Consider the following 70,334-nt stretch of genomic DNA (forward strand, 5'->3'; position numbering starts at 1 on the left):
TATGATAGTTATAGTCTTACTATAGATGTCCATTTGAGGTTACAAAAAGTGTAGGATAAAAGCGCATCTTTTCAATCTGGGACACCAGACCTGGTTTGTTGCTTAATAGCTTTTATTTTCGGCTGCATCCTTCATTTGTACAGAGCATATCTACGTTCAATGCAGGCAGAAATTGCAACACAAGCAAAGATTCCTGCTTAATCTTAATCAAATCCCTAATAAACAATCATAGTATCTCCAATACATGAGTTGCTTAAACTATTATACAGTAGCAAGTAAATTATTGCTCATTAATCTAGAATTAGTGGCAGAGCATTGATTGGTCGAAGATTTCGACATTTTGAGCTACAGAGTAACCTAGTGTAGTTTCGTCCTATCAATCAGGGGAAGGGCAAGCTAATTAACATGTGACAAGTAGCCCTTAAACCTCAAATTAAAGCACAGACACGAATTATAAGTTGTTCTAGCCAATGCTAGATATGTATTGCATCACTATCTTAAAATTTGATAGCTTAACACAGTAAAAGTAATACATGTTTCTTTCAAAAGTGACACACATATTCAATCATCTGTACATATAGAGGCATACGATTGATCTAGCATAATGAAACTTAGAGTTCAAGCGTCCAAAAGTTTTATGATAGAAAAGCTTTCAATGAGTATTGTTATAGTAAAAAAAAAGTTTACTTCCAATAAGATAACAAAGAATTGATTATGTCCTTGAACAGCCTCCAAGTTGTATATTATGTTCACCTCCACGTCTAATGTACCTTTGTCAATATGTGGTAGCCATTTCCAATATCTTACCCTGAAAGAGCCACTTTGTAAGATTGTTTTCAGCCCAACTACAAGACTTTGGTTGCTAGATCAAAACAAAATCTAAGCCGCAACAATCTAGTGTAAGGAACTCCGAAAGGTCTTGGGACGTGTAATTATCCAGAATCAAAAACTTCTTGTTAGCCTGTTAGGTGACAATTTCATCATCTTGGCATTGCCAATTTCATAAAAAAAGAGGTGGGGGAAGTTCCAAGTATATCAAACAAGTATAATGAAATACATACATTGTCAAATTCAGTGATAACATAATTTATTACTATGCTATATAATATTGCCTGAAAATGCTAGTACAAGTATTAGTCTTAGAAATTATATAAAAATCTTGCTTGTATTTATTCCAAAGTGAAGAGCCAAACGTCTATACCATGTTAGTACCAAATATATGAGACAAGTATTCGTGGTTAATTAAAGAAATCATACAATTTTATAATAAATACTTTATCACGCAACATAGACCAATATACACCCTCCGATCTCCTACATAAAATCATATTATAATAAGAAAATTTCAAGAGGATCAACTCTTGCACCTCAGTCTTCAGTATCAATATCTGATGCCACAACTAGTCCAAACCAAACTGAGGTAAATCTTAAAGTCCACAAACTCTACCAAGTACAAACAGCTGCATGTCATTATTGTGCTAAAACTAAAAGGTACTGATAAAAGATTTCGTAGTATCAGACTCCAATCCATCAACACTCCCTTCAACAAAAGAATAGTTATTCATATATTGAATGCAAACTCTGATCTGATTCAAAACCTGAATAACTTTAAGCCACTTCATGAAGGGGCCACATTTCAGAGCACCCTGTCTGACTACGTGCATAAGATATTTTATGACAGCTCCGAAGCACAAGAACAAATCAATTATTAACCACTAAGGAAAAAAAATTGTAGCTCCATGGGACCATTATTTCCATTACGCAGCTGTGTTAGAAATTGAGAATCATTAAGCCGAATTCCAACTCACTCCAAATGGAGAGAAGGGGGGCAAAAGGAAAAAGAATTCCAATACGATGAGTAGCAGCATAGATAATCCATAGTGCCTAAATTCTGGCAGAGTACCACTGGTACTAAAACAAAAAGCAAAAAGATCATGTTATCTTTGCTGTGTTGGTACTTTGTTACTTACCAGGCCCCAGCTGATTTCTGGTTTGCCATGTATAATTACATAGACAAGGAATTCATAATAGCAATCTTGTCTCTTGTGTTATCACCAATTTCACTAGTTATAGTATCTTAAAATCTTATTCAACATCAACTACGATATTACCTTCACTATAGCATGACTGCTACAGAGACTGGCGACATCCGGTCTCGTCAGATAGATGTCTTTGTACAAAATATATGATATCAAACGTCCAAGGCACACCCATAGACTCCAAAATTGTGAAGACATAGTAACCCCACTCCACCAACTTATGTGTGACATGCTAAAGCACGATCAACAACCTCCTAATCTGATCAAATATGTTACCTTTATGATGCTCCCTATTCTACTTTAAGAGTCCCAAAATGATCTGGCATGCATATTAAGACAAAGGCACAAAAGCATACTCAATTAACCTCGTTGCACGAGGGGCACTCTTATTCCGAGACCAAAATTTAGTGATAATAGAAGCTGTTCAGGATGCAGCAGAGGATCAACAAAAGAAACTCAGGTTCACCATTTACATGTCAATCATCACATAGAGCATAATAGAAAGTGCACTCCCCCATTCTGTATCATCAACAGTTTAGCTCTTCTACTTCTCAAAGAGGAAACGCGTTTCTTCCAAAAAAAAAGAAGAAATGCACAAACATTTGGTACTTGCAGCAAACAGTACAATAGAGCTTAGGCATATGCTAGCTAATGTAACAATTAACCACAAACTAACAAGTTATTGAGCAATGTCTGAGTTTTTGGAATCAATTAATATATGCTAGCCAATATTAGCAGTTCCAACAGCAAATGGTCCATATAAATATGAGAGCAGGCATCCCTTGGCTTTTATGCTTCAAAACAGTTAAAATTCAATGTAGTCATGTTCCATTAATATGGGCATCTTTTTGAAATGTCATAACGTGATGATAGCCCTCACCCATTACTGAAACAGCGCGAGTTACAAAGAGTTACTCAAACTGATAATACAAGAAAGCAACTAAAAGAGGTAAATTCGAATTTAGAAACTCAAGCACTCACAAGAGCATATGGCATTAGGCGGAACAGTTGAACTTCACTCGAGTTTAGTTGGCATAGCTGGTACAATAATGTAGCTGCAGAAGCGATATATATTTTTTGACAAATTAAATAAGTACACACACTATTTCTGGATAAATCTAACAAATTGATCAGGTTAGACTTTTAGACAAGATTAAACTTTCAATTTGGGTCAAAAAAAGGTCCAATTGTTTCGTAGGCTTCCAAGAAGCAAACATAATATGATCTGAATTGTATACAGATTATCAGATATGATGTAAGAGGAGCTGAAAATGAGGATGGAACACATGGTTTTCAACACATCATCTATCTGGTGGATGATGGGCATCAAGAGATGCAATCCTTCAATGTGAATGAGAAAACTAGGCAATGTTGCAAAAACTCTGTTTATATCTGTAAATCATTACGGGGATATAGGTAAATAAGATCAAACAGACTCTGTACAACAAAGTAAGAAACAGGTAACTAATCCAAGCCACATAGCAATCAGTCCCAAATCATCTATTCAATCTGCTTTACTGCTTTCCTTTTTTCTTTTGAATTGTCATGGGAAGTCAGCTTAGTAGATCAATATATTTTCCTCCAATGCTCTAAGACGGCTGAATTTTGCGAAAATTGGCAGAGAATGGTTTGATTTCCTATCACTGGAGTTGCTCTAAGGCACACATCATTTGTCAGGTCTACATTTAAGTCCCTTGGTTCACACCATTGGATAGAAGAAGTTCAAGTAAGATTGTACATCTAGTCATCTAGAAGTCAGTAAAAAAAGGGAAGCAATACAGCTATACAAGGGGAAAGAAACATGTTTTTTTTCTCATTACACAAAACTCAACATTCAATGAACCAAATCTGTGCCTTTTCTCTAATATTGTTCAGATAAAAAAAGACTAGTGTCCTTCAGAATCTTTTTTGACCAAGAGGACATTTGAGATTAGCTGCAAAATGCATGTATGGAATTATGTACTTTAAACTACAACCTTATCTGGAGTGAATCCTACAAAAACCCAATTGCACTGCCTCTCTATTTACAGGCGAAAGTGCGAAAATTGGATAACGGATACCAAAAGCTCTGTCTACCAAAAAAAAACATACCACTCATTCTAATACTGAAATGCAAGGATACAAAGAACTCTACATTATATGGTTCTGAATCCAAATTATTAAGTTGTTGCCTGTTAAAGACAACAGAAGTTTAATGGGGGGTCAGGATCAGGGAACATCTAGAAATCATTGTAAATAATGACGCTCCTTCTACTTCAATTTGTTCACAAGACAAGGCATGGACAATGTTGATTTTATTAAAACGATTCTTTCTGATTTTACGTGTTCTATATGAATTGCAAGTTACTTCTCAAAGATTTCAGCTCTTAGCTTGCAATTCTCAATACTTTCTTGAGCTTTTTAAAGTTCAATAAAGTCGTTTGGTAAGCATATCTGCTAGCTGACTATCAAACTTACATTGTTCAATATACTGCGAATAAGATGAGATGAAGAATCTAAATGTACTTGCTCCTGGCATGAAAGATTTGATTTTTAGTCATGGCAATTGCAAACAGATTATTCATCAGAGCATTCATACGCTTGCAAACTGATGGCTCAAATCCTGCAGAATCCTTCTACACAAAACTGCTCGATTCCCTGACATATATCGTGCTTTGGCTGAAGAAAGTGCTTCTGCGTGTTGCTTCTAGAAATTCTATGATATAATTTTTTAACCTAAACAGAAATATGCATGCTAGCATATTTTTATGATCATCTGAAGAACTAATGCAAGTTATGTAATATTAGTGTAGTCGACTAACTCTTCATTAGTATCAGCTCGTTACCTAAATCCTATTTCCTTAGTACCATATTTACTGCTTAAACAGTATCAGGCCTTACATGGGCTAAAATAGAGTAAAGTACCAACTATCAACCAAAATCCTATATATATATATGCTATTTTTTTATCTTCTTGGTTCCATGATCTGGACTTAGTTTTCATCCAAAGTCATCGGAGTAATCATAAGTTTGCTATTCACATCAAAAATTTCTATAGTTGATCTTTGGTATTTATCCCTTGAGACGAGAAGTGAGCTTTCTACTAAGGCCTCACAAGTTCCGCCCATAATACATACATATTCTAAAAGGCCCAAAGTCAAGGGTGTTATAACGGATGTGAGAGAGAAACAAATAACGAATTCAAAAGCGATAAAAACAGAAAACAGAATTACGTGGTTCACCAATTTGGCTACGTCCACGGCAGAGAGAATATTTTATTGATGGTGATGATGACCTTAGGAATACAGAGTTACATATGTTATATATAGACTATCTTAGTCGCATAAACGACCTAAGGGTAAATCGAAAATTTAACCCATCTAATAACAATTAATGAAAACACGAGTCGCAATCTATCCACAAAACCGCGAGTCGCGGTCAGCTCTTCGTAAAACGATCATAACTTTCTCGTTTCTCAGCGGAATTGGGCATATGACCTATCGTTGGAAAGCTCTTAGAACAAGCTATCACCTCCAATTTGAATCACATCAAAACCATTTATAGATTATAAGATATGTGCATTCAAAGTCAGCCTTATGTCATTCCTTCTTCACGCATTCTACCAAACACCTTCAAGGCACCATTCAAGGCACTATTCTTACAAAGGGTAAAAAGGGCAGCATTCATGAGGTCATATATGGCAGCACCTGAGTGATTCAAGGATAGATTTCCTCCTGCAAATTTTTTCTGTCAAGCTGTCAGAAATCTGTTAGAAGGTGGTTAGAGAGAGATAAGCTAGTGAGAGAGTAGAGACTATGTGTATAAATAAAACGATCTCTACCACTGTAAAGGCATCCAGAAATTAGTATGAATTGAGGCTTGTTTATGAAGAGACCTTACCTCTCGAATAGTAGGGAATTATAATAGTGAGTTTGTTGTGTACTTGCTATATATACAACTAGTCTTATATGCACGCGACGCGTGCGAAAACAAATAAAAAGTTCGATTGTGTAATAACATGTATGAAAAATTGTTCAGAACGTTTATTGTATTTTTTTTAGGACCAATAAATAACATATGTTATAAATGTGATTGTTAATTGAGAATATAATGGTAAAAGAGGGGTGAATTTGTATTTTGTTAGTTAAGGGTATAATGGGATTTATAATTTTTGGTGTCCCACCTCTCTTCCCTTATATAATAGAGATAATCTATCCTTGGTTGCCTAATCTTGCTTGCTTCTTACCTAGCTTAACCTTTTATGGACCTCCGGTCTTAGCAATTGGTGTCAGAGTGATGGTATTATAGAGTGAGTGACAATGGTAGGCACCACACACATACAATGTATCGAACAACTAGAGCAGGGCTTGGTGGATCTGCGTGCTACTCTCACCGAAGAAGTAGCACGGGCTGTAGAACAAACAATAGGGGTCATGCAACAGACCTTGTCAACTCAAATTGCTGACAGCCTGGAGAAACCCCGTAAGAAGATCGGCGAGGATATGGCAAAACTCGCAGAAAAAGTGGATGGAAAGGAAGGATCGAGGAGGAACTCGTCTGATCGGGTACACCGGAGGTGAGAAGGGGGTATGCTAGAGGAAGAGACAAGGAGAGGGATTTTGAGCGGAGGAACCGAGGCAAGGATTCCAGAATTACGATGAGTATGGGGAGATGGAGGGGGATTTGACATGGGAGACGTAGAGGGGTACGAAGGTGGTTTTAAGGGAGGAGGAAATTGGAAGGCGAAGAAATTAGATCTGACGGCTGAATTCTATAGGCGGAGAGATATTTTGGCTTCTATAGGCTCAACGCGGTGGAACAGATGGAGGCTGCCGTTGTAGCACTTGATGGGAAGCCATTATTATGGTTCCACTAGGAGAATAGGTGTCGACCGATTCTTTGGTGATTGGAGATGAAAGCAATGATGCTTCACCACTTCAGGGACTCCGCTGTGGGGTCTCTATAGGAGCAGTCAATGAACCCAAGAGGGGAGTGTGAAGGAGTACAAAAATCGGTTCATTGAACTAATGGCCCTATTGGATGATTTTCCTGAAAGTATAGCCAGGCCAATGCACTAGTAAACTGAAGGATGAGAAAAAAAAAATGAGATGCGGGTTCTTGGGCCAAGGACTCTGGATCATGCCATGGAGTTGGTGACCTAAATAGAAGAGAAGTTGTGTAAGAATCCCAGTAGGAGATGGAAACCCTGGAACGTATATATTTGTCTACGGACCTAACACCCAAATCAACCTATATTACCAGCCTTTAACCCGAGCCAAAACACAAACCTACCACTCACAAAAATCAACCAAGTCAGCCGATCCATTTCTTCACCATCTGTAGCATCCCCAACCCAGCCCAAAACACAAATACCCATAGCCAAGCCATATGGATAAATTAGGAGGCTGAGTGAAAAAGAGCTCCAGCACAAAAGAGAAAGAGGATTGTGTTTTAAGTCTGATGACAAGTGGTCAGTGGGTCATAGGTGTAATAAGAAGGAGCTAAGTGTTCTTGTGGCTTTTTTAATAGGTATAGATATACTTCCTCCGTTTCATAATACTCGCTACACTTTTCATTGTAGGAAGTTTCACATTACTTGCTACACTTCCTTTTTGGGCAATAAACTCTCTCTATCTCTCTTCTCACATGGATTCCTTTTCTTTTTACACTCTACCTCTCTTTTCTCCAAAAATTATCTAAGAATTGGTGAATTAAAAATTATAGCGAGTAATATGAAAAGGAGAAAATATAAAATATCTATTATATTTCAAAGAAATTTACAAGGGACCAAACTAATAGTGGTGTTATTTCCTTAGCTGATACAAGCCAATACAGGCAACGTTAATATACAGGAGTAGGAGGATCCACTATAATAGGAAACTCCTTAACTAGGAAATATATACAAAGATATACAAAGTATCACCAGAATATACACATATTCTAACACGCCCCCGCAGTTGAAGCGGGATGAGGGAGGACGCTGAGACTGAACCGAAACTCCTCAAAAAGAGGTCGGGGAAGACCTTTGGTAAAGATGTCGGCAAACTGATAACGGGAGGGAACATGAAGGACACGAACCAGGCCTTTGGCGACCTTTTCGCGAACAAAATGAATGTCCATCTCAATGTGTTTAGTGCGCTGATGTTGTACAGGATTGCCAGAGAGGTAAACCGCACTAACATTATCGCAATAAACAAGGGTAGCTCGGCGCACGGGACAGTGAAGCTCCAATAAGAGGTTGCGAAGCCAACATGTTTCAGCAACGACATTAGCAACACCACGATACTCAGATTCAGCACTGGAGCGAGATAATGTAGCCTGGCGTTTAGAGGACCAGGATATGAGATTATCACCCAAAAATACACAATAACCAGAGGTGGAGCGCCGAGTGTCAGGGCACCCACCCCAATCAGCATCAGTATAAGATATCAGACGGGTGGATGGTGAGGAGTAGAGATGCAATCCCATATGTAAGGTGCCCTGAACGTACCGGAGAATACGTTTTAGAGCATGAAGATGAGGCTCACGTGGGTCGTGCATGAAGAGACAGATCTGCTGGACAGCATATGATATATCGGGCGGGCCTGGTGAAGGTGAGATACTGAAGAGCACCTGCCAGGCTACGAAACAGAGTGGGATCAGTGACAGAAGGACCAGAGGAGGCGCTGAGCTTGGCCTTAGTGTCAATAGGGGTGGCCGATGGATTACATGAGGACATTTGAGCACGAGCCAAAATTTCTTCAGCATACTTGCGTTGGGAGAGAAACAGACCACCTGCGATGTTAGTAACAGAGATGCCAAGAAAGTAACTCAACTGACCAAGATCAGTCATAGCGAACTCAGTGCTAAGATGAGACATGATAGAAGCACGGAGAGCATCAGAGGAGGCAGTCAAAATAATATCATCCACATACAAAAGTAGATAAGCAACATCAGGGCCATGGCGATAGATAAACAATGAGTGGTCTGACTGGCTATGATGAAACCCAATAGAAGAAATGTACGTGGCAAACCGCTGATACCAAGCCCTGGGGGCTTGTTTAAGACCATATAAAGATTTCCGAAGACGACAAACATAGTCAGGATGAGCTCGGTCTCGGAAACCGGGCGGCTGATGCATATATACTGTTTCCTGCAAGTGTCCATGTAAAAAAGCATTTTTAACGTCTAACTGATGAATGGACCAGGACTTACTGAGAGCCAGGGATAGAACGGTGCGAATAGTTGCAGGTTTGACCACAGGACTGAACGTCTCCTCACAATCAATCCCAACCTGCTGAGACCTGCCATTAGCAACAAGACGGGCTTTGTGCCGCTCAAGAGTACCGTCAGAACGAAATTTATGTTTAAATAACCACATACATCGGACAATGTTCACATCAACGGGACGAGGGACAAGTTCCCACGTTTCATTTTTAATTAGAGCATTATATTCGTCAGTCATGGCCAATTTCCAATTCGGGTCATGGAGAGCAAGAATGGGGGAGGAGGGAAGAGGAGAGGGAGATGATGTAGTGGCGGAAAGACTGAAAATTTGTTTGGGTTTGAAGATGCCATGGATGGCCCGTGTGCGGTGAGCGGGAGACGGGGCAGAGGGTGGTGGAGTGGGAGAGTGGGGAGGAGGAGAAGGAGCTGGGGGGCTGTGGGGCTCGGCAGGGGAGGAATGAGAGTGGGCCGAGGGAGCAGAGGGAGTGGAGGAAGATGGGGAAGTGGGAGGAGAGGTGTTTTGGGCCGTGGTTGGGGATGGAGTGGGAGAGGGTGAAGTGGGCTGGGTAGGAGAAATGTGGGCTGGGGAGTTAGAAGAGGGGGAGTGGGCTGGCGTGTGTAAGGGGGGGTTCTGGGTAGGAGAAGGGAATTGGGTTGGATTTGTGAGTTGGGCGGGCGTGTGTAATGTGGAGTGCTGGGTAGGAGAAGGGAATTGGGTTGGAGTGGTGGGCTGGGCTGGCGTGTGGAGTGGGGGTGGGTTGGTTGGCTGGGCGGAAGTGTGAGAAGGGGAGGGATTTGTGGGCTGGGCTGGCGTGTGGAGTGGAGAGTTAGGCGTGGGCTGAGGGGAGTCAAGGAATTGATAGGTGTGAGGTTTGGGCTGATGAAGAGATGCAAAGGGAAATGCATGCTCATTGAAAGTGACATGGCGAGATATTATAATTTTATTAGAACTTAGATCAAGGCACTTATACCCACGGTGATTAGAGGGAAAACCAAGAAACACGCAAGGAAGGGAACGTGCTTGGAGTTTGTTGATGGATGTGGAAGGAAGATGAGGATAGCAGAGGCATCCAAAGGTACGGATGTGTGTATAAGAAGGTTGGCGATGATACAAAATTTGTGTGGGAGAGGCGAAGGAGATGATTTTGCTGGGAAGGATATTGTGGAGGTATGTGGCCATGTGGAGGGCGTGAGGCCAGAAGGAAGGAGGCACGGAGGCATGAAGTAGAAGAGTGCGGACGATGTTATTAATAGAGCGAATTTTGCGTTCCGGTTTACCGTTTTGAGAAGAGGTGTAGGGACAAGAGAAGCGAAAATACATGCCATGTTGAGCGCATTGTTTTTGGAATGGGGAGTTGTCGAATTCACGGTCATTGTCACATTGAAAACTTTTGATTTTACGTTCGAATTGAGTGTGAACAAATTGACGGAAGTTAATGAAAGTAGACAACACTTGAGATTTATTGTGAAGGGGAAAGATCCAAAGAAAATTTGTAAAATCATCCAAAAACAATACATAATAGCGATGACCAGATGAACTCAAAATAGGGGAAGTCCAAAGGTCACTATGAACAATATCAAAGGGGGCAACAGTAGTATTATTAGAAGGGGAAAAAGGTAACTTTATGTGTTTACCAATTTGACAACCATGACAAAAAGAAAGATCATTTGAAGTACAATCAATCAAATTATTAGTCTTAAGGGACTGAAAAACAGGAGCGTTAGGATGACCAAGACGGTTGTGCCAAGTGGTGGTGGAGAGGGCGGCGAAAACTGGAGATGATTGGTGAGTAGTAGCAGAGAGGGGATAAAGGTCACCAGAGCTATCACATCTCATAATAATAGTCCCCGTCCGAAGGTCCTTCACATGAAAACCAAAGGGATCAAATTCGACAGACACATTATTATCAGTGGTGAATTTTCGAACAGAGATAAGATTTTTAATAATTTTAGGAGCATGCAGGACATGTTTAAGGGAAAGGGGAGAATGAGAGTGAGGAATAGTAGTGCTACCATGACCAAGAACGGGAATTGTGTTACCATTTCCAACAAGAATATTTTTAATATTGCTCGAATTAAAATAAGACGTAAGAGTACCTGATTCGCCCGTCATGTGAGAGGTAGCACCAGTGTCCATGTACCAGTTGTCATCCGGCGGATTTAAGGTCATAGTGTGAAGAGCAGCATCTATATCCGTAGCAGTGTAATCAGTGCTGGGCTCACTAATAGTGGCATAAGCTTGAGCGGGGCGCGGCCCAAGAATCCCTGATCCAGAAGGAGGACGATGTGAGGGTCGAGTGGCAGGAGCTACTGGATATGGGCATGGGGCAGAAGCCCACGGGCTATGCTGTCCATACATGGGAGGTGGATATCCCCAAGGTCCATATGGATAATAAGCAGGAGGAGGGTAGCGTGGTTGGTAGGGCTGGTGAGAGGAGGAATGACGACCACGCCCACGCCCCCTGCCACCTCCTTTGTTACTGCCACCACCACGACCACCCCTCCCGCGGCCGCGAGAGGAGGTGTGAGAGGGGGTGCGTGGAGGCGCGTGAGCAAAAAGGTCCGGAGATGCATCATCAGATTGATCGGCCGAGTCAGCCGAGGCAACAAGAACATTGGCAAAGGTACCAAGTTGTTGGGTTTTGCGAGTTTCTTCAAGGATAAGCATGGAACGGGCCTTGTAGAAGGGAGGAAGAGGGTCGCTCTGTTGTATAAAGGAAGCGACGTGGTCATATGCATCCGTGAGTCCGGCCACGAGTTGCAGAACAAGACGTTGATTAGAGACCGGCGAGCCCACACCGGCTAACTGATCAGAAAGCATCTTTAACTTTTGGCAATAAGCCGAGACGTTTTTGAAGTTCTCGAGATTTGTGTGAGAGAACTGGTTTTCAAGATAAACGGCACGCGAGTGCTTGTTATCTTGGAAGATGTCGCGGAGCCGTTCCCATGCTTGTTGAGCCGTAGAGCCAGGTTCAAGGATGGTTAACATGAGATCCTCCGTAATGGTGCCATATATCCACTGAAGAACAATGGCATCGAGACGTCCCCATAATTCCTTGTCTTTGATTTCCGTAGGTTCGGTCGGTGGGATAATATGATCCAGAACTTGGTTTGCACGAGCCGTAATTTTGAAGAGCTCGGCCCAAGATGAATAATGGACATTTTCGAGGTTTAGAGTGAGGGGGAGATGCTGTTTAATGTTGAGGGAGAAGGCAGAATGAAAGGAGGTCTTATCACCAGCCATGGAAGACAAGATAGAGGAGACGAAGGAGGAAGATGGCCGACGGCTAGGAAGAGAAAAAATTTGACCTAGGCTCTGATTACCATAATAGTGGTGTTATTTCCTTAGCTGATACAAGCCAATACAGGCAACGTTAATATACAGGAGTAGGAGGATCCACTATAATAGGAAACTCCTTAACTAGGAAATATATACAAAGATATACAAAGTATCACCAGAATATACACATATTCTAACAACTCAACCAAAAGCTTAAGCTGATGGTTGAAGCCCCAGGAATAGATTTATACTCTATCACAAACCCTTAAGAACCCAAGTCCCTAATTGAAATCCTCCTCAACCCGATACGACAACTCGTTTAATCCTATAGACCACAGACAAAATTGAGAACCCATAAAAAAAAAACAAAAGTTAGTTACTCTCATTCCCATCAACTCCTCTAAAAAAAACTAACTCATCCGAGTGGGAAAAAAGAAAGAAAAGAAAGAGAAGAAGATGGGAACGAGAGAGAGAGACAGAGATCTTGAGCTACTCATCCCTGTCGCAATTCCACCATTGGTTCCTAACAATGGAACCTCTAAACCTTCAACTCCTTCTTCTCCCTCTTCATCCCCTGGCTCTGTTTCTTTCCACCACCCTTCACCCAACAAAGAGGTCTTGTTTTGTTTTACCTTTTGTATCTCTGAATTTCATGAATCCCTCATCTTTGTTTATTTTCGCCGTTTTTAATAGATTTAGTTAACCAATGATGATCTCCACAATTTTACTAGTTTTTGATGAATTTGATATGTACATAAACAAATCTTAAGGATTTCTTTAGTTGATAATTTTTGTGCATTGTGAATGATTGTTGCTCGTTTTATAACAATGTACTAAACTCAAATGCCTGGATATATTGATATGTGATCATGCATGATCTTTCTATCCATTTCTCAACGTTTTCATAATTTCCAACTCCTACATTTTGGAAAAGTGACATCTACCCAAATTCCTTTGTACGCTTGCAATTTCTAAAGCATGTATTAAATGTATTTAGGACCTTCTTATAGAATGTTTGTGCAATGTCTTCCTTCTTTTGTCTTTTTCAATTGCAGTAGATATAATGATCTTCTTTAACATGCATGAAGTGAAGAGCTAATTTCATACAATGTTAATGTATAGGCATGTTGCAAAGTCATCCGCATCTGGGCATCAAAAAAGTTCATGAGTGGAAGGTAAATTGCTAATTGCTAGCTATTGTTCCTTTGAACATTGTGCATTTTAGTTTTGCTTCAATGTTGGCGACTAATTTTGATGCTGTAACTTTGCCTTTCGACTTTCAATTTGTCATAGGATAAGTTCTCAGTAGTTGGTGTATTGCTTCTCAATCTCAAAATATAGCAATGCTGGTGAAATTTCAGAGGATATAACAGGAGACTGATAAATTTGGCCCTAATAGCATAAGACCCTTGTTAATGTTCGAGAATTTCTTCACTCTTGAACGAACAAACCTAGTATAAGTATTTTTGCAAAGAACAATGTCATTGTCATTGATACTTTGAATTTTGAATATTACTACTTTCTATTGCTCGGCATTAATAGTCACATATATACTACTATACTAGAATAGCTTATGTCTCGTTCAAATTGATCTTTAAATGGCAAAAGTATCATGACTTCTTGTACACTCGCAATCGATCAACCATAAGCCTTTCTTTATTCTCTGTAGTCCCTTTCCTGATTACTTCAAATTAGATGAAATATCCAAGTTAATGATCCATTTTTACAACTTTCGAGGAAGTCCTAAAGCATTAGTTACATGAATATATAAAAGAAAATTAAGTGGTCTTTACATAACCTATATACAATATACGAATAATATGAAGCATATAAGAAGAGACTTTTGGTTCATGCTTTTGTCAGTCTTCACACCGCCAATTTTACTTACTTTGATCTTTTGGTTGCTCATGGTTTGCTTTTACTGCAATTAGCAATAGGTGTAGTTTCCATTGAATATGTTTGATGATTGTAACAAATATTGCCTCATTGGTGCATATACTTCATATAATCAATAGTTCAATATTGAGAACATGCATCAGATTCAAGCCAGGATCTGGTCCTATAATTTCTTTGTTTCCATGTCCTTTTCAGTGTGATTCTGCTTCCTATTGCCATCACCTTTTACTTCACTTGGTGGTTTATTCATTTCGTGGATGGATTCTTCTCACCAATCTATACACATCTTGGAATAAACATATTTGGTTAGTTTAATATATCCATTTCTGCATTATATTTGTGTTATCTTATGAAAACATTTTTCTTTTGTGACTTCATTCTGGTTGCTAGCCAGTTCCTTCTAGATCCAATGTACAGGAAGAATGTGATAGCTAGTGCAGATATTACCTGATATCATTGCATCATATGTAGATGTAGATGACTACAGTTAACATAGTTTATGCTTAGATCCTGTTCAGATAATAAATGCTGGCCACCTTCAATAGTGAGTACTAAGCTAGGAGGAAGTTCCCGTATAAGGTTTCGAAATGGCTCTACGATTATCTGTTTTACAGTTTGATAAGACTCATCTCTTTGGACGACAAAAGCTCCCCTCTAGTGGAGACAGATAATTCTGATTGCAGTTGAAGAAATTGAAGGAGAACCTTTAACAAAACTGATACATGAGTAGTAAGTTCACTTAGATTTTACATAATTTTAAAGGTGAAAAGTTGGCTCCAAAATTTTTTAGCTGAAATTTCTTGCAGAACTGCTGAAGATAGCACTGAGTTAAAGCCAGTGTCCACTCTTCATGCAAAGAACTATTCCCTCCATTGTTTGAGAATGCTTACACAGACTAACTTTTGCTTAACTTACTTTTGCTTAACTTATATAATAAGTTGAGAAGAACATAGCCTTTTATGGATCGGAGTATATGATTATTGTCCTTGCAAAAATTGTGTTTATGGAGTACAGGTCTTGGGTTTATGACATCCATCACATTTATCTTCTTGGTTGGAGTATTAATGTCATCATGGTTAGGAGCTTCTATTCTCCAATTGGGAGAGTGGTTCATCAAGAAAATGCCCCTTATTAGCCATATATATTCTGCTTCGAAACAAATTAGTGCCGCAATATCACCAGGTATTATGATGTTAATACACTGAGTTGTTCACTTGTTCATATGAGACATGACGTTCATCTTTAAGTTGATAAGTTAAAGACAATGGTCACTATTTCAGATCAAAACTCGCACGCTTTTAAAGAAGTAGCTATGATCAAACATCCACGCGTAGGAGAATATGCACTTGCATTTATCACATCTACTGTCACTCTCCAAAGCAATATGGGTGAAGAGGAACTATTTTGTGTTTATGTACCTACAAACCACCTTTACTTAGGAGACATGTTTCTTGTTAACTCAAAAGATATTCTGAGGCCTAATCTTTCGGTCCGTGAAGGACTAGGTAAGTTTAACTCAGAAATGGAAAACTTCATAAATTCTTGTAAAAGTTGCTCAAATTTATTAACTCAAAATTTTCTGATTTGTTTCAATAAACTTTGGGGCCAGAAATTGTCATATCTGGGGGCATGTCAATACCTCAAATACTGACAACAGTAGATGCACGAATCTTGCGGGATGTAAAAGAAGGAGATTTTTCTGGAATATCAGTTTAATGTTGGTTCATTGAAGAAAATGGAGAAGAAACTATAGAACTTGTAGCAGAAACTGCATGGTGAATTCTCACGAGGCCAAAGGAAAAAGACAAGAAACAGCTGTTTAGGAACTGAATTTTTTTTAGTGATTCTTCTGTTATTTGTGATTAGCATTTACATAAATATAGTTAGATATACATTAGAATTGGAAATTGGGATCAGCATTATGCTTTCGAATTTGTATTCTCATTCTTTAGTAAAACTCTTATGATTAATGAAGAATTGCTATTTCTTCCCCTGTTCTATGTAGCAAGTCTCCTCAAAGTGACAAATATTGCTACCCAAACAACCAAAAAAGCCCAATGTATATATGAATCTAGTTTTAGAAAATTTTCAAATCTCCCCAATCTTGTTTTTTTTTTTTTTTTTTTTTGAAAATAACATTAATTCATTGATTCAAAGTCATACGACATCTACAATGGAAGTAGAAACTTAACAAATACACTATCAAAATGAAATAAATACAATTCTAATAATCCCCAATCTTGTTATTTGTTAATATATGAGGGAGGATAACTAGATAACAGTTCTCAATTAAACAGATTATAGGAATAATTTGATAAATCTACTTGATGTAATAATACAAGGTAATGGGAATAAAGCTACATATGATTAATCAGATCAAAGATCAATATTTAATTTGGCAACAACTTTTACTAAGAGCTAAAAGGCATCTTTATCTTTTCTTCCTATAAAATTCTCGTGGTTCATGTGAGGACCAAAGGTTAACATGAGGTTTTCACAAGCCATAAACTTCTTTTACAGATGTACTTTACTAAACTACTTAATCATCAATATCCGTTGTCGTCCAGCGGTTAGGATATCTGGCTTTCACCAGGAGACCCGGGTTCGATTCCCGGCAACGGAACTTTTTATTCATAAAATTGTTTTGGAGAGTTTATATTACTTCTCTTTTTTTTTCTCTTTATCGTTAATTCATTACATTTCCTCGTAATCCCCAGATGAATCATCTTTTTCCCCTTCTGTAGACTAGCACTTTTTATTATTATTCTACAGAATTTTTTATTTTTTATTTTTTTAAGGGATCCATAGACTATCATTTCACCGTAAGAAGAAAGAAGCGTCCAACTGATATATTCTTACAATCTAATTACAAAATATTGCCTTACTACATTTTATCCATCGGAGACAAGTACTCTGAAGTTTGAATGTGTAGCAAAATTGGCATTAGCGGCATTTTCTGGTCAAAAGCAAATTATCTTACATAATTCGATACTACTATCTGACCAAGAGATTGGAGAAAGCCCAATCCATTCATCTAGTAGTAATTACTAATTACGGAGCATATAATAAAAGTTGAAACATGGAATCATCTTTCATCTTCACAGCTGACAAAGTAATTTACAAAAGAAGCTTCCTTTCTCAATGGCTTTACTTGCTCCCTAACTGCCAAATGAAACAAAATGAAAGGAGCCTAATATATCACTCACCCACTATGCCTACAGACAAAATCCACCAGCTTCCCGTCAAAAAAGATCGCATTCAGCCCCTGCTAATAAAAATCTACGAGGCGAGGAGTCTCATATTCACTGAAAAGAGTTGAATTAGCTGTTGAGAGTTGACAAAACACCTCCTGTTGCGGTTGGTATGACCACCTCCCAACCTGGTCCTTTAAGCGGAAGCACAAATTTCTCAACAGTGGTGTCTTCTTCACCTGCTGCGTAAACCAACAAGTCACTACGGTCAAGAACTTTTTGGAGGTCTTCATTACTAATTTCTGTCTGAACCATCTTATCTTCAGCATCCTCTTCCTCCCGGAGCAGTGCCAGCAGATCCTCCTCCTACAAAGAGAGACCAACATTTCAGAAGTGAAAGCATGATACACACAAATGAGTTTAGTATTAGTCTATAAACAAAATTAGTTACCGAACATAAGTTGAACAGATTCATAAAAAGAGACGTCCTAGTTGCGGAGTATTGTAACAAAAAACACCCAACAGAACCAGAAAAGGCCAATGACTGACTTGTTACCTTGTTCACGAGCAAATTTTATGGTCTTCCCCAGGCATGACAGATACACAGAAAGTGGGCCACATTGCTACATCCAACCTCCACCCCCCATAAATAGAATATGTGGAAATTGGAATACGGCAAAGCATAATAGCATACAGAACCCTACTCTCCTAAACATTCACATCAACGAGTTGCGGAATTCATAAAAAAACATGCCATGAAATGTGCTGCAGCAGTCGAGCTTTGTTAACCAATGCTCCATTTGGCCTGACAGAAAATACATTTTATATAAAGGATATGATTGACTCTGAAACTTCTATAATTGGTGAAAGAAATTCTTGTTTGGGGTTTAACCACATAACTCCTTTTCTGCCAATTGAGAAGAAAAGGGAACACATCTCATTTAACCTTTTGTGCTATAAAATGAGTGAAATAGAACAACTTTTTTTCCATCGTACCAAACAGACCCCAAGACCTTTTTTAAAGAAAAAAAAAGAGGAGAAAATCTAGTTAGCAATGGAACAAGAAATCGCAATAATATACCTCCATAATATCATTCATTCCCCTCTCTGCCTTAAATTGCCCCTTGCCAATGACGACATGTTCAAGCCTCAGCTTACTGAAGGCCCTTTTCAGCATACGGCCCTGAGAAAAAAAATCCTTAGTTCCTCACAAACTGAAGGCAGTGAAACACATTACACAAGTGCAGAGCCAGTCAGTCGATAAAGCACCTCAACAGATTGTGCAGTCGCAAGCCTATAAACATGAACAGGCTTAGTTTGACCGATCCTGTGACAACGATCCATTGCCTGCAGATCCATTTGGGGGTTCTAGCGAATAGATGCAAAATCAAGTGCATCAGTTTAAAATATGATGAGAGAAAATACTCAAATTTTTTCTATAGCAGAAGTGAAAACCTACCCAGTCACTGTCATAAAGAATACAAGTGTCTGCAGCAGTAAGGTTAATACCTAACCCTCCAGCCCTTGTACTGAGAATAAATATTCTATAGTCGCTATCTATGTCATTGAACTCCTTTATCTGTAGATGCATAAGAAATCAATGCCATTAGGAAAGATAAATTCAAACAAAAAGGAAAAAAGAAAAACTTAAAAAGGCAACAGGGAAGGTGGAAAATATCAAAATAACAAGCAGACATGAAAATTACAGAATGAATAATTCAGCAAAAAAAATAGTGCAAGCTAATAAGCACTAACCTGTCTCTTCCTCTCTTCAAGTTTTACACTGCCATCAATTCGGCAAACCTTAAAACCCTTCTCATTGAAATAGTAATCCATTATGTCAAGAATTTTGGTCCACTGAGAGAATATCAGAACCTAAGAGTAACAAACTATAAGATCAGTAGAAGCTTGGAAACAAAGATGTGCACCATTCACTGTGTCTTTGACCAATATGCAAATCTAACTTGAAACTTGCCTTGTGTTTACGTGCAAAAAGCTCAGTTAACAACCTGTCCAGCAGCTGGAACTTGCCACACTGTCCAACTATTTGTTCTACAGGAGGATAGAAGTCTGTCACAAGGAGACAAAAAAATCATTAAAGAATAGAATTCAGTAGCAGATTTCCTGTTTTGAGGGTATGGTCATCCTAGCCACTCACATGATCCATCATAAGCAGACTCCAATAGATCTGGATGATTGCAGTTTTTCCGGAGCTGAATCATTAGATTGTTAAGCTTTCCTTTCAACCCAGGTGGTGCAGTCCCTGCATTTTTTTTATAACCAATTAGCACACTTAACATATCAAAAAGTTGATAAATAGCAGCCGTTTGATTTAAATCACTAATTTTCCTCTACAGCATAAGTAATAAAACCTCAACATAAGTGAAATGCACCGCCACTGCAAAAATAAGTCTCAACATAAGGAAACATGAGATTGCCCATGTTACTGCAGTAATTAAACAATCAGCAATTTGAATTCAAGGTAAAATTTTATGAAAACCAGTTATCAGCTACCTATATGAAAATATGTCTCAATAAGGGTTAATGCTTAACTTGTGAGTAATCATACTACCATTTTCTGATCAGCACATAAATAACAAACCTGCAATGCAAGTCTTCAAACTATTGTCGTACACACAAGGACAAATGAAAAACAATTGTCGGACCATGAATTATTCAGAAGCCCAAAGGAAGCCTCCTGCAACAACTGACTAATTCTGCCAAAGAGCTAATGGCTCATGAACTGCCTGAGTATGATATTTTATCTCCTTCAATGCCCAACTATGGTCACATTCAACTGCCACCATCCAACTGATGACTTGCCACAAAGCAAATTTGAAACTTTCTTGTCCCTAACTCCCTAGCGCCTGGATAAGCTAGTACATGTAAACTAACGACAGGTAACTAAACCCCGCCAAAGAGAAGATATACTAGTCAGAGCACAAATTTGATTGTCAACTCGATAAATTCAATCGTCAACAAGCCTTGTACAAGCATGCATGCCAAATTTCGAGATAAGTACATAACACATTATACACATCAGCACCATCTCCACATAAAACTTGACATAAATTAAAAATAAAATAATGGTAGGAATACTTTTAAATAAAGTGATAAATAATAAACAAAAGGGGGAGATAGATGTCAAAGCCTAATACTTTTAAGAAATTACAAGATCATTAGACAATGTAGATAACTAGATAAGCACCAGCATGAAAAAGAACGCCCTTACCTAACGTTACGTTCTGTACTAGATGATTCTCCAGAGTTCGATTGATTAAGTGGTCCTGAAAGTTCTTTTGATGCTCAGTCATGGTAGCATATAATATAATCTCCTTCTTGCGTGGGAGCATTAGTTCAACATCAGATTTCATTCTGCGAAGGAGAAATGGACGTAATATGGCATGTAGCTTAGCCACCACCTACAAACAACATATAGGATCAACACATCACAAATAGAGTAGTATAGCACAATGAACAGATATGAGAAAACAGCACTTAAATACATGCCTGAACCCTCTTTTTCTCTTCCACTTCCTCAACAGCTTCATTGCTGCGTTTTCCTGATAGGTCAAACCTGAAAGTAAGGCGTACACGATGAATACGGTAACATCCAAAATCTAAAAAACACAAATATAATACTGCCCATTTTTTAAGCCTGCTAAATCCTAATTTCACATGGAATGAATATTGAGAACTACAACAGAGTACAAAAGTTAGTTTAGCATGAACATACAAATATTGCATGAACCTTAAAATCTGTCAGCACTCGAAAAGATTTAGCTTCTACAAGAGATGTGTAAGTACTGAATACAGAAAAGACAATTCTATTAAAACCTTCAGGCTAATTTACGTGCACTGACACAACCACAATAGGAACTTCAAAACTGAATCTACATCTTTCAATTGCAATTCTCAGAGCCACAACCATGAGAAACACTCAAATCTAAATAACATTCTAGAAGCAATCCATTCTTGTTTATTGAAAACTTTAGAGCAAAAGGCCAAGGTCCAAGAACAGATTACGGAGGTAGACATGACACTGCTCAGAAAACTCAGTGATGATGACCGACAAAACTGACTGTAAACTAGAAGCTGAGAGCACATAGAGAAAGATTGAATTATTTATTAACTGATGTATCAATAAGAAAGGTATAAAATTTAGAAAACAAACCATGACTCAAATTCCTCATGAGATGAGAATATGTCAGGCAATATGAAATTCAACAATGACCATAACTCAGCCAAGTTGTTCTGCAATGGTGTTCCAGTCAACAGAAGCTTATTCTCAACTGGCAAAAGCTTTAGCGCTTTAAACAATTTGCAGTTTGAATTTTTCAAACGATGGCCCTGTCAAAAACATAACCTCTTTCGAGTTAATCGTTAATAAACTAACGTTGCAGGCTGCAAAAAAAAAAGCATAAAGAGGACCAGTGTATAAGATTGGCCAGTGCATTATATCTTACCTCATCAACAACAACATATTTCCACTTGTAATGCCTTAAGTACTTCTGGGAATCATTAAGAGCAACCTCATAAGAAGTGACGATTATTGGGAAATTTGGACCAATGTTTTTTGGCATATATTTGAGCCTTATTGCATTCCTCTCTTTTCGATCACCATGATAAATTAATGCTTTCACTGAAGGCGTAAACCTGAAATATTAAAGAAATCACATCGGTTTGCAATGCTCTTAATACAAATGAAACACAACCATGGTAGTAGTTACTTACCTATTAAACTCATTCACCCAGTTTGACAGAGTAGAGAGAGGAGCAATCACCATATATGGCCCATCCAAACCCTTCCCTTTAAGATGTGCCAGAAAGCCAATGGTCTGAATTGTCTTTCCAAGTCCCATTTGATCAGCAAGAATTCCATTAAGCCCATTTTGCCAAAGAGAAATCAGCCACTTCACTCCTTTGATTTGGTAGGACTTTAACTTTCCACCAGTCAACAGAGGAATTAGCTCAGACTGCTCCTTCACAATTCTATCTTCCTCAGTAAGATCAGCATCTTCAGCAGTTGTCCCTTGTTGAGATCTAGTGAGCATTGCCGCTACTGCTCTCTTTGCTTTCCTCTGCAAGAATTTCAGATCAAACATAACAGAATCACACAAGATTGTCACATATAGATAGAGCTTCAGCCAGATAGAGATAGTGAACAAAGAATTTGTGATACAAAACGAAAAAGGATGTTACGAACATAAGACGTACTAGCAGCAGAATTCAAATACAATTAATCAGCACTAAACTAAAAAGATATAAAGATTTCATGATCAAAATGTACGATGCTTAACAACAATGCAATAGTATTGCTCATAAGTTCAAGAAAAAGGTGAAGTGCTCACATCATCATACTGTGCACCTTTCCTCTTTCCACCCCGTCCTCTTTTCTTTCCCTTGCTAGGCTCTTCTTCTGGTTCTTCCACTCCATTCTACAACCATTAGGCACATTTATAAGCATATAAACATGCAACAAGAAAAATAACTTCAACATAATTAGTTGCTAAAATAAAGCTAAACACATACTAATGTAATGTCATCCATCTTTTCTAGCAAGAACTCTGAGTAAAGCTGTGTTTGAGTTAAAAGATCATCTAATTTAGAAAACTGAATCTCATTCAAATCGCCGGCTTCATTCGCCAATTTCTCTTCTTCCTTCACTCTCGCTTCAAGCAACTTCTCTTCTTCTTCCGCCATTTCTTTAGATATAAGAGCAATATCTCCATTTTTCGCATCAAGAAGTAAATCATCCTCCAATTTGACTTCAGGTTCTTCCTTAACAACATCCTGCAGATTTGCAAAATATCCAATGTTATCATACTAATGGACAATGGTTATCGACCTCAAAGCAACCACATAGTCCAGGTAGGTAAAAAGAAAAGACAAAACATTTTAATAATAATGCTAGACTTAAACAAAATGTCCAAGATATGGAAAGCATGACATGAAAGCACAAGGGTTGTTCATCATATAAATAAGGAGAAATTCACAAGAGGAGGCCAACTATTACCCATTTTCTTTTATAGGTCCCAACTATGAATTATTCCGTACAGGTCCAAATTTACCATATTGTGATTTTTATAAGTCCTGAATTACTTATAAATGGTTTAAAAAGTAAAATTTTTAAATGTTCCTCATTTTATAGGTCTTTGTCACTTAGTGAAAGTGTTCGAAGATGGTAAACATTTAAAAAACTTACCTTCTAAAACGGTTATAAGTAATTCAATATCTATGAAAATCACAAGATAGTGAACTTGGGACCTGTTATAAAATAAAATGGGTAATAGTTGAGCTCTCTCATGTGAATTTTTCCATTAAATGGTAAAACATCATAGAAAAGTTATTTGGTTTTTATCAACTATTTGAAGGTTAGTGACATAAACAATAAGTGCAAGTAAGATATTCCACAAGTAGACAATTCAGAAATGAATCATAGCTAAATTCAAAAGCGTACCACATTACAATCGAAAAGCGGAAGCAAGTAAACAAAAACCATAGAATCATATAATAAATCCCAAAAAAAAGGACAGGCTAACAGCACAATCTACAGATATAACATAATCAGCCCAAAATGAAGACTAAAAAGTCGAAATGAGAGCATATCATTAAATAAACTAAAAAGAACACACATTTAAAATTTATAAACAATTTAAGTGACATATAAGATGAAATTGAAGAAGAAGATGAATAATACAATACCTCGTCTTCGAGAACAGAAGTTGGAGAATCAATGGCAGGATCAGCAGGCTTTGTCTCGTTATCCTCCGCCATTTTCAAACCCTAATCTCTTCTAAAACCAAATTCTGCAAAAAAAAAAGTAACAAATAAACCAAAAAACAGTAAGAATTTACATGAATATGAGCATCAATGAAACCAAAACATCAACAGAACATGAAAAATCGGAAGACATTGCTAAAACCCTAGGTTTTTAGCATTTTTGAAATGCGATAATTTAAAAAAGGATTTCAGAGAAGAAATGACAAAATAGAAGAATAGAAAAGTTAACCTTGAAATGAGAAGAAGAGAGAGAAAATGGAAGAGAAATTTTTAGAAGGATGAGAATGTGGAGAGGAAAGTGGAAAGAGAAGAAAATGGTGGAAGTGGGGGGGAACACTTAACAGGCAGTACTAGTACCAGTTACCACTAAATGTTGCTATAAACTTAATTAATTGAAACAAAATAGCATAAAAGGAAGGGGGAAATTATAATTTAATGAGTTGGCCCATGCGTCTTGGGCGGGAAATCGAAGTTTTTTATGACCTTTTTAACCTTGCCTTTTATGCTTCTTCCTGTCTAAGAGGGGTATTTGCTTATTACCAAGATTTGAAAATTTTGACTTCAGATTTTTGATTCATTAGACACTATCTATAGAGCTCTAATTGCCTAACTCATTTGGATAGTGTTCTTAAGTTATGGTCATTTAATTTTATTTTTTTTTTACTTATTTCAAATTAGATCAAGGAAAAATAAGTTCAAATCAAATTTAAATTTAAAAAAATAAGTTTAAATTATAGTAATATCAGATAAGTTCAGATCAGATCAGATCAAATCAAATCATGTTTATATATAAAAACTTTTTATTATTGTTATAACCTATAATTTATGGTATTGGCGTCACTTTTAAATTTCCCCTATAAAAGATTTCAACTTACCATTGAAAATAAAGTGTATATAAAGCATGACGGCGATATGAGAAGAACATTTAACAATTTTGTTAAAGGTCATATGATTATATATAATCTATAGGTTAATTTATAATAAGAAAAAAGAATAATTGGTTGATATAACAAAGAATATGTTGTTGGTTAAACTCGAACATGCCATCAATAAAAAAAAGAAAATTTGTCAAAAACCACCTTTTATAGCCTCTTTTTTGTGAGAAACCACCTTTTTAAAAAGAATTGGTTATTGGCCGCCTTTTTCGTTCTTTTTTTATGTTGGAAGCCACCACTTGCCGGAATCCAGTAGTTGACCTCGATTTTTCGGCATTGACCATCAGATTTTCGCCATTTTTTTTCAAATTTTCGCCATTTTTTCCACCTTCACGCTTCCCCCTTCTTCTGCTAGCATCTTCCTCCCTCAAATTTTTCTTTTAGGATCAATTTTTTGATTTCAGAATGATCAGTTTAGAAATGAAGAGTTTGGCAAAAAAATGATTGTTACAATGGGGTCCGAGGAAGAGATTGAGGTACTCAAGAGAGAGAGGAAAGAAGATAATGGGTTTGGGGGGAAGATTGGGAAAAAAAAGGAAGAACGAAGGGTGTTGTGACATCACGTGCCATGCAAGTGATGGTCAACGTCAAAAATCGTCAGTCAATGTCCATTTTCGGCAACAGGTGGCTTCCAACAAAAAAAAAAACTAAAAAGGTGGCTACTTAACCAATTTCTTTTAAAAGGTGGTTTCTCATAAAAAAAGTGGTTATAAAAGGTGGTTTATGACAAATTTTTCATAAAAAAATAACATCTTCCCCCCGTTTATTTTTAATGGTTACATTTTGAATTTTGACACTATTCACAAAATTATGTTTGATTATCATTTGTGATTAATGAGTAAGAAAATATATGGTCATGTGAGATCTTATCTAATTCATCTCAGTATGTACTTTTGAAATATCAATTTTTTATAATTTTTACAAATGCAAATTTAGAGATATTGATGTTCAAACATTTACATTAACAAGCGTGAAAACGTAAAATATCTCTATCATATAAGCCAAGGGGGACGATGGTGTCCTCCTATCAATTTATTTATTCACCCATTCACAACAACTCATTAAACCCATAAACTTGCCAAAAAAAATTCAATCAAATCTCTATTAAAGCCAATCAACTCATATAACAATCAATCACATAACCTTGTCAATTAATAAGTAACATTTATTAATGTCCATTGTTTTCTTAAAGAATTGCAAGGGCCCATTTTCTATGAAAGGTGGTTGAGTAAGAGAGAACACTTAGATATATATCATTTAAACGAGTAACCTTAGCTTATTGACTCCTTGACTAAGGGCTTGTTCTCTTCGGCATAAAATAGCTGAACTGATTGAAGCTGAACTAAACTGAACTGAATTGAACTGAATTAAATTAAATTGAATGTAATAAATATATAAATAATATTTAAACAATACATATAAATATTAAATAATAATTATAATGATAAGTAGAATAATGAATAATAATAATAATAGTATTTTGGATATTTTTAAATGATAGTTATAAATAAATAATATTAATAATCATAAATTAATAATAATAATTAATGATAATAAAGATAATTAATAATAATTATATTATTTGTGTTAATATATTAATACTTGATGATGATATATAATAACAATAATATCTAAGAAGTAATTAATATTACTATTTTAATAATATAATAATATTTAGTAATAAAAATAATGATTGGTTGGACCACGAAAATTACATCATAAACCGTTTTAACGTGATTTGATTGGTTTATGGGCTAAAAACGTGGGTTTATTTGTGCTTTGACCTAAACCATGTTCATCCTAATAATAATAGTAATAATAATGAGTAAAGCTATAATAAACAAAATAATATATAGAAACAACAACAACAATAATAATAATACTTAATAGTAATTATATAAAAATAAATAATAATAATAATAATAATAATAAGAGTAATTAGTAAAATAAATTATACCAACATCCTAATAATATTTAACAAAATGGTTATAAAAGAATGGAGCTGAACTGAACTGAACTGAACTGAACTGAGCTGAACTGAATTGATTGGAGCTGAACTGAACTGAACTTATTGGAGCTGAGTTGAACTGAATTGAACTGAACTGAACTGAAAATAAGTTGGGAAGAATAGGCCCTAAGTGCGTTTGTGCGTCTCAAGCTTTTTAGAGGGTATTGGAGATATACTTGTTATTATATCTTTTCGTATTATCTTTTCGGATTTGGTTTCCTATTTGTATTAGGATTAGTTTCTATATAAGCTGGGAACATACGTTTTTCTGATAATAATAATTCGATTCTAAAGACTTGTCATGGTATCACAGCCAATGGTTTAAGATCTCGATTTTTTTTAAGTTCCAATTTTTTTCACGCAGCACCCCCCTTCTGGGTTTCCATCCCCGTCACGGTGATTCCAGGCCTCGTGTCTCGTCTCCAGCTGCTACCGCATCTCTGTTTCCACCTCCTGCAAGTTGCTCACGTACACTTTGCACGGTGCTATGACTACCGGAAACAACGGTAAAGGTAAGAAGCTCCAACTTATTCATGACGCTTCTACTATATATTACCTCCATCCCTCTGAAGGACCCAATAATCAGTTAACCAAATATTTGTTAGCCGGTGACAATTATGATATCTGGGCCAAAGCTGTTATTAATGCTCTCGAAGGCAGAAACAAATTTGGCTTTGTTAATGGTGATTATACCGAACCTGTTGATCCAAAATCTCCTGACTATATTGCTTGGAAATCAAATAATTCCACCATCTGCTCTTGGATTTTCAATTCTGTTGCTATTTCTATCCAACCTAGCATTGTTTCACATAAAATTGCTACGGAATTATGGAACGATTTGAAAGAACGATACACTATTGTTAATGGCCCACGGATTAATCAATTGAAATTTGAATATCATCTTTTTCCCCAACATGAACAATTGATTGTTAATTATTATAACAAATTTAAAGGCCTATGGGATGAATTATATGGTTCTATGGATGTTACTTGTGGATGTGTGTGTGTTGTTGCCCCTAAGTTACGCACCCGTGCCGCCGAAGAACAAGTTCATGACTTTGTTTTAGGGCTTAATGATGATAAGTATGCTGCCTTACGTACCCAAATTCTTATTCTGAGTATGGATCCTTTTCCTACCCTCAATAAGGCTTTTTCCTTGGCTACTCAAGAAGAACGACATCGGTCCATTGTTCGGGGACGCGATGATAAATCTGAGGTAATGAGTTTTGCGGTTCATGCTTCACCTTCCACACCTGCCACTTCGTCCGCCTCTGTCGCTTCATCACAACCCATACAGTGCACGTATTGTGGCAAGCAGGGGCATGATTATGACCGTTGCTATCAACGGGTTGCCTACCCCTCTGGTACTTCTGGTGGACATGGACGTGGCCGCTCTTCTCGTGGGAGTGCTCCCTCTACTGGTCGTGGGCAGCAACCTGTGGCCTCTGCTCATGCAGCCCAGGGCCCCCGCTCCGACACTGCTGCCACACCCTCCTCCTCCAGCACCGCTTCCGCACTTCCTGGTCTTTCTTCCGAGCAAGTTCAACGTTTGCTGAGTCTCTTGGATTCACCTTCCACTACTGAGAAGTTAACGTGTAAGTCGCCTTCCACTGAGCCTCCGTGGTTATTTGACAGTGGCGCCTCCCATCACATGACAAGTACTCTGAACTACTTGATCGAGCGACAAGAACTCTCGCCTTCTCTCCTGTTAGTCTCCCTGATGGGGTTCAAACTTCTGCCACTATGTGTGGCACTGTGTATTTGGGTTCTTTGGTTCTCCGCAACATTTTATACATTCCTAATATCCAATGCAATCTTAAGTCTGTTGGTCAACTTATTTGTGATTCTGACTGCTTGGTGACTTTTACTGATCGTTTGTGTATTATACAAGACCGACATTCGAGGACGGCGATTGGGCTGGGTGAGCTCTTGAACAGGGTGTATTGCTTTCAACCAGTGACACAACCTATTTTGAATCACCACAGCACGGTCGACTCTACTATTCTTCTCCATCGTCGTCTGGGTCATCCGTCGCGTCAGCATCTCTCCTATCTTTCAAGCTCTAGTCAGCATAGTAAAATAAAGCAGTTATTAGATTCTTGTGATATCTGTTTACGTTAAAACTGTGACACCCCGTATTTTTATATCCGCTCAGTAATTATCTGTATTATTTTTTTTAATGAAAATAATTTCAGATGTCTTTTATTAAAAATATATATTTTACTAGCTTTGACTTTATTTTTAAGTGGTCAAAAAATAATCCCTAGATTTTCTAGGTTAACTACCCAACTACTCATTAAGTCACTATTATAAAGGAGGGAGGAATAAAAGGAAAAGTTAATACCAAAACGTAAACTATAACAAGGGATCAGTGAAAAGAAAAAAAAACCATTCCCCAGTACTCCTTATTCTTTTCCCCACCAAAACGTCATTCTCCATTCTTCCTGTAAGTACAGTTCTTCTTTTGTTTCTTTTATTTTATTTTTTTCCTTTAATTCTTGCTTCAACCATTATCACACAACATCAACCTTGATTCATCATCTCCATCTTCATCTTTGGTTCGTTAGTTTGACAGAGAGGAATTAGTTCTTGGGCTTGCGGATTCCGGGTCGAAAATCGGATCAAAGACCAGTCTTTTCGGGTCTTTTATAGTGTAGTTTCATCCTTATTACTTCCCCTAATCAAGTAAGTTAAAACCTAAGTTTTATTTTCGTATTTAATTAATTAATTTCTGAATTTGTGATTTCTTTTAAATTAGGGTTCGTAACAAAATCGAATTGGGGGAAATTCATACTATGTGAAATTTGTATAATTGGTCTATATTCCATGTTTAATTCGACTTAGTTAATGTATTTTCGAGTTGGATTTGTGAAATTATTGTCTCTAAAGTTTACTCTAAAATTATTGTTATATGTGGATTGTTTGTTCTGTTTTGCATGCAGCTACTGTTTTGGCTATTTTTCTCAATGATTCTGTCGTTTTTAGACCTTGGTTACTTCATGAAAGTTGTAGAGCTTGACGAGTTAATGAATTTAGGCTCAAGAATTGCGTGATTTGGAGTTGTATACTAGGAGTTATGCCTTGTGCAAGTTCTTGCTGTTTAGCTATTTTGGTGTTATGGTGGTGGCGTTAAATTGTTATTGGGATTGTTGTGTTGTGTTGGTGTGGTGATGTGGTTGTTTGATTAATTAAATTTATTAGGATTAACATGAGTGGTGTGTGTGTAGTTTAATGTTATGTTATGAGTAGTTACCATGGAAATTGCTATGTTTGATTTGTTGTTATGTGAACTAAGTCGTTTATACCATGTCAAATTGTATTCATATGCTTCATGGATGTAGTGTATTGTCTACTCAAAATTGTTCTTCTTTTTTTCAACTTAATATTGTGGGTTGTCAATGGCAGGTAACCTTTGCCAAGTTTGTAATAATTAAAATGGCCTTATTAGAGAAAACTAACAATCATACGTATATAATACGTCTATGGTTTGGTTATATTGGATGACGATATGGAACTTTATTAACTTCTTCAGTCTAATAACACCTTAAGATTTGGGTAGTATATGATTATAAAAGAGGTGTATTGTGTTTCTTATGAAGTTATACAGTAGATTGAATCGCGAAATGTTGTTATTGTTATTTGTGGTTGTGTTCTTTTAATGTACTTGAGTCGTATTAGAAAAAAAAAAGAGAAAAAAGAAAATCAATTAAAGCTCTTTCACTAGGTAATACCATATAGTCAAGTGACTTATACTATATTATTATATTATAGATTGCGGGTTCGTAGAGGAACCTTTCTGACTCGAGATTGAGTTTTGTTAGCTGTGGTTGCTGATAAGGTAAGATTTCTTACTGCGCTTGTACAGATGAGTTGAGAAACTGTTTTATAATGTTTGGAAATTTATTTTTACAATGAGATTGTTTTATGAAGTTTATACGTTGAGATTTAAATGATTTTCGATATTTATATTGAAAGAGTTTATGAGATTATTCATGAGATTTATATTAAAAGGAGGAAGTTCCTCAATGTTACCAAGTTGAGATTTTGAAAGGAGGAAGTTCCTCACCCTTACGAGGGTTTATAGAGTTTTATTGTGGGGTTGCCGGTAAGCGGTATTCTCCGAGTTTGGAAGTATGTTGAGTTAACAGTGTCTCAACAATATATTTTAGTAGTTGGGTGTATGTTGATCAATACACTTGCCATTAGTCTTCCTTCTTGGTTCGTTATCAAGTTAGGGGTATGCATACTAGGGACTTTGGTGTTTACCTTGTCTAGTGAGCCTACTAGCTCATTGGATTTTTATATACTTCCTACTCACAGATTACGAAAGGTTATATTTGAAAGTTTTACAGAATAGTTCAGAAAGAAAGATAGATCGTATTTGAGGTTATTAGAAAGTTAATTTTATATATATAATTTGTACACCTTTTAAATGAATTTGTAAGATATTCCTATATATCCTACCTGCACATTGAATAGTTTTGTTTTATTTCAGTATTAAATCTTGCTCAGCCTTTGGCTGATATTACAGTGTTTAATGTGCAGAGACTTGAAGATAGTTAGCTCCAGTGGGTAAAGAGTGCGTTGGATCCCTTTTGATTTAATAGGACTTTTAAAAAGACTTCCGCTGTTATTTATTTATAAGATTTATGTTCTAGTTTGTAATAATTATTTTACATTCTATTTAGTTGGTCTGTAATAATTAGTTAAAACTTTTGGTTATTGTTTTAGTTAGAACCATTAGCCTTGCGGTTATTATTAATAATTATCGCGGCGTATCACCTTTGGATTTCCGAGTTTATTTATATTAAGTTGATTTTAGAAGTACTGGAAATTCAGGGTTGTTACAAAAACAAACTCAAAGTAGTTTTCATTTGAGTACTAGGAAGGCAAATGATCTTTTTGATTTGATACATTGTGATTTATGGGGACCGTATTCTGTTTCCTCTATGTCTGGTGCACATTATTTTCTAACAATTATGGACGACCATTCTCGAGCTGTATACCTGATTAATGATAAAAGTTCTGTTCCTCGTTGTATGAAAAATTTTTGTGCTACAGTTCACACACAATTTCATAAGGATGTTAAACTTGTTCGTACAGATAATGGCATTGAATTTATTAATTCCCAACTGAATGAGTTTTATAGCAATCATGGAATCTTACTGCATACATCTTGTGTTGGGACACCACAACAAAATGGTCGCGTTGAACACAAACATAGAAACATTTTAGAGGTTGCTCGAGCTCTTCGTCTTCAGGCTTCTCTTCCTCTTGATTTTTGGGGAGAATGTGTACAAGCTGCGATTTTTCTAATAAATCGCACTCCCACTACTCTGCTTAATGGTAAATCTCCTTTTGATATCTTGTTTGGGTCGAGTCCTGATTTGTCCATCTTACGCACATTTGGGTGTCTTTGCTACGCTCACTAACAACCCCGTGTGAAAGACAAATTTGGTCCTCGTAGTCGACGATGCATATTTTTGGGATATCATGTTGGTAAAAAGGGCTGGAAAGTCATGGATTTGGAGACCAAAGCTTTGTTTGTCTCGCGTGATGTCCGTTTCATGGAAGATTGTTTTCCCTTTGCTGAACCAACTGTTGTGCCCCAAGTTGAACTTGCTTCCCTACCTTTTGTGGACTTAGTTGTACCACCGTTTAGCGATAGGGGGAGTGCATCTGCTGCCCCGACTGCATCTCCCTCTACTGTCCCACGCTCTGCTGCCCAACCAGCTGTTGTTGTGCGCGAGGTTCCTGCCACACAACTCGCCAGCCACGAAACCCATCATACCGACACTTCGCGCACCTCCCTCGGTCGCGAACCTGATTCCATTGATGCATCCTCTACTCCTCGTGCTCCACACTCTCGTCGTGCACTTATTTATCAGATTACATTTGTCACTCGGCTCAAACTACCCACCCCGTTTCTTCTCCGCCCACTTCTTCGGCATCCTCAGGTACGCGGTTTCCTATTGCACATTATATCACTTACAATAATTTTTCCGATGGCCATAGGAAATTTCTTGCATCTGTTACTACTAATGTGGAACCTAGGGCATATAAAGAAGCTGTTGTTCAGGCACGTTGGCGCCAAGCCATGCAGCAGGAAGTTGAGGCTCTGGAACGTAATCATACTTGGGATATCGTCGACTTACCTCCTAGAAAGAAGTCTATTGGATGTCAGTGGGTATATAAAACAAAATACAATTCAGATGGCACTATTGAACGAGATAAAGCTCGTTTGGTTGTTCTCGGCAACCATCAGACAGAAGGAGTGGATTTTACAGACACTTTTGCTCCTGTTGCTAAAATGGTGAGTGTCCGTACTTTTCTTTCTGTTGCAGTAGCCAAAAAGTGGGAGATCTACCAACTAGATGTCAATAATGCATTTCTTCATGGAGATTTACATGAAGACGTTTATATGTGTCTCCCTCCTGGTTTTTCCTCTTCTTCTACTGGCAAAATGTGTAAACTATGCAAGTCTCTTTATGGTCTGCGAGACTGCGACAGTCTCCCCGCAATTGGTTTGCTAAACTTACTTGTGCTCTCCGCCGCTATGGTTTCTCTCGGTCTCATGCTGATCACACTCTATTTACTTATCGGAAGGGCGCTGATGTCTTATCACTGCTTGTCTATGTTGACGATATTCTGGTTGCCGGCAACAACGCTGCGCTTTGCACTTCTTTCAAACGTTACTTAAATGATTGTTTTCAGTTGAAAGATTTGGGTCCATTGAAATATTTTCTCGGCATTGAGTGCGCACGGTCTGCAGAAGGTCTCTTTTTAAATCAGAGAAAGTATGCATTGGATATTTTACATGAGGTTGGTCTCCTTGCCGCCAAACCTGTTGACACTCCATTGCCGCAGAACCATTCCCTGGGTTCAGATGCCGACCCTTTCTATTCAGACCCTGCACTTTACCGTCGCCTTGTTGGTCGATTAATTTATCTAACCATCACTCAGCCGGATTTATCTTATGCTGTGCACATCTTATCCCAATTCATGCAGGCCCCGCGACACTCTCATTATGACGCTGCTATACGTGTGCTTCGCTATCTCAAAGGCCATCCCAGCCAAGGCTTGTTGTTGCGTGCTGACTGCGATCTCCAGCTATATGCTTATTGTGACTCGGATTGGGCCAGTTGTCCCATCTCCCGTCGATTGGTCACTGGATATTTTATTACGCTTGGTTCTTCTCCTATATATTGGAAGACCAAGAAACAAACGACTGTCTCTCGTTCCTCTGCGGAGGCTGAGTATCGAGCCATGGCATATACTTGTGCTAGCTGAGATTAAATGGTTGCGTTGTTTATTGGCTTCACTTGGTGCTGCTCATCGTCAACCTGTTCGCTTGTTTTGCGACAATCAAGCTGCTCTTCACATCGCCGCCAATCCGGTATTTCACAAATGTTCCAAGCATATCGAGATTGATTGTCACTTTGTTCGAGAGCTTCTTCTCCAGGGTCTCATTGCTACTGCTCATGTCCGCACCAAATATCAGTTTGCTGATATTTTTACTAAAGCTCTCGGTGCCTTTCAGTTCTCTTTTCTTCTGTCCAAGTTGGGCGTTCGTGACCCTCACACTCCCACTTGAGGGGGAGTATTGGAGATATTAGAGATATACTTGTTATTATATCTTTTCGTATTATCTTTTCGAATTTGGTTTCCTCTTTGTATTAGGATTAGTTTCTATATAAGCTGGGAATTTCTCCTATGCGAACATACGTTTTTCTGATAATAATAATTCGATTCTAAAGATTTATCAGAGGAATTGATTGTATATCACATGTATTTTTGGGTACATGTAAGAAGTTAGGATACTCGCCTCTCTCAAGAGACGCCTAAGAAATTGAGGACAAACTGATCTAGAGTAGGTTTCTCACCAACAACGACATCTAATATGATAGCAGAGATACAAACATACAATGACCATTTTTTGAGAGATAATATATTGTCATGTTAGCTTTCCGAAATATATGAGTAATGAAAGTGAATTGAAGTAGAGAATCAAAGTCTTCGATACACGATTGTCATCTAATTATATTAATTCTAAATGACTGGGATGTGTCTCATACAAGACGCTTTGACACATTTAACAACGACATACTCCCTCCGTTTCACAATATAAGGCACGCACGATGTTCGAGGTCGAACTTTGACCGTTAATTACTTTCAATTTATGTTGATATAAAATTAAAAAAAATAATATTATTATAGTATTTTTCAAGACGAATCCATGGGTATAATTTTTATAATTTTTACTTATCGTATTTGAGAGATATTTGTGGTCAAAGCAAATTTTCGTAAAGCGTAAATGACTTATATTTTGAAACAGAGGGAGTAGTATACTTTTTAAATTTTTTGGGAGAAAACAATTTTATTCATTAACTTTGACATAAATAGGAACCAGACAGATGCATGGATTATACATTATACATTTCATGGACTTATCCCATACAAAAGCCTCTGATCTCTAGGTGCTTTTGATTTACAAAGGTAAAAAAAAATCTTGAATGATGATGAATCGAAACATTGGAAATTGGCGAACTTTATCGCCTACAAAAAGTGCACCAATAAGGCTTGCAACACTTGAAGTACCTAATAATGCGTATTAATGTAATATCTGAATTGAGGCTTAGGGACGATGACAGAAATTTTCAAAACCCATGTACTCGTGATTTTCCAGCTTCTGTATCATGTTCACTATTCCCACTCCACCTACAATGTTAAACAAAATGCAACTTATGTTATACAATCAACTGTACTAATTACATAAATGAACTAGAACACAATTTACACGCGATTTCTAACTACTTTGATTGCATGGTATGTGGTCACAAAAGCATGGAGGCTGGAGCACTTCGAGGCTAGTACAATCTTCTCATGCGCCAGCTATTTCCAACTCATGCAATAAATATTTTTTTTTTTTGACATCAAGCATGCAATAAATATTGATACACACAAATGAGCGTTGATCTTGGAAATACTCTATGAGCGTTGTGTACATTATTTAACTTCTACATCTAATTCATTATGTAGTAATAGACACTAATAAGTTATAATGATCATAGTACGGTAGATAAACGCTTTAAGATGTCTTTAGATGAACCCTTCTAATTAGATAGATTTAGAAAATACTACTAAATATGATGTCTTAACATCTTCCTATGTTTTTGATATGACAAAGCAAATTGAAATACTAACAAATATAACATGAATATTGATATGGTCCTTACGAAATTACATACAAATTTGAATTTTCCATTACCAACCATTTGTTATCAACTATCAAAATGTAAGGTAATGCGAAAAAGAAAACAACTGAATGCGTGGACGTAGTACGTACCTAAGGTGATTGCACTGACGAGAATAGTTGATGCGAGGATAAAAATGATTATTGATGCTCTGCCTAGTAATGTTATCAACCTTCTTACAACATGCTGACCAACTATGGCAGCTAGCGTAGCAACTAAGACGAAATAAGCCGCTGAATCACATAAGAATATTGGTTAGCTTATTGAAGTCAAAGAGTTTCTAATTTCTATATTTAGTAGTTGCACAAGTTAAAATAGAAACAGGGAGAGCAAATTTACCGTAAGGAACAGGGAACCGCTTAAGGATGTAGTATTGCACCACCGACATAGAGGATGAGAATATCATTGAGAATGTTGAAGTTGCACTTGCTACCTGTAAATCAAATTATTTAAATCAATCTTGTAAATCTTACTTCCTCCGTCTCAAAATATAGTTCCCATTTTCATTTTGGGTGTCCCAAAATATAGTTCCCATTTCCATATTTAGTTCCACATTTTTCCGTAATTTGTCTAGAAAAACCGTGTCCCATCATTTATTTTTTTCTTGAAATTTGTTTTTTCCTTTGTTTATTCAACCAAAATGTTACAATTAATGCTATTTTACCAATTATTCTCCACTCTCTCTCATAAAATCATCTTTTCCCATACAACTTTTATTTAAATAAACAAAAAATCTTTACTATCCCTCTTAGATTCTACTTGCATAAATTACCGTGAAAAAAGGGAAATGGGAACTATATTTTGGGACGGAGGGAGTATCATATAACAAAAGATCACTTGATCATTGGTACTCACATTGCTAATCATCCTATATTAGGCGATGATAAATTGATAATACTTCATTGTTTTTATATGAGTTGCAAAATTTGTTTCTAAAGTCAAACTTTACGAAATTTGACTATATTGTTCCCCTAATACTTCACTTCTATTATTACTAGCATTATACACACGCGATGCGTGCGAATTGCAATAACATAATATCTTGTATATGGTAGATAATTCAACAACTGTCTGTTTAAAAAATAATCTAGGTTATGTTTTTTATTTATTTAGCGATACTCTTCCCACTTCTGTAACTACTCACAACGTTCACCATTTAATTATGGATCTTTGATGGCAAGACTCTAATATAAAATAGGTGTTTGACAATTTTCTTTTGACAATGAGAAAAGCTGACATTAAATTACATTTGAAGTGAATCTTGAACAAGTTTGAGCACATAATTTTGCCAAATCGTGTGCTTTGTGAACTTGTGGTCGATTCACTTTTAGCAAAAGACTCCAATCAAAATCCCTAGCTAAAACCTTAATACGTTGAAGCCTCCACCAAATCGAAAAGGCAAATGTTTAATTGAGTAAAGTGAGGTTATCAAAGCTATTACTCTTGTATACCTGAGGAGGAATACCGAGCTCAAGAAAAAGAGGTCCCAAGATGAATCCGCCGCCTAGCCCAAGTAAGCCACCAACCATACCAGCAACAACGCCACATATACAGTAAAAGAAAATTTGATGGACCTTCAATACTGTGATTTCTTTTCCCTTGGATGCTATAACCTTAGTCCCTTTGTATAAGCATACTCCTTCAAATAGAGAGACTGATACAGCAATAGGTACCTGCAATCGTCAAAATTAACTCTCTTTTCATTTATATGGTACTACTATATAGTATAGTACATATAGATTTACTCATTCAAGTTTCTGAAATTTCTGAGTTTTACCTGTAATGAATCCAGAAGCCAATATTGTACGGAACAGGTCACTGTATATCTCTGCACATACCACACTTCTGTTAAACCATAAACTTAACAGCATTCTTTCATAAGCGGTAATAAATGATAGTAATGGTGATGGATCGTGTGTAGTTTTCGATTCAAGTTCTCATGTCAGCAGAAGTTTAGCTCAACGTTTTCTAACAAAGTACATAATTCAGCATAAGTATTATCATTACGTCCATTTATTATTGTGTATAGCAAATGAGTAAGTACACAGCAGGGAATACACATACCTTGAGAAGTTGAATAACAAGGAAGCCCAGCCAAACAAATGAAAGCAATGATAGTTCTTTCCAGTATATGTTGGATAACATAGGAACCTAATAATCATGCATCAAAAAGAATTACTTAATCACTAATACTAGAAGTTGATTTAAAGGGATTTGTTTTTCTATAGCTTTGATGTGAAAATTAAGAAAGACCTTATCATCATGTGCAGGGGCAGGAGGTCCACTGGCTAATGGCTTGTAGTCTGCTTCAGACTCTTCTACAGTTCAAAACCTTTAGTAAGCATTGATTTATTGCACAAAAGTTTAATACAATCATAGATTATCTAATTTGAATCAATGATAATAAAAAAAGAGGTTTGGTGTATTGTTTCTTGCAGAAGTTTTCGCATAATATAGATCATAAGTGATAGAGTATAAATTTATTCTTGGGACTCCAACCATCCGCTTAAGCTTTTGGTTGAGTTGGTATCAGAACCAGCGTGACATAAAGGTCATGGGTTCAAATCTCATCCACCCCTCATTTCTAAGTGGAATATTTAGCGCCAGGTATGAGAGAGGCCTATGTTCCATCCACACTTCAAGCCCAATGGGCTCTCGCGTGAGGGTCATGATAGAGTATAAATCTATTAAGCTTTTGGTTGGAGTCCCAAGAATAGATTTATACTTAATCAATAAGCTTATAGGTTTATAATATGCACTAACCTCCTGACTTAGTATCTGGTACATGCATTGAGGCTACAATCTGAAACATAGCAAAAAATGATGCATTAAGTTTATCAGTAAGAAGTGCAGAACCATAAACATCATTACAAAACCTCAAAGTTATTAAATATATGATCACCTTCTTCATCTCCGACTCTTTGTTCCACGTATTAACCCCTTTGAGTAAAGCTTTTATCGATGTCACTGACAATTTGTAATGCAAAATTTATGTTAATGCATGATAGAAATCATTGTAAAACATCGTGGAATAAATTACTTACCTAAGAAAAGGATGATTAGGAGGACGGTGACCATCCAATCAGCGAAGATGACATTGAATGTAACTCCAATGCTGATTCCAAGCATAAGCATAGGCTGAATTAGTACAGCAAGGTCATAGTCTATGATGGGCATGTCCAATGTTGGATGCTTTAGGCTTAGATTACAGTATACTGTTGATGCAGCTGCTCCCATTATCATACCTGTAATCTCCACATTTCAACAATTAAGGTCTTAAAATCCTATTACATATATTCTTTTCAAGTTTTAGATTGACAATAGAATGATAGGAGGTAATTAGGAAAGATTGAAGATTAACCCACATTTAGAAATGGCAGTAGAAGATTTGGGATCAAAACCAATGATCAAAGTAAGCATAGGGACAAATATTCCGCCACCTCCAACTCCGCCAACACTTCCAAGAGCTGCACCAAGGAACCCTATAAATGATCCTACCACGATCCTCCAACCGAACTCCATATCCTGTTTAACAAACACATAATTTATCAGAAAAAAAAGAGAGGATCAGAATCGAAAAAAGAAACGAAAAGTTGATTAATGTGAGGGAACTGACAGGCCAAACAGGTTGGTAGGATGGTTCTCCTGATTTCCATAAGAAATGATACATCTTACTCAGAAGGCCTTCTTTCATTACTTGCTCCTTATCAACTAAACTAATGAAATTCTCTTTCAGGGGTCTTTCTGCACGGGCTATACTATTCAGAAGCACGACACTGAAACAGATCATCCATGCTGCAACTATTCTTTGTTGGTTCATCTCTTTGAATGTAGCCATTGATTAACCAAACCTTAACCTTCGAAACGACTTATCTTCGTCCCCTCAAAGAATTGTCTCTAAGAAAGGATATGGTAGAGATCTTGTGTTTTAAGCTTCACTTGCAGATGGCTACTTAATTGCTTGTATTTATAGACTTAGCCAGTCTTTAGATATACTTCATGTACTGCTTAATTCTAGTCTACTTTGTTTGTTAGGCATGCAATTTGTGCACGTTCTTTCTTGCCTTTCTCAATTACGCCCTTCAAATTGTTACTGTTTGTTGGGGAGTGTTATGGTGAGATGAGTGTGTTGTCCTGATCATATAATTCGAGTGACTCAACCTTTTTCTTTTAAAATTTGAGTACTACGTTTTAGAGATTTTTGTGTCATATCTAGACAGTAGTTGTTTGGTTTAATGCAGGAAGTTGCACATCTGAACATCTGAGAATATTGCTATTGGACTAGTCGTTTTAGATATTGATTTCTGATTTCTAATACAAGTGCTATACACTGTCAATCAAACAATTTAACAGTTATTTACTTTAGTTTATAAGTGTTTTAAGACCTATAACATATGCAATTAAAGAATAAAGAACTAAAATGAACATAGAGATTTAACGTGGTTCACTAACAATCTATTAGCTACATTTATGGACGGAGGAGAAACGATTCTTTTTATTATCTTTTCAGGAGAGAGAGCACACATTATTGCGGAAAATTGGGAGCAAAGATTGAGTAAAAAGTAGAGGTGATCATGGGCCGGGCCACGGCCAAAAAATTTTGCCCATTGGTTGGGCTGGGCCGGGCCTAAATTGCGGGCCGAATTTTTGTGTCCAAAGCCCGCTATCTCGGGCCTAAATAAGCGGGCTTTTGCGGGCCAAAAAAATAGACTAAAAAGTCGTTCTTTGCTTGCCCAAAGTCCGCCCAAAGCAAAAAAAATACGGGTTGGCCGGGTCGGGCCCGGCCCGCCGGCCGAAATATTCAGCCCGAAACCCGACCCAAAAACGGGCCGGGCCAAAATGATCACCTCTAGTAAAAAGCTTTGAGTTCACTCATGGTACACCCGGGTGTACCATGAGCATGGTACACTCAGGGGTATTTTTGTAATAAATTAGAACTTCAGGTGATCATTTGACACCAAATTTGCTCATTTTGCTCATTTGTAATAAAAGTGTTTGCTCATTTTCTTAAATGAGTAGAAATGTTTGCTCATTTGCTCATTCGCTTATTTTGCTCATTTGGAGAAAATAGTCTTAGGGTGTACCATGAGCATGGTACACCCAGGTATACTATAAATATTCTTAAAAGCTTTATATAGTACCTTTCTCATCAACCTAAACAGACTGAGTCTAAAACTGAAATTAAAACAAAAATGGTTTATTAACCACATACATCGAAAACCAGACACCCGTGCTTGATTAAAACTTAGCGTTAAATAATTCAAGTCATATTTCAAACTTATATTTTCTTTTATCATATGTAATCCAAACAATCATTCAGTTTTTGAAGTTAGGATTTGTTCTAAGAGCAATGGACCTTGTTAGAATATAAGTGGGAGAGAGTTAGCGGGCATGTTCTATTTTAGGGGGCGTTTGGTTCATATAATGGTATGGGTTTGGAATCAGGAATGAAATCAAAGTGGTATGGGTTTGGAACTTGATACTTAATACCTTGTGTTTGGTTTCATTTTAGGAATGAAAAATCTTCTTTTATTTGATACCTAGAGGTAAGGTATGAGCCATACCCACCTCCCCCCTGGTTTCTAAACCCCATACCTTATGGGTTTGAGGTATGGGTTTAAAATTTAGAAATAAATTAAACAAACACTAGGTATGGGTTTTGTTCATTCCAAACCCATACCTCATACCTAAAACTAGTGAACCAAACACCCCCTTAAATGGCTGATATAAAAAATAGAAAAGAAATTGTGTTCAGCAAAAATGTTTTTGCTTATTTTTCTAAAAATTCCCCAACAATAATTGGCCCCAATAATATCATAAGTTAAATTATAAATGAGCATAAATTTGGATGTAAATTGTAATTGGTCGAACTTCACACCATAGTCGCCAGAAATAAGATTCCCTGTCACGGAGAATCATTGGTCACTTATCCGGAGGAAATAGAGTAATGATGGAATTTAGCTGAAATAGAGTAATACTGAATCTCCAAGTGATTCTCAAACCAGAAAATACATTGCATTATTACGAGAAACTTCTAGGAAGCTTACTTGTTATTTCCTTCACTGTATCTAGAAAGTCCAACGAAATTTCCTACCAGAAATGGCTATTCTTGAAGGCTTGAAGCAAATACCAAGAATTCATATATTGACTTCAATTTTCTAATAATTGTTTAATTTTAACTTTATACTTCATTTGCTAATGTATAATTTTGACCACTAACCTTTCTAATCGATAATCTTAAGTGAGAGTGAGAGATATCCTAGTGGTTAGAGCTTTTTTTCCGATTTCAAGAGATCTTGAGATCGATTCTCACCCTAGGCATTTAGGCAAATTACTTGGCAAGTTGGGATCCCTAATATTCTCCCCAACTTGTCAAGGTTTCTCCTTATCTTATTAAAAAAAAAATCAATAATCTTAAGTTTGGGAATTGGGGATACTCTTTCCGTGTTATTCCTAGTCTAAAGTTGGTTAATTTAAGCTATTTTTATTCAACTTATTTTGACTTACTTCCAAAAGAATAAGTTAAAATAATTTATTAGAATGATTCAATGATATCTACAGAAATATATATATCTATTAAAAGGCGCTCCTAGACAAGGAACGAAGTCACATGGCGCTCTCCCTAAGGGCGTCTTACTCTATGTAATTCATGTACAATAAAAGAATATTAGAAATTTCATAGTATAATGTTTGATCCCAAAATTTTAAGATCATAGATTAAAGTTTTAACCACTAGACCAAGTAATATCAAGTGTTATCAATTTACAGTACAATATTAATAAATAAAAATTTTCTTACCTGAAACATAACCCAAACCTAAATAGTTTAGAATTATTAATACCTTAGGAGTTAGGATTATATATAAAAGCCCTCTAGACATTAGAATGTTACTCTTTACGTGTTGAAAATATGTTAAAATCAATTCCATTACATTTTCACATAAACATTGTATTTATATTTCAGTAAAATATATAATTATTAGTAGCATTATGTATATGGTAGTCAAGATTGTGTTGCATGATGGTCTTTGCATTTAGGTTGACTAATCAACTCTCAATGCACCTTCAAAAGAAATCAACTAATAAACTAGAAGATGTACATGAATGAACTCTCTTTACTAATAACTTACAAATTTCATTCACAATCTTGATCAATATTTATATATGTGGTTCATTAGTTTAAAAATATATTCTTTTTTCAAAAATATTTTTGAATTCTCAAATGAATATTGCACAAGTTACAATACTAATATTAAATTATATTTTCATTTACAAATCTCAAACAATATACGTGATGGTGGTAAAAGTGACAGTGTAAAGGCCATTTCAATGAACAACAAATGATAATGATAAGTCATTGATGAATTACGATTGAAGAAGTTCTTCAACAAACAATGTTTCGTTCACAATAAACCACATTTGATTATCACAATTCACAATACTATAATTCAATCCAAGCTCATTTTCATGTACCCCTAATGGCTAATTATGAACTTCGTCGATAAATCTCAAAGTAAGCTTGATTATCCCAAATACATCATATAATCTGCCTACAGGTACGAGACAGTAATCTATTTTAGTTATTATAGAATTAGATACAAGAAAGCTTGTGGACCTGCGCTGTCTTAGTACTCGTGAAAGCCACATCGCTTTCCTTCGAAAGCAAATGCCAAGAAATTTCACGTAATTTGTTTTACTTTTCTTACAATTTTGTCCATTTTATCTATCATCGATGGTGTAAATTATACTATTTATTCGTATTGACAGTGATCCTACATCGAATTTCTAGCAATTTCATTGGTTGGCTTATTAGAACTTTAAAGTAACAGCCACTTTATACATTTGCATAATATGGCTTATATAGTTATATTGATACAGCATGTTTTGAGGGGAACAATTCCACCGCAAGGGTAAAAGAAAAACTTACCCATGAAACCTGCATATATCTAGGCCTTCAGAAAACCAGAACCTGATAACTTTTGGGTGGACTATTTTGCAGTATTTGAGAAAATTAACTCCAAAGTTCATTATAGTACTAATGATGTACTACAGCTCCCTCTTCCCTTTTGCACATAATGCACAAAGCTGTCAAAGCAATAGCTGGGTGCAGTCCACCAAATGCACTACAAATGCCATAAACAGCCACGGTCTTTTCAAAGGCAAATAGAATTACAAGCCAGAACAAGCACTCTAACAGAGTAACAACCCCCTCCCCACCCCTCTCCTCTCCTCTTCTCTTACCCAGAAGAGCGAAAAAAGCAGGACAATGAAACCAGTACTACTGAAACACAAAAGATTCTTACCTAAACAAGTAACATTACAATACCTCCCTAGGAGCAAAAAGGGCCCAACTCTGACCATTGCAGGTAATAACCCCGACGGAGCTCAAACTTCCTGTGATTTAAATAAAGAACTGCCAAGGAAATAATCACCCAAAACCTTCTGTCTCTATTGGGTTCAAGAGCTCTCTTTAGTCTTCACCTTCTTCAGGCATCTCGATCGTAACTGTAGTCATCTTCTTCCATATGATTGTAACGGTCATTATCCCCAAGAGCATCTTTGTTATCATATTGTCCCCGCCCTTGGTGATGCCCATAATGGTCATAACTCTTATCATCAGGTTCAGTTTCAGAACGCTTGTGCTCATGATCATCCTCATACCATCCTCGTTCCTCATCTGCTCCAGCATGATCATAACCTCGTTCTCTCTCACCATGCCTGCCACGATCATGTTTAGCTTCTGCGTGATCATAGTCATAATCCCTATCACGGGAATGCCCACGATCATGGTCTGTTTCCCCAGCTTCATAGTCACGGTCCCTATCTCGGTGCCTGTCACGAGAACGCCCATGATCCCTTTCTCTATCATGCTCACGACCACGATCCTTACCTCTATCGCGATCACGTGTACGATCACGGTCACGATCGCGATCACGACCTCTGTCCCTCTCCTTGTCTCTAGTTCTATCACGATCTCTGTGATGCCTATCCTCCTTGTGATCGCGGTCTCTTGGCCTTTCATGGGATCGCTCACGAGATTTTTCTCGTTCCTTTTCTCTCTCCCTGCCCCTTTCTCTAGATTTTTCTCTATCTCTGGAATATTAAAGATTCAAATTCATCAACATAGAGCGGATTAAAGTTCAATAGCAATATGATAAATGATAAGTAGCAATTGTGAGCAAACTCCTTGCATTTCCAAACAAAAAGAAGTATCATGGTGCCATCATATTTGCAAGTTGAGCATGAAGAACAATTCACTAGCAAATTCCTCTCATGCTCATGGTCCATCTTCCAGTCACAGAGCATCACCATCACATGATCAAATCTTTTAAGCAAATATTGCATTTTGCTAAAGCTATTAAGCCACGAAAGAGGGCAACAACATCAGAGAGAGAACTAATTGCATCATACCTATCCTCTCGTATCTTGGGCTCTTCCGATCGAGATGGCCCTCCTGCAGGAGGCTCCCTGAGACAAAAAAAAAAGGGGGGGAGTTTTAACCGCCAAATTAATATTAATAAAGCAAAAAGTAAACAAGGAAGAGTTAACGAAGCAAGCACAACAGCATGAGACATCCTTACCAACAAAGAAATCTATGAATAATTCTTCACAATATCACTAGAGGACACAAGTCAACTAGTAACACCAGTCACATTATGCTGGTCTTTCTAGTGCACTAGTCATATAAATCAAGGAGCAACAAGTAACGACATACAAAATTCATCCAAAACACGGATACTTAACACCTAAATATGGCCACGAACTAGTAACTGATCTCAAAAGCAAAGCCTAAAACCTTACAAAGACAGGTTGAACTTTAAACTATACGCAAGCATAAAATCCCTTCCACAACTTTCATCTAGCTCCTCTCTTGAGCATATCCCTTATGTCCATAGAAGGAAAATGAAAATGCACTTCCAAGGTGGAAAAACTAAAGAAAGACCCTATAAACCCTCACTTTAGAAAATCTTGAGACTGATTTCCACGTGAGGTACTACAAAATAAACATTTCCCTGTCATCTATAATGAAGCATCAGCATCTTTTGAGTTGATACATAGGTACACGCACTCCCACAGTAATAGCTTAACAAGGTCATTTACCTTGTAGAATGCCTCTGATTGACATCTTCACCTCCCACTCTAGTTGTTCCTAATCCGCCACCCAGCCTGCGAGGCCGCCAGTTGGGAACAGTTCTTCCACGCTCGACATCTACCAGAACCCTCCTTCCATCAATTTTCCTTCCATCAGCTTGCTTGTATGCAGCTGTCAGATAATAGAACATGTAAGATAAGAGAATATGAATGGTAGATATAATCAATTCCATTAGACTGCATCATGACAGACAAACCTTTCATGTCCCTTGTATGAGCATATTCTATGAAAGCATAGCCTTTTGGTTTGTTTGTCTCTTTGTCATAGACCATTTTGACCTGAAACACAATAGAGATAAAAAATTACAGGAACGAGAAAATAACAAAGACAAGAAACATCAAAAGAAACTTAAGTCATTTTCTTAGCATCTAAAGCAGCATAGCTAAGAATCTACAAGAAGTAAAGTCCTCAAAGGCACGGCAGAGGGCATAAAGGCCTTGTGCCTTACTAACCGCGCTCACCTTTAATCAATAAAGCTCCACAAGTGAGACGGACTGCCATCGTTAGAGTAGTAGGAACACTGATGTAAATGGCCAATTTACCAGGCCCTTGAACCAACTAATCCCCTTACCAGGGAGAATTATAGTAAAAGCTAGTCCCCTTACCAGGGAAAATTTGAAAATAAGTGCTTAGAATTAAATATACCAGGATCCTTTCTTGACAGCTGATAGGTTTCGGTTGGCCTTTGTATGAGAAAAAAGAGCTCAGTAAAGCATTAAATGTAGTGAAATTAAAATGAAAGGAGAAGAAACTTATACTCCCGACATTTTTACCGAGTGCAGCTAAAGGTGTAGGAGCTGTCTTCTTTTGTAGCTTGAAAAAAGAAAGTCACAAAGGCACAAGATATCGGCTCTTCTCAACTTACTATTTCAGCTTCGCCGTGGAGGATGAAGTAACAGCTTTTAATTCATAAGTGAACATAAAAATAGAAAAATGGATTACCATATGGTTGATATTCATACCATCTCTTCATGGACTTTGCTTAAAACCATGGAGCTTCATACTCAGGTAGTGTCTCATACCTAGGAACTAGAACTGAAGGCAAATAACTACCTTCAAGAAACCACCCATGTCTAAGGCAATCAAACACTGTGTCAAAGCATATGCAAGACAGACCTATTGTTATAAAGGTGGACAACCAATGGTATTTTTGCTATAGGTTCCAGAAAAAATGAAACGCTCCTTAAGCACCGGACAGCTTACTATTTCAGCTTTGCCATCAAGGACCAGCAACCATTTACAATAAAAAACATATAAATTATGAACTATCTGGCAAGAAATTTGAAATTACAAGCAAACTTAAATTAAATTGCACTTAGAACATAAAACAATACTTAATTCCCCTCTCACAGCTTTGTAAATTAGAAACAGAGATGTCAGATAAGTTTCAACTACAAGGGCCAATTTCCATTTGATACATGTCACATACTTCATACATGTGTGATACTAGATAAATATTGAAGAACATTACCCAACCTAACATTTCACGTAATGCAGAATGCCATTGTTCAGGAAAGTAAATCAGAAGGAAAGCTGGCAAAAAATATTATCTGCTAACATTATCTCAAACAATATTTTCAGATAGTCCCACCTCACCGGCATAAGCACCTCAAAACTAGAATGAATCCTGAACCAAAACTTTGCTGAGAGCCTGAGAGCATTACAATATTTGTTTATTCCCATTATTAGCAGCATAGATTTTGGATAACCACTAACAAGGCGGAATTTTCCAGCACAAATTACACTACTTACTATTATTTATATGTGCACAAAGCTTCAAAAGTTATTTTAGCATTGTTTAATACACACATTCCTTCCTCTTTATCTTGAATTGAAGCTTTACATATTGAGTGTGTAGCACAAAAAGATAGGGATCATTGCAAGGCATTACCTGTTTAAAAGTTAAACCTCAAAAGAAAAACCAACATCCACCACTAGGCTGGAGAGATACTAATCCAATTAATTTTTTAGTTGCAATAAAACAAATAAAGTAAATGAAATACTTAATTAGCAATAATGCGAAAAATACATTTTTCATAAAACCAAGATTGGTTGTAAAAATTTAAAACCAGATTGGAAGATATTTCAATAAAAAGATTTAAGAAGTTCTGAAACGGCCACAAGAAGAGAGGTGGTGGAGGAGCGGTCATAAACACATGTAACCTCTTACCGAAGATAAAACGCAATAACCTGATCCCCGAGGGGAATGGTTACAGTACCTACCCGCTTTATGGCCCCATAGGTTTCAAACTCCCTTTTCAGCCTGCTCTCTGAGGTCTCATAACTCTGCAAGCAAGCAAGCATAAGAACTACTTAGTTCAAATTTTTCGCATACAAACTATAGCCTATAATAACCCCTCATGAAAAGAAAATGCAATATTTTGAAACAAGCACAAAATAAATAAACGAAAATTAGCTGTAAACACAAGGCATAAGCTAAGTTTCAATTCCACACAAAAACCTCAATGCAGTAGAACATGCCACTTCGATCTTCAAAACATTAATGTGAGAATATAAATGAAAGATAAGTGTAAGCAGATTACTGGACAAAAAATTTAAAACACTACATGTATCCCGAAGAGTTCAACCATTTAGTAGCTTGTGATTCACATTAAATTCAAAATCTTCTCCAAAAGATGGACAGATATGAGAACTAGACGTGCGAAAATAGATTAAATCCTGCAGGGAGGGATCTGGTTGTTACAAAAGTCACCAGCAGTTCACGATCAGCTGGTTTATGATATAAAGACAAGGTGATATCACCACATGAACAGAGAGGGGGGGGGGTGATTGTCTAAGGGTAACGGAGAGAGAGAGAGACAGGCGGACAATAAGGGTTCAAAGTATTGTGGGCTGCGCTTTTTGTAGAATATAGTATATCTAGAAAATTACAAACATTGAATAGTTTAATAAAAATAAAATAACGTTTCTAGATTTTAATCAACGTTCCTGTGTTTCCTAAATCATTGGGAGATTAGCTTTCCATTTCAATGCTTCATTTACTATAATTCTTGCAAGGTTTCATGATGATGGTGACCCGACAAAACAGTTCAGTGGATGATAAGTCTTACCAGCCTAGCAACAAACAGAGTCTTGTACGGGTCTTCAGTTGCACTTTGGTTACTCTGTGGATCATCTGCAGCACAGAAGTATGTCAAATTTTTATAAGATAATACACACATTCAAAATATTGTACAGAAAAAGAAAGGGTATCACATTTCTCTAGCTCTTCTGCAGCCTTTGCAGCACCCTTCTCCAATCGCAATTCGTGAATTCTGGCCCTTCTTTGTGACTGCTCATGAAAAACAAAATAGAGAAGCTAAAAAATCTAGCACACAAAGTCTACATATACAAACACAAATTGTTCCATCCACTCAAAGAAGAAAATCACCAGTTTATATAATGCTCAGTCACTCAAAATGTTCATGGAAACAAGATCAACAAGGCATCAGAAAGGCAATAAGGCATAGCATTCAAATCCATACACAATTTATATAATATGCTGAGTACCTAACAGAAAACCATAATTTCACGGAATAGAATAGCTATGATTGAAAATGGGTATACTTGAACACTCTTAGATACTCACTTTGTCCCTAATAGTTTGCCCCATTGAGAATTGATTACATCTTCTATTTTTAGTTGAGTAGAGTTCATAAAAGACACTATAGTGGCATCAAATAGAGTGAACGTGAGAGTTAAGTAGTGGTCTCAATGGCAATTTGTAGTATGAGGCACTCTTTTTGTGATGTCTCCATCTAACCCCAATCGTTTGCTCCATTGAGCATTGCTTACATTTCAAAATTATGGTTGAGTGGAGAATATGAAAGACGACATGGTAAGACCAAATTGAATGGATGTGCGACAATACAGTACTCATCCCATGGCCATTTGTACTTTTAGGGATATCCAAACAAAATTGGGGAAAGCAAAAGGGTGTGGAGTGACTAGTATGAATTCCTCCTATCTCGGGAACGGTAAATGCACGGGTAAAAATTGACATCTGACTAGATGAGCAGGAAGCAAAAGGGTCAAATTTCCCTGGCTTTTACATGTGGTAAGAACGTAAAAAATCTCCTCTACAACACCTAATCTCAACAATGTGCACATACTTTTCAATCTTAACAGAACTTTGCACCAAGAGAGGAAAATCCTAAATTTGTTTAAAAAAGCTGCGTAGACTACACGAATAAATAGTCCATGTTACATAGAATTAAAATGATAGTAGCTATCCCCTCAAAAAAAAAAATTATAGTAGCTATCATAAATGAAAATATGACATTAAGACCCCATGAGAACAAGCTATAATAGCTAAATAACCAAGAAAATCTATTAATCAACAAGGGCATGAAACTCAAGCAGTTCCTCCATTCAGCTTTATATGTCTAACTACTATTCATTATTTAAAAAAAAAACCAAGTGAAGTACAATGATAGATCATGCATCAAACACAATCACTAAGGAAAATACACAATGAGACGGATGTAGCATGTCTAAAATTCATATGAAATCCAAATTTGAAAACAATGAAATCCAAATGTGAAAGCATGTTTTTTACCCTTTTTTTCCCAAGAATAGAAAGCTACAAAAGCATTCAATCCTTAAGAATATTTATGGTGAACTGCAAACATCAAAACGAACCAAGCCATAGCATTTTATTAGATTAAACAAACACATGGATAACCTAACAATCGCATGGATATCTATATCGTCATAATAAGAGACCAGCTAATAAACGAGTTAAACCACAACTATGTAAAATTCTAAAACATCGACTACCAGCACGATACCAAAAAGAAACCAGAGCAATACCGGAGTTTCAGCTTCTTTGACAGGTGGGGCATACTCAGGATCCCCAGGCTCAGCAAAAAGATTCGCATATTGCGCCATTCCTTCATTGGGTAGTAATTATTGATGGTATTAGAAAACGAAATCGAATTCAAGCTCGGCAATAAAAATACATCTAAAACTAACAAATGCAGTGAAAGAAGCAAAGAAACATTTCTCACCCATATAAGGAGGGCATTTCCTCTTCTCAGGAGGCGGCTTATACTCCAGCGGAGGTCGAGGCTCGAAAAGCTTCAGCAAATTGGGCGTCAGACCAGTCGGATGAGATTGTCCAATCTGTGATCAATATTTTCACACAATTCATTTAATAAAATCACACAATTTCAAAAAATCAATACACCTCAACACTGCTTAATCAAGCACTAATCCCCATCACCCCGCACCCAAGTAACACAATAACACTGCAATCATTAGCTATAATTAGATCATTACCAGCTCCCTAAATCACATTACCGAAACCCTAACTCAACACTATACATATGTATGATAATCGACACTATCAGATAAACCCTAAATAAAACATCACCAGAATCGAGATCAATCATCAAAATTAACAAATCCTACCATCTTAAGCTGAAGAACATTAGCGCGATTCTGGGCTTTTGTGCGACCCTGAACGGCGGCGTTTTGGTTGCGCAGGAAGGCGTCATTTTGGTCCGTCATATCGCCGGAAATCTCGAAAATCTAGGGTTAGGGTTTGAATTTTTTTATTCTTATTTTTCGGTTTTTCTTTCAGAAAAAGGAGATCAGATTGGGGGAGAAAGAAAAATATGCATCAGATTTGGAAGTGCAAAATTAGTAGACAGAAAATCGATGAAAAGAACGGCCGTGAAAAAACGCGAGAAAAAGAAAAAAAGAAAGAAAGAAAGAAAGAGGGTTTTAGGCTGGCGCTTTTATACAATGTGAAGTATTCGTATTTTAATTTTTAGTACCTGATCAATTTCCGGTCGTTTTTTTAAAGTCCGCTTGTGAGTCGGTTTTGGGGATTCAGAAGTTGGCAAATTTGGCCCGGACTCGTGGGCCCAAATTTTGAAAGATTAGATCCTTTCATCATTTTCCAATTACCAAATTTAAGCTCCGTTTGATAGGGCGTAAAATATTTTCAGGGAGCGTTTGGTATGATTAATGGAAACGGAATGGAAAGGATTTGGATAAGGAGGGAAAATGAAAATAATGATTGTTACCTTTACTAGTTGTTTGGTATCCTAGTGGAATAGAAACAATTAAGAAGTTTATGATTGAGGAAGGAAACGTGATTTGTTTCCACTAATTTGATAATGGTAACAAATGGAGGGATTGTGAATCCCTCCGTAAACGGTATTTGTTACTTAACACTCATACCAAACAATTAGAAATGGAAACGCTTAATTAAATCCGTTTCCTACATCAAATTTTTCTATACCAAACACCCTCTCAGTGTAAAATGATTTTCATGGAAAATAATTTATAATGGAAAACACAGTTCCAAAATTAGTTTTCCGTTGTTTGGTTTCATGTAAGGAAAATGATGAAATGAGAGGAAAATGAAAAGGAAAGTAAGGAGGTAGTGAGAAAAGTATACAAGAGAGATAAGGAAAATAGTTTTTCCTTCATTTTGAAAGGAAAATGATTTTCCATCATTGGGAGAGTAATTTTACCCCAAGGGAAAATGGTTTTACACTCTTTTGCCAACCAAACAATGTAAAATTGAAAATGGAGAAAAACAATTTTTCGAGAAAACGTTTTACGCCCTACCAAACGGAGCCTTAATGTCATACTTGTTTTATCTAATTATTACTGAATTAAATTTATTATTGTTGAATTAAAATACTTTTATGTAATTGAATTCAGGCCTAGATCGGGGAGTCGGAACTAATAACAGCTTTTATAAACTCCAAATCCAACTCTTCCAACTCCAAGTTGAACGCAGGAAACTCTACCTACAACCCTCAATTCCGGAGGTTGGCAGCTCATCAACTACGAGAAAAATGTGATCGCAATCAAGCACATAACATTGAATCTCGTGCAAGACATTCTTTAGCTAAGTCTATAGCAGCTGATTCAGTAGTGTATGATCTTGTTGAATGCTTTTTTACTTCTACCATGGAGTTCTGGGAATAAATTTCATAAGAGGCATTTTAAGGTGGGGGACAGGGAGCCCTTACCCTTCCCCCTCTCCTAATGGGACTTGTCCTTGCCTATGTGATCGTGCTTGGTGGATTTATGCGAGATTCGAATCTAATAGACACTTTTTCTTACCAATATTCTCGTGGTTTATTGCCTTTCGTATTCCTTTTTTACTTTTTAAAAGAATTGAAGACATGGCGGAAAAAAAAAACTAATAGGCCTAAAGGAACTTAAGGTGCAATTGATAATTTAAGAGAAAAACGGTAAATAATTGTTGGTTGTTGTTGCACCATGACTAGAGGTGAACATAGGCGGGTTGGTTTTGGCCCGAAATTTTTTTCTGGTCGAACCGAAATTTTGCCTACTTTTCAAATCTAAGTTGCCCGTGGCTCGAAATTTTTGCCCAAAGAATCTGTGGGGTGAAAAATCGTGCCCAAAATCCAACCATTTTCGAGTTGGACCATGCTCATCTTGATCACCTCTGGCACCATCGAACCATGCCATATCACAATCTAAAGAAAGTTCAAGAACAATTTTTGCCTTATTTTTCATATCGTAACACTTTGACTTGCACACTTGATAACGCACAACTTTAATCGTTAATATCTCCAATAATTTTGTAAGGAACAAAGGTGTTTCATTATCAATAGAAACATAGGAAATATATTAGTTTGAAAAAGCTATGTAACTTAATAAAGCCAAGGCCTGTTTTTGGCTGGAAATTGTGATTATCATTTTCTTCACTTTAGATGTTAAATTAACGTTAAAACACTGCATATTTAACAATAAACCACAGATAAAAAGGGAAAATGATCCTCCATGCAGCCTTCATAATCTCAATTGCCTCTCATTTCTCTTCATCACGTAAACTGCTCATGTTGTCCATGACATGCATCCCATTAATTTACATTACGAGAAGTGTTATCAAGATCCTATTTTTCATCGATGGCGCGCGGTAGTTGGATCGAATCGCTACATCATAAGATTCTACAAAATTGGTATCCAACATCTCCATCGATAATATTCTATGTTTTTCCATTAAAATTTATTGAGCTTAAGTATTCATGTCTATAGCATAAAGTAATAGGTATCAGTTAAAATGACGATTCAAGAGAAAAAAACTTAAGTGAAACCTAGCTAGATTACCGTTAAACTTATGTAAAAAAATGATAATTGATTTAGGACTAAACTAGTTGTTGACCTGGACAATACCCGGAGTTTAATCTATATTTTGTATTACATTTTAATTATTCAATATGGTTAATGTCGTTCTTTTTTTTTTTGATTTTTTATCTAAAGAATGTAATCGATTAATGATAGTTTGTTGTTTATGGGTGTTTATTACCGATAACCTACTTATTACGGTACCAAATATGCGAATATCAAAATATGTGGGCACCAAAATATTTGTGGCTAGCTAGAAAAGCAGTCCATGACTCGAATCTAAATAATTGGGTACATGTAGAAGTGTCATGGCTTTTTATGGAAAAAAATTATTGGAAGAGCTACAAAAGAAGTTACTACTATGAGAATAAATTGTTGATACATGTTGATTACAGTGTTTTGGAGTACTACCATGAGTGCCAACTGTCAACTGCGTGCCAACTGTCAACTGGATGCCAACTCTAATCCTCATTCCTCAAAAGGATATACTACCATTCAACATCCCACTTGCAGATTACATAACAATTAGAATTAATACTTCCATTAACATATTGATTCATCAGATCCGCTTTTTAAAAATGTTAATTCATCTGATCCAACTTTTCCTATAAAATATTGATTATTCTTAATATTTATCTTTTCTCTCTCCTTTGAAAGTCATGTATCACCCCGACCTCTAATCATCGTTGTTAAGTTAATTAATCGATTATTAGCAGCGAAACCTAGATAGTCGGCGCGTTACCGCCGTACTTTCCATAAGGAAAATACAAGGCGACATAAAATCATAAACTTAAACATCTTATAACATTAAGCATAATATAGATCCAACATTAGTCTTGACTAATAGAAACTTAGTTACTAATCAGAGTTTTGACATAAACTTAAATAAAAACCATGAGAGTCTAAATCTAGATATTGAGTAAATCCTCACTGCTACGCCATCCCATTATCACCATCGGTACCTAAAACATAAAACAAAACGTCGTGAGCCGAGGCTCAGTAACATACTACTCTAACATCGTAAATTCATTTCACATCATTTTATTTATAAACAGGGAGAAGAGAATAAGTAAAACCATTTCACAAACATGTCATATCATGTTACATTATCTTCTTTATCATGTTCATCATCATATATCTTTTACTTTGGTAACTTGGCTAGTACATCATAACATAGGGGACGTCTCCCATCACATAACAGTCAGGCGGTCACATCATAGGTGACACTTGCGGTGCCCGTATCATTTAAACAGTCAGGCGGTCACAACATAGGTGACACTTGCGGTGCCCGTATCATAAAACAGTCAGGCGGTCACAACGTAGGTGACACTTGCGGTGCCCGTATCATACTGCCAAGAACCATCTTTCGCTGCACTTTATCATGTTTTGTCTCTTATTACAAATCATAATTACATTACCTCATTGTAATCAAATCATGAAACATCATTAAAAATCATAGTGTCATCATACTCATATTTTCATAAACATCAAAATTATTTCATATCATCGAAAATCATCATATCATAAAACTTTCAATCCCACAATCCATACATCAACACTAGTGCGAATACCATAAAACATCATTCGAAAGGGATTGTGGGTGTTAGCAGTAGACGTTACCTGAATTCCTGCTTAATAACCTTGATAGCCGGGGGAGGCTTGTAATATCCTTTATCTTCCTTAATCTATTCAAGAATAATTTTATTAATGAAGTTTCGTTATTTAGCTTTTAAGCCTAAATACTAGTTTAGCGTTTATTAAGGTCATAGCGGCTATTATAACGTCGTAAAGGTCTCCTCAAAGGTCATTATTTCTTAATCGTTAATAACTTTTTAATTAAGGCGACTCTTTAACAACTAATTAATGAAATAACTCATTTAGCTATATTTTTAGAAATTATCGAAACATTAAAGTTATATTACTACATATTATATAACCTTTCGAAAACATAACATTATTCTAGTTCATAGTTAATAACTAATTAGTCGCCATTAATAAATTAATTAAGTTTAAAGTTATAATAGATCCATTAATTTATTTTAATATTATTTAGTCTTTAAAACTAACAAGTCAAGTAACTATTATTATAAGTGAACTTAAGGATTAGTGAAGTACTCATAATTAAACTCAATTATAAACAACAACTTAATGAATTATGTTTAATTAGTTTTATAACTCAAGCGACTTAGTCTTAGAATTATAGCCCAACATAGTTTTAGTAAATAAGTTAGTGGTTTAATGAAACTAATAAATCAGTCCACTAAAGCTCAAATATTAAAGCAACAAGATTAACTTGAATTACTTAACTAAGTAAATCAGATTATAACCCCAACATTATACTTAACTTAATAATTAAACTAACATAACTTAATAAAATACTAAATCAGCTTTACTCTAACTCATTTAGCCCATCTAATATAAGTAGCTTAGCTAAAACAATAAAAAGTCAGATTTGAGCCCAATTAGTGAACATGCAACACTTAAATTGAGTTGGTTTAAGTTTAACTAATATAAATCAGATTTTTGAAACCCAACTAAATCCATGCAATAAGTAAACTAAATGGGTTTAACTAATTTGATTTGGGCCCAATCTAAACTAACTTAACAATAGGTAGTAATTTGGGCTTGCATTATAAACTTAAGGAAATCAGAAATTTAAAAAGGAGAATATCATCACCTCTACTACTAGGAGCAGGGAGGACGAAATCACGCCTGAGGAATGGACGTCGGCTTCGGTGGTCGGCGACGGTCAGCGTCAGCGATGTCAGTCTCCGGCGGCGGCGAAAGGCAGCTGCAGCGGTACGCGAAGAGGAGCGACGAGAGAGAGCGCGGCGAGGAGAGAGAGTGCGCGAGGAGGAGAGAGAACGAAGCTGCTGGCGCGGATCTTCGGCGAGCTGTGCAGGTGGTCGAACGACGGCGAGGTGAAGAGGCGACTGAGCGCGGCGCAGGTGGCGCGCGCGGTGGCCGACGGTGGTTGGTTGTGGGGGGGCGAAACAGAGGAGAGAGAGAATGAATTTGGGGTTTTCTCTTTTTTTTTTATTTCTTTTAGTTACAATTTTTCCGGCGATTATTGACTGAATTTCTGATTAGAGAGAAGAGATGATGAAGGTTGTTGTTGGTGTGTTCTTGGTATTGAATCCATGACTATTTATAGGGAAGTTTGGAGTTAAAAATCAGTGGTTGGGAGGAAGATGGTGAAGTAGATAATCTGAATTTGTCAACTTGAAGAAGCTTTGGTGAGGATTGGTGACAGATTTGATTGAAGAAGGAGAAGAGAGTGAAGGCATGGGTGCCAAATGGACAAGGTAGGGTGAGGAAGAAGGCACCATTAATGGGGATTGACCATAGCTTTGTTTTCTCTTTTTCCTTTTTATTTTGCAAACCCAAAAATCAGAAATTTTTTCATACCAACACTCTTAAACGTGACTTAATGAAATCTTGGGTGAAATGTTGACATTTTGTACTTTAAGTGAATTATCAACTACATTAGCCTTCTTGTTTAACTCATGAAATCGTATATTATAAATTATGGTCATAATTAAGTTGGTAAATTTTTATGTTAAAATTCTATAATCATTTTATTATACGTTGCTTATTTAGTGGAACGAATAAAATAAAATATATTTTAACTATATTATTATGTTAATTATTCACTTAAATATGTTTAAAATTTTTAGGATATTACAAGTCATGCGTACAACAATGTGGTACTGGATAGTTAATAAGCTACTCAATACATTTTCGCAATTGTTTATCATAAGAAGATACTAAAGTTACTGTGAAAAAAGAAAGATAAAAAAATTATAATAATGCGCTTATCCGGAATACATATTTAACTCAAAAGCAAGCCCATTAAGAGATCTGATTTTTGCATCTTTTTTCGTGTACCCAACCCGTAAAAATGACATTACATTTATTACTTTTTCGGGTAGACATGTTAAAGGAAAAATTCACAAGAGAGAGCTCAACTATTAGCCATTTTCTTTTATAAGTCTCAACTATGAATTATTCCGTACAGGTCCCAAGTTTACTATCTTGTGATTTTCATAGGTCCTGAGTCATTTATAACCGGTTTAGAAGGTAAGATTTTTAAATGTTTACCATCTTCGAACGCTTTCAGGAAGTGACAAAGGCTTATAAAATGGGGCCAAAATTTAAAAATATTACCTTTTAAACCGTTTATAAGTAATTCAGGACTTATAAAAGTCACAATATGGTAAACTTGGGACCTTCAAAGAATAATCCATAGTTGAGACCTATAAAAGAAAATGGGTAATAGTTGGGCCCTCTCTTGTGCATTTTTCCTATATATATATATATATATATATATATATATATATATATAACTCTTATGAATAAGTGATGTAATTCTAATGAAAAAGTGATGTAACTTCAAAAAAAGCATATTAGAAAAAAAAATTCAAAATTTGAATTTATGTTTTTTGGGCTCTAAATTTTTTAGGTAGGTATAACTCTAATGAACAAATGTTGTAACTCTAATCCAATCATGTGGTTGAGATTCATTCTCATTTCTCATGTAAGGAACATTCTCATGTGATCTTGCCCCTTCATATATATATATATATATGATGTATATGTATATTTGTAGGAACAAGATCTTGTGAAAACAACTCTTAATATGAAAACTGAAAACAAGACATCTGGGACGTTGATTTTGATCGTGCGATTTATATTCTCAATTCCCTATATCCCACTCTGACACTCTCCCTCTCTGCTCATAGAACTCCACCCCTCTTTATCTCCTCTAAAGATCCAACCCACATTTAACCCTTCCATTTTTTTCTCTCTCCTCCTTTATCAATGGCAGAAAACACCGAGTGCCACATCATCAACACCTCCATCTTCAACCAAAGATCCAATCATAGTCTACGCTCGTCGCAAACCTTTCGAGTATGGCCTCCTTTCGATTTCTAAGCTCATTTTCACCGATGGCACCGCAATCCTAGGATCCCTATAAGTGAAGCTTCTTCTTTCGATTCATTCCGAGTCGACTCGTCCGCCATCTCCAACATCCTTCAAATCTCTCCACAACATTCTAGAGATACTTGTTTCCCGATACCCTCGCTTATGTTCTTTCTTTCAATTCAGATCCTCTCATAAGGATGTTAATGTTGTTGATTTATATTGATTTTAAAAATCAGACATAGATAATTTGCATTGGGAACAAAAGGTAAGAGGTTGTTGAAAATGTGATGGATATACTTGAGTTTCATTGCTATTGTTGTTGAAACACATAAAGTTTGGCAAAAAAAAAAGGAAGAAGATGTAGGTTGAGGAAGAAGGTGGCAGTATTGGAAAAAAAGTATATCAATAGCTAAAGTTATTAGTTACTCTAATAAAAGTTACTTTTATAATTCTAAAAGCTAGTTGCCGTAAAAAAATTCAAAGCTACTCTTAGTATAAAGTTACCCTTAAGGCCTTAACATAATAAAGTTAGCTTTAAAGTGGTAAAAGTTACCCTAAAAATGGTAAAAGTTACCCTAAAAGTGGTAATAGTTACTCTTATAATAAATAAAGTTACCCTTGAAATATATAGAACTACCCTTAATATAATAAAGTTACCTCAAAACCGAGAAAAGTTACCCTAAAAGTGTTAAAAGTTACCCTAAAGGGGTTAAAAGTTACCCTTGTTTTTCAGATTAAGAGCTGTTTTCAGTGGATCCTACACCTGTATCTATATATATATATATATATATATATATATATATATATATATATATATATATATATATATATATACATACACTTATTTATTTATTTATAATCCAAAGCAAATAAATGTCATATCTTTATTGCTTTTCTTAGATGTATGTTATTACTTTTTTTCTCCCCATAAAACCAAAAAGAGATTGTAGATTAGTTGGATAATGTGTTCGTATTTCAAATGAGAGTTTGCGTGTTCGAGTCTTCACACATACATTTTTGTTGATTACTTTGTATCATTTGTTTGGAACTTGGGAGGGGAGGTATATGTGGCATGCGTTGGGTTTTAGATATATATATATATATATATATATATAGAATATTATATATATATATATATATATATATATAAATTTTAACAAATATTTCAATGCAACCATGTTTAAGTTGACGTGGCTGATAACACTAATGGATTAGCATTTACCGATATCATTATCACCAAATTAAATGAATATTAAACATATTTAAATAGTAGAATAAAATTGAACTTTATGTTTATCATTTCATGTGTTTTTATTTTATATTTGTGTCTTTCATTTCAAAAAAAAATTGAGTTTAGTAAATATTAAACATATTTTAGAACTATACTATTGTACGATCCCGAACGAACATGCATGTTCCAATTATGAGCGATCTTGACAAATGTCGCTAGCGATCCAATTCTGCACGTGATCTAAATCATTTTTGCCATATTTAAATCGTAGGATCCTACAATCCTATGATCCAGATAACGATTCTAACAACAATGATTATTATCAGAGTTCATATTGTACTCACTCCTTTGATTGAACCAAAATCTTACGATGCATTAGTGTACTTTATACTACTAAAAAGATAGCTACCACCATGATCACATTTTTTTATATTTTTATGGTACATGAGTAGAGTTAGGATACCCTTGTCTCAAGGGAGAAACCTAACGAATCAAGGATTACAATTTTTTGAAGATTAGGATCAGTGGACGGATCAATGTCAGCTGTGTTGGCTGAACTAATGTGACCTTTTTTGATAGGAGATCCGCTACTCGATTGGCTTCCCGGAAAATATGTTTAATGGTATAGAATCTGAAACGAGTAAGAAGTTGTCATATGTCTTCAATGAGAGTCTGTATGCCCCAGGGGCAATCATATTGCCCTTGCAAAATTCTTATAACTACTTGGTTATCTCCTTCAATGTATAAATCTTGAATTTTCTGATGGATGGCAAGAAGAATGCCATTTTTCAATCCCCATGCTTCCGCAACAAGAGTCGAGGTTTGACCAAAACGATATATTTGAGCAGCCACAGATTGTCCAGTAGAATCTCGGATGATCGCACCAGCAGCGGCCGAAGAGCCATTAACCGACCCATCAAAATTTAACTTATAATAACCAACTGGGGGTGGAAGCCATCTGACTGTAACTGATTTATGAATCCTGTGAGGAGAAAAAGAAGAGATAGTAAAAGAAAAATCCATCATAGTTCTTGTATTCCATTCCAAATATATGTGCCAAGCTCTGTAGTAAATTCGATTAGGATTAAGAGTGCTATTTTCAAATACTAGTAAATTCGTTCCTTCCAAATACTCCAGAGATTATAACAAAATAATTGTAATGCTTTTGGGTATGAACGTAGGTTAATAATGCATTGAGAAAGATCTTGTGGTACTGTAATTCGAATTTTTTGTCGTATAAGTTGTGAATTCCAATATTGAGAAATGGTAGGGCAAGAGAAGAATAAATGGTTAATAGTTTCAAGATTTGCTTGACAAATAGGACAAAGGTTATCAGTCGTGATTTGGCGGTATCTCAGGTTGGATTTTAATGGAAGACCATTTTGCAGGCATTGCCATAGGAAAATCTGGATTTTTGGAGCTATGTCAATTTTCCATATCCAATTGAATTAGCATGGAGTAGTAGCAGGTGTGATGCCATGAGCTAACCAGGTAGCCGTTTTAACAGAAAATTCATCAGTACTTGTCAACCCCCAACAAGGGTGGTTTGGGGTAGGGGAAGTGGGAATGGGAATGCCCAAGATCATGTGGACAATATGAGGTGGACTAATTCGTTTAGGAGCGAAACATTCCAGTGATTTGTAGGGAGTATGACATTATTTACGTTGAGCTCTAAATTAGCAATAGAAGATATTCTAAGATCTAATAGTTGAATGATACTCTGATTGGCACACCAGTTATCTATCCAAAAGTAAATATTTGCACCAGTTCCAACTTTCCAATGTATTCCTTTTCTCAATTGCTCTCGTGATCGAAGAATACTCTTCCAAATCTGAGAGTCATGAGGCTTTGCTTTGTACTCAAAGGAAGATGTATTTCAGAGATATTTTTGTCGCATAATGGTAGGCCAAAGGGAGTGTTCGTCGTAAAGGATTCTCCATCCCATTTTGGCTAAGTATGCTTCATTAGCATGAGTCATTTTTCGAAAATTTAGGCCCCCATACTTTTTAGGGCGGTAAATTTTTGACCATGCCAGTAATGGCAATCCTGAGGAGTTGGATGATGAGCGCCAAAAAAACATCCGGTTAATATTATCAATTGTTTTGCAAATTTTTTTTTGGGACTTGAGTTGTGGCCATAAGATATGCTGGGGTTGATTCTAGGTGGCTTTGGATAAGTACTAATTTTCCTACTTTTGGTAGACAATGATTGTGCCAAGTGTTTATTTTGTTATCAACTTTTTGAACTAAGTGATGGAAATCAGTAGTCATTGGTTTATAGCTTGAGAAAATAACGCCCAAATATCTTCCCAATACAGCCTTCGGTGTCATATTAAAAACACCAGCAATTGCTCTTTGTCGAGAGTTGGGTATTTGTTTTGAAAACATGATTGATGATTTGTGAAAATTCACCAATTGTCCAGAATTATTACAGAAAGTGTCGATTATGTTTTTTAGGCGGTGGGCAGATGTCAGGTTTGCTTTACAAAATCATGGACCGTCATCAGCGAAAAATAGTCCTGGAATTATCTGGGCTCGTGGAGCAAGTTTAATTCCGATTCCTGAATTTCTAGATTTTGATGCAATATCTAGTTGTCTACAGAGCGCATCCATACATAGAATAAAGAGGTATGGCGATAATGGGTCGTCCTGCCGAATGCCTCGAGACGGTTTGATTATTGTAGTAGTCTCTTGGTTTATGACTAGTGAGTAAGAGAATGTGGAAATGCACTGCATAACTCATTTGATTCATTGGTGATGAAAACTATAACTTTGGAGGACCTGTTGTAAAAAAATCCCATTCTATCGGGTCGTAGGCTTTTTCCATATCTAGTTTAAGCGCAAACCATCCCCTTTTGCCTTTTGATTTATTAAAGATATTTAGTATTTCTTGGACGATGAGGACATTATCATGGATGAGTCTTCCAGGAGTGAACGCATTTTGGTATTGACTAATAATTTTAACCAGAAGTGGTCGCAGGCGTTCTACTAAAATTTTCGATATAACTTTATATAAAGTGGTGCATAAGCTAATAGGTCGAAATTGATTCGGTTTTTCAGGAATAACAACTTTTGGGATCAATGATATTAACGTATGATTAATACTGCGAAGAAGGTAGCCGTGATTGAAAAAGTCATGAATCGCTTTACAAATATCTGATCCTAAAATGTCCCAATACCTTTGGAAAAATTTAGATCCAAATCCATCAGATCCCCGTGATTTAGTAGGATTTATGCTAAATATAGCATCTCTAATTTCTTTTTGTCTGTGATAGGTGCAGTTAATTGATAATTGTCAGAGTCAGAGACTTCAGTGTAAAGATAAGGCAAGGATATAGTTCGAGGATTTTGGTGAGCGGATTTAAATCGTTCTTGAAATTCATATAGGAAGGCGTTTATAATATCATATGGGGAATCAACCCATTCGTTGAATTGATTTCTTATACATAAAATTTGTTGTCGTTGGATCTTCGTTTTTATCTTGGAATGAAAAAACGAAGTGTTTCTATCTCCTTTTGTCAGCCATTGTTTTCGCAAGTATTTTCCCCAATAGTTTTGGGTGAATGCTAGGAGTCATTCTCTTTGTCTTACTAGGCGGTCTAAGTGTTGCTCGATGTGGGGATGGTTAGGGAACTGTATCAATTGTTGTTGGACATTATTCAGTTGATAGTGATTTTGGTCGAGTTTTTGGTGAATGTGACTATAATTTTTCTTTGCCTAGATTTTGAGATCTTGTTTAATGAACTGCAGATTTCTGGTTATATTATAAAAATGCGAATGTGAATATTTCCGGTGCCAATGCTTGTTAATAATTTTTTGCGTAGTAGGATCGTTAGTCCACACATTTTGGAACCTAAATCTGGGTGGCTTGTGTTGCCTTATTCGTAATGTATCTAATATTATGGGAGCATGGTCTGAACAAGTGTAGGCATCATAGTGGACAAAAGCATTTGGATAATATGCTGCCCACATAGGAGAGGTTACACACTGATCCAGTTTTTCGTATATACATTGATTATTGATTCTTTTTTTTTTTTTTCAAGAGAACGTGTTAGGATGACTGGGAATATCTTGTGCCTGACAAGTTATCATGAAGTCGGAAAGAATTTGGCATCTTGAGGGGGTGGCACATGTCCCCCCTTTTTTTATCACTGATGTTAAGGAGTTTATTAAAATCTCCAATAAGACACCAAGGTAGGTGGAAGCTTGTGTAGAATTCAGTCATCTCTGTCCAGAATTGTCTTTTGTCAATATGTTGGGCGGGGCCATAAATACCAGTAAGCCAAAAAGAAAATTGCGAGTTTTTGTGCTGAACAAAGAAATGTGCCAATCGGGGTGTTGATGTTTGCGGTGTAATTACATAAGATTCATTTTTCCATAATACCCATATACCACCACTATGTCCTAACGGGTCTATAATGCTGATATCATCAAATCCCAACGTGTTCATAATTTTATGTTTATCTATTTTTGAGCTCATAGTTTCAATTATATGATTAAGATATCAGGGTTGTATTTCCGCATGAGAAAAAGTAACTCACTAAGGGCATTACTTTTTTTTTGCGCCTTGAATATTCCAACTAACAACTTTCATGATATGGTTTGTGTTGTAGTCTCATGCAATGTTTGTCAACTCTATTGGTCGATTGTGCATCATTAATATTATAACGTGTCTGGGCATTTCTTTTGGTCGTTTTCTTTTGCTTTGCATATTTTTATATAAAAAAAAAAAAAAACAAAAACATTTTCCTCTTTTATTCTTTTTCTTCTTTTTTTTTTTTCTGCATTTAGGATAGCTTGGTTGCATGCATGATTTGTGGCTAAAGAGTTCATGACTTGATTGGAAGACCTTCCTTATATTAGACTTGATGATTTTGGAAGCCCTGTTGTGACTTTAGGCGTCTCTTGAAACCAATAACTTTTGGTAGAGTCTCTTTGAAATTAGGCGAGTTGGATGAATGGATTGCCTTGCCCCTTGTGCGATGAATCCCGAAGGAGGGCCAAGAACCTCGTAAGACTCACTCACAACCCTCACCATTGATCGCCTAACTTGTGACTTGCATTTTAGCTCCCCAAGATTACATAAGACGAGCCTCTAGGAGAATGATTTAGGGCGTTTCTTTTGCTAGTAATAGGAGCTACAAAGCCAAAAGCTTGAATACCTGCATAATATTCGCTTCTCAACCCATCTGAGCCTTTCTATCCTATTTTTGCTTAACCCACATAATGAGTCATGGCCAAACTTTCCCCAAAGTGGAGTACATGTGTAGTTTTTGTTGAGTTAAGTGGTTTTGATATTAAGTCTTGGTTGAAAGAGAGTTAATGTGCTTGTATGATAGCAAAAGTTGAAAAAATTTTGTGAAAAAGAAAGACAAAAGAAATAAAAGAAAGAAAGTTCTTATTGTTTGATTTGGTTTATTATTGAAAATGAAAAGAAAGAAAGATCAAATTGATGAGAAAAATGAAAAAGTTCACAAAGTGAAAAAGAAACAAGTGAAATTCAAGGTATGTGTGAGAGTTCTTTAATTGAGAATAGTGTTAGGACTAGCTTGGGGGAGTATTTACCCCTAGTTTGTACTCCACTTACCCTTTTTGCACCACATTCCTAGAATATAATCCACACCCCTAACCTAGCCCCGTTACAACCTTAACAAAGTCCCTTTTGACTTCTAGATTGGACTTGATCTATTTAGTAGTGGCGGGTGAGATTTTGTGCAAGTCATGATGAGGGTCATCAAAACATGGTAGAGGCGAGCAATTATGGTTGAGCATCCCTAGGGAGGAGTCAAACTTGGGTCTTGGAAGTGGAGAAGAGTGAGAAATCATTCTTGGAAAGCTTTCTTTCAAAAAGACTCGGTTGATCGGTGGATTGAGACCTTAGAGTCACTCTTGTGCTTCCTAATCATCTTCCCTCTTGTGTTTGGTTGGTCTCCTAAATCTTCTATGAACTCATTTAGCTTGCATGTCATGCTTGTAACCTTGCATTTAGAGCATATAGGTTAGTTTGTTGCATGTTTCCTTTTCTTTTTATTCTCCTTTTCTTTTCTTTCCTTCATTCTCATTCTTGGTTTACTTGAGGACAAGCAAAACGCTAAGCTTGGGGGAGTTTGATAAGTGCGTTCTAACGCACTTTATGACTTCTTTTGGCTTGTTTTGCTCCCTTTCTCCCTTTTCTTCCTCTTTCTCCTCACTTTTCCCTTCTATTTCATTCACTTGATCATACTTGATCATAGTGACATTTTGCTAGATTTTCGATCTATTTTGATCGAATTTCTAGCACATTGCTTTCACCATGTTTGCTCGTGTTTCTATTGCAGGTATGACCCTTTTGGGGCCGAGAAATGCGAGCATGGCACAAGGGAACAGCTAGAGGCTGAGAGTAGCCTGAGGTGCGTCTGGTGCGCCCGCACACGCTATTGTGCGCCCGCACCATCACCAACATTGAGCACAAAACAGACGACATTGGTGCGCCCGCACCAAGCATAAGGTGCGCCCGCACCTGCGTCTGGTGCGCCCGCACCAACTCTATGTGCGCCCGCACATTTTGACGGATGAATTCAAGGAGGCAGAAGCTTAGGTGCGCCCGACCTTACATGGGTGCGCCCGCACCTGTACTGGTGCGCCCGCACCTTCACTTGTGCGCCCGCACCTTTTGACGGGGAATTTTCACCTTGAGGCAGAAGACTCAGGTGCGCCCGCACCTGAGGTCTGGTGCGCCCGCACCTGAGCATGGTGCGCCCGCACCTCCTTATGGTGCGCCCGCACCATGCGTTCCGAAACAAAATTTCGAATCATTAAACCCTTTTCTTTTCAGGTTTGAGACTTACGCTTTATTCTATTTTCACACAATATTTTAGGGTTTTGTATTAGAGAGAAAACACTTTAGTTTCCATTGTAATTGAGATTAGAGATCATAGTTTGTGATTCGATTTACATTCAAGGTACTTTTCATTCAATTCAATTCAAAGTTTCAGTTTTTATTTCATTCTCTTGGTGTTTGTTTATGTTCTTATATTATTTAAGATCTTCATTCTCTTAGTTTAATAATTGGATTTCTATTAGTTTAATTTCTTAATCATGTTTAACCTTAGATTAGTCATAGATTTTATGTTTAATTGCTTAAACTCCATGATTAGTGAGTAGTTTCATATCTAGGGTTAGGGTGAAAGTATGAATTAGGGTTTTAAATATGATGTTGATGTGATTGTGATGTATGGAGAAGTTTATGCATTGATCTTGGTGTTTTGAGACCTTAGGATAGATATTGATCACATTTATACTTTGGTATTTTGATTTCAAAGTTCTTAAATCGGATTTTGAACTCTTTTATCATCCCCAAGAATCAACTTAATTTCTATACCAAGATATTGGATGGAAATTAAGGGATCCTTCATTAGGGGTTTTCCAAACTTATTGAATCTCTTAATCAATTAACTAAAGACCATTCGAGAGAGGATTTAGTTGATTGATTAAGTGATTACTCTTGAGGACCATTCGAGAGAGGACTCAAGTAATTTAGAGGGAAACTAAACCTTGCATAATCGTCTTTGTTGCTTCGCAATCGCATTAACAATCATCATCCGTTCTTATTCATACTAGTAACCTTAACTCTAGTGTCTTTTATTTGATATTTAAACTCGTGATATTTGCTTGTTCTAGTGTTAGTATAGTCTTAATTGTTACCAAACATCTTTCAAACCCCAAATACCTTTCAATTAGGTAGTCTAGACTAGATAGACTTCTAATCAATCCCATTTTCCCTGTGGATCGACCCTTGACTTGCCCTTACTATTCTCTTAGTGATTGCTTGTTAGGACTATAAATATTGTTTGGAAAGCGGTTCTTAGTGCCTTAACGACACACTAAAAACATCTTATCAGTATTGCATAGTCATTAATTGTTCGGTATAGTTGTGCCCATCAGCTTGTGAACAATAAGTTTGTCGAAATTAACAATTGGCAAAGACATAATAGTCTATGGCAGGCATTATAAGATGCAGGGCAAGGCGTAAGCCAATCCCGAATTGTGTCATTCCATATCCAGCCAATAATTCTGCACCAAATAATTATGCAATGAGAAGTATATCTATTATTTATAAGCAATATACTATCTTTGGTTTCCCTTGAATAAACAGGATAAAGTAAATAAAAGTTTACAGAGCACCATTCTCTAATAATTTCAAGACAGAATTAGGGCCAAATTAAATGTCCAGAACTGCATAAACACTTATGTGCCCATTTAATTGATAAGTGTTTAAGTGGTAAGTGCAAGTGTTCTACCAATTGAAGCCTATGTAGTTTCCTTGCTCCTGCTGGGATTAAGCACTTGTAATTAGGATTATATATATAATTTGTCCGTAACCATAACATAAGAATATCTTGTTATTGAAAACTATGAATTGGGTCAATCGGGGAGAACCAGAACATCAAGGGTATGTTCATGGTGTTAATAATAAACAGACTGTTAGCATGCTCATGAATGATCCTATGGTAATCTGAGTCGAACCACCTTGCATAACAATGTACTGCAATAAAGGATAGAGCTTGTCCAAAAGATAGCACTTTAACCAAGGTGAATATTGACAGATACAGGGAAACAACCAAAGGCTAAACATTTGAGAACATAAGTATATAATTTCTTCCATATTATAGAAAACAACTTCATTTTTCATTGTAACAGGACATCCATTAGACACTTTAGCATATAGTTCTACTACATGATTCGTTAGCATATTAGGAGTACCTAATTCTAAGTTGACAGCTCCAGAAGGCAAAAGTGGATCTGTTAAGGCACCCCCAAAAAACTTACAAAAACTTTGTATCATCTATTCTGCATTATTTTTTCTTTATTTGCTTAGATGATGCTGAGTCAGCCTCATATTCAGTTCGTCGTCTCTTGGTCGAGTCAGAGGAGATTGACATCTCTTTGTGGGGGCCTAAGGCGTCGAAAAATAATTTATCCGCCTCAGATAGTTCACGAGCAAGAGCTAAATCAGATACCGAAGGGCTAACCTTGTGTAGATTAGAACCATACTCATTTAACATAGGAGGAAACTTGATGGGGGGGGGATGGAAGTTTCCAGCATTTGAAGAACCTCTGCAACCTGAGGATCTGCTTCATCAATAGTTTCCGTTTCTAAGAGGGATTTCACATCCTTATCGTTTAACAATTGCGTGGGATTAGGAGGCTTAGTGGGATCAGGTATATTATCTGACTTTTGTTCAGGAGGATTAGTTTGAGTTTCAACTGGGTGGGTGGCCTCCTTGCATTCTGGAGCAGAATCCTTTGTAGTTTCAGTAGGAGGGGCCGAGGGGGTTTAAAAAAGGAAGGTCTTGCC

At 36.6% G+C, this 70,334-nt stretch overlaps 4 protein-coding genes and 1 long non-coding RNA gene across 7 annotated transcripts; 2 read left to right on the forward strand and 3 right to left on the reverse strand.

Moving 5' to 3' along the window:
• Window positions 1-12,677: 12,677 nt before the first annotated feature.
• LOC104895860 (hypothetical protein) lies at window positions 12,678-16,383 on the forward strand. Of its 2 annotated transcripts, XM_010682493.4 has the most exons (6): window positions 12,678-13,119; window positions 13,627-13,679; window positions 14,596-14,705; window positions 15,415-15,582; window positions 15,681-15,905; window positions 16,010-16,383. In XM_010682493.4, the coding sequence occupies exons 1-6, from the start codon at window positions 12,961-12,963 to the stop codon at window positions 16,114-16,116; spliced, it is 822 nt and encodes a 273-aa protein (XP_010680795.1). In that variant the 5' UTR covers window positions 12,678-12,960; the 3' UTR covers window positions 16,117-16,383. The 2 variants fall into 2 exon arrangements, with proteins under 2 accessions (XP_010680795.1, XP_048501812.1); XM_048645855.2 differs by having other exon boundaries at window positions 15,681-16,383.
• Window positions 16,384-17,314: 931 nt separating this feature from the next.
• LOC104895861 (ATP-dependent DNA helicase DDM1) lies at window positions 17,315-24,760 on the reverse strand. The gene is made up of 16 exons (XM_010682495.4): window positions 24,604-24,760; window positions 24,297-24,400; window positions 23,124-23,384; window positions 22,943-23,029; window positions 22,326-22,672; window positions 22,058-22,247; window positions 21,766-21,941; window positions 21,102-21,168; window positions 20,824-21,013; window positions 19,750-19,854; window positions 19,567-19,661; window positions 19,347-19,466; window positions 19,051-19,170; window positions 18,861-18,959; window positions 18,673-18,774; window positions 17,315-17,957 (listed from the first exon to the last, which is right to left on the reverse strand). The coding sequence occupies exons 2-16, from the start codon at window positions 24,366-24,368 to the stop codon at window positions 17,721-17,723; spliced, it is 2,268 nt and encodes a 755-aa protein (XP_010680797.2). The 5' UTR covers window positions 24,369-24,400; window positions 24,604-24,760; the 3' UTR covers window positions 17,315-17,720.
• A 5,021-nt stretch (window positions 24,761-29,781) lies between these two features.
• Window positions 29,782-31,886, forward strand: LOC130591911 (uncharacterized). The gene is made up of 3 exons (XR_008969854.1): window positions 29,782-30,002; window positions 31,089-31,155; window positions 31,863-31,886. It is a non-coding gene; the product is annotated as an uncharacterized LOC130591911 (long non-coding RNA).
• A 3,777-nt stretch (window positions 31,887-35,663) lies between these two features.
• LOC104895862 (sulfite exporter TauE/SafE family protein 3) lies at window positions 35,664-40,731 on the reverse strand. Of its 2 annotated transcripts, none has more exons than XM_010682497.4 (12): window positions 40,188-40,731; window positions 39,937-40,096; window positions 39,616-39,816; window positions 39,474-39,538; window positions 39,335-39,374; window positions 38,825-38,886; window positions 38,636-38,722; window positions 38,349-38,399; window positions 38,023-38,244; window positions 36,911-37,004; window positions 36,664-36,804; window positions 35,664-36,035 (listed from the first exon to the last, which is right to left on the reverse strand). In XM_010682497.4, exons 1-12 carry the CDS (start codon window positions 40,407-40,409, stop codon window positions 35,953-35,955), a joined length of 1,428 nt encoding a protein of 475 aa, XP_010680799.2. In that variant the 5' UTR covers window positions 40,410-40,731; the 3' UTR covers window positions 35,664-35,952. The 2 variants fall into 2 exon arrangements, with proteins under 2 accessions (XP_010680799.2, XP_010680798.2); XM_010682496.4 differs by having other exon boundaries at window positions 38,825-38,889; window positions 40,188-40,729.
• Window positions 40,732-44,481: 3,750 nt separating this feature from the next.
• LOC104895863 (U1 small nuclear ribonucleoprotein 70 kDa) lies at window positions 44,482-52,441 on the reverse strand. Its single transcript, XM_010682498.4, has 10 exons — window positions 52,136-52,441; window positions 51,733-51,847; window positions 51,536-51,615; window positions 49,940-50,015; window positions 49,795-49,859; window positions 48,947-49,009; window positions 46,920-47,001; window positions 46,672-46,834; window positions 45,982-46,038; window positions 44,482-45,663 (listed from the first exon to the last, which is right to left on the reverse strand). Exons 1-10 carry the CDS (start codon window positions 52,232-52,234, stop codon window positions 45,057-45,059), a joined length of 1,407 nt encoding a protein of 468 aa, XP_010680800.2. The 5' UTR covers window positions 52,235-52,441; the 3' UTR covers window positions 44,482-45,056.
• Between the last annotated feature and the right edge of the window lie 17,893 nt (window positions 52,442-70,334).

The sequence above is a fragment of the Beta vulgaris genome, chromosome 6 (genome assembly GCF_026745355.1).
Source record: "Beta vulgaris subsp. vulgaris cultivar EL10 chromosome 6, EL10.2, whole genome shotgun sequence".
Classification (NCBI taxonomy): Eukaryota; Viridiplantae; Streptophyta; class Magnoliopsida; order Caryophyllales; family Amaranthaceae; genus Beta; species Beta vulgaris.

Excerpts from the sequence above, each read along its gene's own strand:
- LOC104895861 (XM_010682495.4), bottom strand. The coding sequence starts at position 24,368 with ATGGCGGAGGATAACGAGACAAAGCCTGCTGATCCTGCCATTGATTCT. Across the intron at positions 19,467-19,566 it reads TTTTTGCACGTAAACACAAG|GTTCTGATATTCTCTCAGTG; the intron begins GCAAGTTTCAAG and ends TGTTACTCTTAG. Across the intron at positions 18,960-19,050 it reads TTCTTTATGACAGTGACTGG|AACCCCCAAATGGATCTGCA; the intron begins GTAGGTTTTCAC and ends TCTATTCGCTAG.
- LOC104895863 (XM_010682498.4), bottom strand. The coding sequence starts at position 52,234 with ATGACGGACCAAAATGACGCCTTCCTGCGCAACCAAAACGCCGCCGTT. Across the intron at positions 46,039-46,671 it reads AATCAGAGGCATTCTACAAG|GGAGCCTCCTGCAGGAGGGC; the intron begins GTAAATGACCTT and ends TTTTTGTCTCAG. Across the intron at positions 45,664-45,981 it reads CCCAAGATACGAGAGGATAG|AGATAGAGAAAAATCTAGAG; the intron begins GTATGATGCAAT and ends TTAATATTCCAG.
- LOC104895860 (XM_048645855.2), top strand. The coding sequence starts at position 12,961 with ATGGGAACGAGAGAGAGAGACAGAGATCTTGAGCTACTCATCCCTGTC. Across the intron at positions 13,120-13,626 it reads ACCCTTCACCCAACAAAGAG|GCATGTTGCAAAGTCATCCG; the intron begins GTCTTGTTTTGT and ends GTTAATGTATAG. Across the intron at positions 14,706-15,414 it reads TCTTGGAATAAACATATTTG|GTCTTGGGTTTATGACATCC; the intron begins GTTAGTTTAATA and ends TATGGAGTACAG.
- LOC104895862 (XM_010682496.4), bottom strand. The coding sequence starts at position 40,409 with ATGGCTACATTCAAAGAGATGAACCAACAAAGAATAGTTGCAGCATGG. Across the intron at positions 40,097-40,187 it reads CCTACCAACCTGTTTGGCCT|GATATGGAGTTCGGTTGGAG; the intron begins GTCAGTTCCCTC and ends TTTGTTAAACAG. Across the intron at positions 38,890-39,334 it reads ACCAGATACTAAGTCAGGAG|AAGAGTCTGAAGCAGACTAC; the intron begins GTTAGTGCATAT and ends TTTGAACTGTAG.